Source organism: Scomber scombrus, chromosome 1, assembly GCF_963691925.1.
Source record: "Scomber scombrus chromosome 1, fScoSco1.1, whole genome shotgun sequence".
NCBI lineage: Eukaryota > Metazoa > Chordata > Actinopteri > Scombriformes > Scombridae > Scomber > Scomber scombrus.
The window spans coordinates 8,746,060-8,805,307 of NC_084970.1; the positions used below are offsets into that span (position 1 = coordinate 8,746,060).

Consider the following 59,248-nt stretch of genomic DNA (forward strand, 5'->3'; position numbering starts at 1 on the left):
ACGTGTCAGGTGTTGCAGACGTTTTGCAGTGCAGATCACAGCTGAAGGGTTGGAGGACTTTGAGGGTGGTTCCGTCAGTCCTTTGGCGTACCTTTCAGAACCCTGTATGACACATAACTGTATTTTATAAACGTGAGAATTGTAGATGCCGCCTTAAAGTAGTTGCTGGTGAGATCCGGCCAGTGCTGGTTTCATTACACAACTGGCTGGGAAAATGTCTCTTTTTCTTCAAGCTTAATCCTTTGGAGAGTAATCACTTTTTTTTCTTTTTCTTTTTTCTTTTTTTTGGGAGGGGGGGGGGGGGGGACAATCCAATCAAATGTTAAGACACCAGTTATTGTGTTAACAACAGAGTTTTGCTATTTATTTGTTCTGACTTTTTTTTTCTCCTGGTGGACCTTTTTTTAGTAACTATTAAGCTTGATCATTTAGGCTGTGTTACTAAAACATTTTCTTATTTTCAAGTCCAAGCTTTCTGTTTCATCTGCTTAGTCTAAGCAATGACTGTTTGATAGTGTAGCTTCACTGCCTTTGTACGTACGTGTGTGTGTGTGTGTGTGTGTGTGTGTGTGTGTGTGTGTGTGTGTGTGTGTGTGTGTGTGTGTGTGTGTGTGTGTGTGTGTGTGTGTGTGTGTGTGTGTGTGTGTGTGTGTGTGTGTGTGTGTGTGTGTGTGTGTGTGTGTGTGTGTGTGTGTGTGTGTGTGTGTGTGTGTGTGTGTGTGAAAGCAAGTTCAGTATATATACAGTACATGGGTGCAGTTTAGTGCACCTAAACACAGAAACACAGTAATACCATTAAGCAAACTGCAGATGGCGCCAGATCTATTACATCACAGTAAGAATAAGCCTGTATTGCAGCCCATACACATACATTTGACATCTCAGACTTAATGAGTGTTAATAACTTTTTGTTGTTTGTTTATTTTTAACATTTATCAAAGGGTAAATGTTCCGTCAATGACCTCCTTTACATTCATACAGTTTCAGTGGAGTGAGAAGTGTTGAGGGTTGGTCACTCACTGCTTCTCTCTGATCTCCGGGCTTCAAACTCACAACCTTCTGGTGGTTTCATGAACTTCCAAACTCCTGAGACCTGACTTGCTGTGTGGTTGAGTATAAATGAAGTGTTGTATGTGTGTGCGTGTCTATTAGAGACCCCCCCCTACCTCGTCATACCATAATACCTCAGGGCAGTGGGCCGCAGTCACTGTTGAGTTCGATGTCGAAGCTACATTGAGGGACGAGTACTGACAGAAGCTGTGGTCACTTGGCTGAATGCTACTTAAGACTGACTTTGGTTTTTGGTGTTGCATTTTTGGATTTTCGTCATTAGTAACTGCAGGCAAGGTCTCGTCACTCAGGAAGCTGTGAAGTTGGAAGTCTGCAGAAGCTTTTGTCTCTCAGATGATTTTGGAGTTAATTCAGTTTTAAATTGTTTGTTTAAAAAAAACTAACCTGATCTGTGTAAAAACAGGCGCATATGCAAGTGGTTATCGAATACCTCATTTATCAATTTTATGTTGTTGTTTTTGGCTTGTACAATGCTCCGTATATTAATTGAACTGTGGGGTTTGTGCATATTTTTGTACTGTTATTATTATTATTAGTATGGACATGATAATAATGATATTACTTATATTATAGTTTTCTCTTTGATTAAAGCAAACAAAAAAAAATAGGACAAAACACATGAATGCTTGTAAAAACTGGTTTGTGCTGATTGTATTTAAGAGGAGCACTTTTCCAAAGTGGTTTTCACACATTCAGTTTTGTTCATATTAGTAATATAAAGATATGGTTCTCAGGGCTTTAAACTTGTATGTCATGATAAAGTTTTACTTTATATCTTATTCCATGTGTGTTTGTTTTTTCTTCTCCTTTTTAAATGTCATCTGTTTCAGAGAGCAACATACGACACACCCTTTTATGTTTATCACATCCTCACTGCAGCATGAAGATTATCAGCTTGGTGACAATCCCACAAAAGTATTTTTCACATCCTTTAAAAGTTCTCTTGCAGTAAGGTAACGCAAGTTCACTTTTCACATCCACATTTTCTGTGACATCAGTTAAGCAAGTTCCTAAACAAGAAATACCACTTTGTCACTTTGATTCTTCCACATGTGCATCAACTCAGACATTTTTCTGAGTCACTCTGGTTTTGGGGAGTGCCAGTATGTAAATGTGGTCAATTAACCAAGAAGACTTCAAATGAGAGCTTTCCCTCCAGTCACTTCATAGCAATGTTGCTTGAGTAAATGTCACATGTTTGTCACCGTGCGGCTGTGTGCCAACCCATTTCCCAGATGGGGGACAGATGTGGTTTTTCACACATCATTATTATCATATCAATGTGTGAGGACGCTAAACAGTATAAATTCTATGAAACAGGAAGTGATGCATGTAGTGTGTTACTATTGTTTCTCAGTTGTCAGGTTTGAGAAACTGAACTATGAGAGAAAAGTGACAGTAAACTTTTAATTTAAAAACATTTGTATATATACACACATATACATAGAGAGAGAAAAGAATGCATATACATACAGAAACATGGTTTAAAATTATTTTCTTAACTTACAAAAATATATATAGCAATGCACAGTGTACAAATCAAAAGTGGAGGTTAAACAACATACAACAACCAAAACCAAGTGTCTGCCCTGTGCCAGGTATCATTAGCATTACTGGGTGTGGGTGTGACATCCTGTTTACATAATATACAATAAAATTTGAGCAATTGATTTGGATTTTTGCCACATTTATCTCTTCAACCTTACGTTGACCAGTGAGTCAAAGTGTTAAAGAAACTGCAACATTTTTACAAATGACGTTTCTGGGAAGTGGTACAACACGTTCTTATGAATGAAATCTGATAAGTGTCCTCAGGTGTCACTGAAGGTTGCGTGGGTTACAGCTGATGATTACTGACAAAGGTGTGGCATTACAAAGAAGTGACGTTACCAGACGTCTGTGGAATTTGTTTGCATTGTGGGTAATGTAGGCACCAGGTTTTGACACAGAAGGAGAATGTTTGAAATTTAAAAAAGTATTGCTGCTTCTGTTGCACTGATATGACATTCTAGGAGTTCAAATCTGTACAAGTTACAAACATCACACAATCACATAAAATATTCCCAAAATAAAGTGCTTAAGCTCTGAATGAAAGCAACAAGTGCTAACATGTGACTCATATCACCACATATCAACTTTGCATTTTCAACATTTCAAAATCTGATGTTGAGATCTTGAACATTACTAACAGTCTTGACTAAATGGCTCAGAGTGCAACCAACAAAAATGAGGTAGTACAACAACAAAGGAAGTTGCAGCTAAGTGCACACTAATACAAACACTTTGCTTATGATGCATCACATTAAGGGAAGTAGGTGCAACACTTGCAGGGCTTGTTACAAGAATCACATTGCATCTTTCTGTAAGAATCTAGTTTCAGCATATTAAGCAACTCAACAGTAATGCTACCATCTTTGCCAACACATAGTATCATTACATTCCAGCTAAGTATCTGATAAACTGAAAGATTGTCACTGAAAAAACTTTCAAAACACCAGAGGGTTCTTAGATTAACAACAGGTAACGTGGTTCAGACTTTTATCCTCTTTTCCTGCATTCCTAGGAATAATAATACAGGAGACTAACTATTGCTGACCACTCATATTTCACACTCAACTTTGAAGAACTTTCATTAAAAGAAATAAGTCTGAGAAACTTTTTGCATTGAACACATGGAACAAAGTCGTCAAGAAACATAGTTACAAACATTAAATTATACAAGATGTGGAATTATTATTGCTGAAATATCCATTCCGCTGTTTAAGCGCATCTGAAGGCGTAAGGTGCATATACAGTGCAGCGGAAGGTGAAAGGATTTGCACATGCTCAGAGGGAGAGGATTCAACTTTTAAACACATTTTCTGCTTTATATTCATTTGAATATGTGCTTTGAACCTCCACAGCGGCCTCCATGACTAATCATGTATGATAGATTATTGTAATTTGAATTTTCACCATCAATGAAGCAGAGCGTTAGTCAAATTGAAATTTTCATCAAAAATGTTACTGCACTTGGAATGCTTTAGTTTTGTTAGTTAATCTAAGAAAAAATAAAACAACGTGTAACAAAATATTTTGGTTGATGATGATTCAATATTAACATCTGTCTCTTTTCATTGGAATCATATTTACTCAGGACCAGCAGGACACACTCTTGATCAGTGTCACCACCAGACAAACCAGGACCAGTGGGCTTGATGAGCGGATCCCTGACCCGCTTCCCATCTCTAGTCGGTACTGTGCCAGGACTTTTCTGTAGCCCATCTCCTCTGACTCACATTTGTAAGATCCCACCTGCTCAGGACCCATGCTGTCGATCAAAAGAAGGCACTGTTGATCCCTCACGCTGCAGGATACTGGTTTTTCATTATCATGGTGCCAGTTGTACTGGGCATGGTGGGAAGTCACTGGGCACTGGAGGAAATACTTGGACTTAGAGGGGACCTTAATCCTGTCCATAGTGCTATCTGCACTGCTGCCTGATCCTATCACAGAGAAAAGAACACAAGGTCAAAGTTAAAGGTGAAATTAATTTGTTTGTTTTATTTAACCTTTTTAGCCATGCAGGTTCATATTACAGCTGCATAGCATGTAAAGCTTCTTGGCACTGACTCAAGTGCCCGGATCCTCTTCCTGTATGCAACAGATGGTGTAGGTTTATTGATGCAATAAGGCAAATGTGACATCTGAAGTGGACCAATGTATTATAGATGGAGGAGGACATCCTGTATTGTATGTAGGAGGTGTTTCAGGATGTAGGAGGGCCTTTCTTTTGTCAAGCAAGTAAAATAATTGAAAAGTAATGGTGAGATCTAATTAAAATTGATTTGAAAGAGACTAATTTTAATTTAGGAATACAAATAAGTTGCTGTAGAGTATGGCACACCCAAAAGGTCTCAGTGTGAATTCTTTTACTTTAGCTATTTTCGCGATGTGATGCTTTGTGAATTAGGAATAAATAGCTGCTAAATACTCCATTGTCTTCACCCGCTAGCTACTAAATTAGTCTGTGCATTGTGTGGTGCTGGGCAGGTAGCGTGCCATTGGTTTTTAGAGCTGCCTGCTGCAGCTGATAAGGTCACTGAGAGTCAACCACAGCAGTACAGACTGCATGTTGGTAGTTATGAACAGATAGTGGACACATGATCCATTTTATTAATACCTATCATAATAACTTACCTGCAGGACAATATTGTCTGTGAGCGTAGCGCAAACATCATGAGCAAAGGTCACGATGTCACTGACACATAAGCATAATCGTATTGCATCCTCAGCAAGATACGACACTTCTTGGAAATACTGTGGTTTTAAGTGTTTCATTTCATGTGAAGCATGTGGTTAAAATGATGATCAGAGATCAAGTCAGTAATGCAGACCAAATGACAGGCAGTATGTATTTTAGCAAAATGTAATGACTACTTAAAAAAGGTATGATGACGTGACTGTAATAACAGGGGAGAAGACATAAAAAAACAAAAACATAACTGAACCACAAAGTTCAAATAATATGATGATGATATTATTCTGTGAAGCATACACCTCTCTGTCTCTCACATAGCCCACTCAGCTATCAGGCAGTAAAACCAGTTCAGCTGTGTCTACACTCAGTAATGTTCCCAGCATGTTTTACATGTATATTTGACTTTACAATTTTTTATTTGCACTGTATGTTTGCCTATTATCAATGCTGTCCCAACACACACTGTTCTGATGCACGTGGTTCAAAGCCTGCAAGACCTTGAAAGAACTTGATTAAAGGGAAATAAAATATATTCCAGTGTTTATTTGTCCCAAGTTACAAATATACATCTTTTACATACAGTGACCACTTACCTATTCTTGGAAAGTGGTTTGAGAGTTTTGGACTCCACTGTATATAGCTTTAAGCACTCAATGATTTGCTGAAGATAATTTGCATTATATTAGCTTGCAGTAGTTGTTATATCATATTTAGAATACATCTGCCTTTACAAGCAGTAAATACACTAATGCTAGGAACTACAAAAAATTAAATCAGTCGACCGCTTCCTTTACAATAAATAAAGCGGAACCACACCCAGTTTGACGGTCTGCTGCTAATTCAGAATGTCAGATCAAATCACAGATCCTTTTTTTTCAGTTTAGTCTCTTGCTCAGACAGGATTGTGTTTTACAACAGTTGTAAAGTATGTGGAGAAATTGGGGCTGACATGTACTGGAAATTCTGTCACAAATAGTTATCAATGCATGATAGTAACATTTGTGCACAAACTTGCTTTAAATAATATTTCAATACTGTTAACCTTTAATGACCACAACATGTGTCCACTGGTTGATTTAGGTTTTAGGTGTGCTCTTATTTATGACCAGCTGATACCACAGCAACTTCTTGTTTTCCAGTACACTGTAAACAGCATGTCAAACCTCTCTGTTATATATGTGATTACAGGTACAGTTCATGAGGTCTTTAACAGTACAGATGGGGATGTTCATGGTTGTAAACTCTTAAATATCTTCATACCTTTTAAGCTTTGAAACTTTGATGGAGAAGGGCATTCAGCATGGCTCCCATTGTCCACATCCTGCAGTGTGTTCCTGTGAAAGGAACAATGAATCTGGGTTACAAAGATCTAACAGTTACATGACACACATAGTGAATTTTACATGAGTTTCTATTACAGAAAGTTATACTCACCACCCTTATGCACACACACACACACACACACACACAGCACTGCATTTAAAATGCGACACACATACAGTGTTTCTGTTGCATAACTGATAAGGGAAAGTTTAACACAACGTTCAGGAAATCTATTGTGGGCTGGCTTTCCGCTCGCGACCCCTAAACACAGAAACCCACCAGTGTTCTTCACACTTCACACACAGGCTTCACACTTTTAAAACTGTTTGTAGAAGTAAGCTCAAGTCTCTGTAATCAGAAGACAGTATATCATTTTAAATCGTGTATTTGTGTTCTTTTTGGGAACAACAGGAAATCTGAAGAATTTAAATGAAACTGAATGGTTTCAATATATGGAGTCATAGTTTTTACAGCCTTATGAGGTGAGTTAGTAGCACTATATACATGGATTATGTGGAAATTGACTATAACTTTTAGTCAGAACAACAATACACTCCTATTATGATTCATAGTCATTCTTCACATAGTAGTATCCATTACTAATACTACCATCATTTCCTCCAGACAAAATCAATAAATTATGAATCAGACCCACATTTGGACCAAATATATCCTTCAGAGGAAAGTCAGCAACCACATCAGAAAGAGAGAGGGTATTGTCAGATGTACGCCTCTGTGAAATATGCAGAACTAGGTGTTGTCGTTTCATGTAACGTACACCCCCACACAACCACACACACCCCCACACACTAGGAAATCTAGTTCTCCACCTGCTTTTGTGGTTCTTCCTTTACGGTGAAATCAATCTTTATTTTTAGTCAACTTGTGATCACACTGTGTCTCTGTGACAGCTGCAAGTTCTCCTTTCGATATTATGACAACAACTTTTTATAATCAGAATTGATCAGACTGTCTTTCCAAACAGTTAACGGATGCACAGGATGAGATATATTTTATTAGGTACATTTTACTTGATTTTCTCAAGAGATAAAAACACTTTTTAAATTTTAGAGATAAAAGTTGGCGTACTGCGAACAAAAGAAATCCATCCCATTTTTTCTCATAGTAGTAAAGAACATGTCTTGTCGTAATGAGAATTTGTTGAAATAAAATCTTTTCTGTTAGCTGTACTTTACAACAATAACAACCAAACACTTTAGTCACACTAGTCAAGTGACTGTAGTCATGTGACTTCTGTTTATCTGCGAACAGCCACATCAGATGATCATTAAACAAATCTTTATAGTGGAAACTCAAACAATCCTCTCTGACGCTGCTTCTGTTTATTTCTTTTGAATTTTGGCTTCAATATTAAATCCCCTCGGGAAATCCTAGCTCTGTTGTAATCAGTTGTTTTAGGAAATTCCTGTTTTAAATCAAGAGGCTCTATATATCTTTCACTTTTGGTTGATTGCGCATATGACACTCACATTTGGAAATTATCAGCCACGTAGCCATGAAAATGTCAACAGAAACCTCTCAAACTACTTCTGCAGAATATTCATCTTCTGCTTTCTTCATCTGTATGCTCGGTATTTACCATCATCATATTTTCTGCTTAACGATGGCTAAATAAATCAAGTTAAGTTGGACTGAGTAACATATCATGTCAAATACAGCGTCACTGTATCGTGCACGCACACAAGGACGCACAAGCATTCACGTGAGCACTTGGGTGTTGTGATACATTTTACTGCTGCCACTTTCATGCTGTTCAGCTGATCAACAGTTGGTGGTGGTAAAGTGCCAAGCCACTTAACACCAAAAATACCAGTGAAGAAGAACGCTGCAATCCATCACACATAGATGCTAATGCTTAACCGTTAATTGGTCAAATGCTGAGAATATCTTCATCTGGTTACCCATGTTGGTTTATAGGATGATTTCCATACTAGGGTTGGGTACTTAACATTATTCACATCAGTTCAAATCGGTGCTAAATTTAGTACCTTGAGCGCAGCCCTGAAATTAGATACACATACACATAATACACATTTACCAACTGAATTACCTATCTGTAATAACACAGTTGTTAGTTTGTTAATGGGCCATTATCCATTTGGTTTGCCAAATGACTGAGAAAGATATGCAGCCAGCAGTGTAGTAGAGCTAGTTCAATACCTCAAGTCCGAGTACATTATGCCTAACATCCCTACTTGCACAATTTAAAAGATTTTTAAAAATGCCTTTATGAGACATGTTGTTTTATGAGCATTCAACACATCAGTTAGACCTCACAGATACACACATTATGCTGGTCAGAAACAGTGAATGTTATATTTGTCGGTTTACAAGAAAACTCCACAAGACATTTTTGTTGTGTGTTACAATGATGCAACTGAAGAACGTATATTTGGATATTTAGTTTAAAGATTTCCAGCTAGAGATCGGTGGTCTTACTGTGTTGCAAGGACGCAGCGTACGCCATTCCAGCCGCAGTACGGATCTCTGGCTAAGATACATTCCTGGCAGGTGTCTCCATAATGGGTACAGTCTGCCACGTTCAGTTGGACCAGTTCACGTGCGGAGCTCACATACAGTTTCCTCTGTAAAGAATACACAGTACATCCATTATTGACCCTTTTATTAAAACACTAACGTTCTGGATATAGCATCCAAAGAATTTACACCATTTTAAGAGGTGCCACTATTTTCATTTATCTCACAAAAACCACAACTACCATGATGGTGTCTGGGTGGGGAAAAAACATTACTCACAGAGGGATGGTTGAGGGTGATGCTGAGGATGTGGGCACTATGGTTGAAAGGTTGATTTTCAGCGATGACAAAGGCGTGACTTTTATTCTGCGTCACCTTGTGAACTCCTCCATTCTCTGTTAAAAGCCACAGGAGAGGGAAAGGAGGAGGATGACTTAATACCAAAAGCATGTCTAAATACACCAATTACTGATTCCTGATTCATCTAGCAAAGCAACATTTCTGATAAAAAAGATTCTTAAGAAATCCTTCTACTTCAAAACCTGCTTAATGCCTTTATCCAGTTACTGCTACAAAGTGGAAAGAACCAGATTAATATGTGAACATGTAGACCAACCTGGGCATGGATGCAGTATTTATGATTTGAAGCTGACAAAAACAGCTGAAGTGCTGACTTAGGATTGTTTTAGCTACTTGGACTGTGCCAGTTGTTGGGCATTTTATAACAGTGTTCAGTAGGTTCATTTCCACTCACACTTAGAGGCTGTAGGCTACACTTGCTGTAGGTTGTTGTCATATATACAGTACCAGTCAAAAGTTTGGAAAAAACATTCTCATTCACTGGAATGTACTAGTGAGAGTCTGGGGGTCAAAGGAAGGTGATGATGATGAAAGTTCACTCTGTGTGGGGCTAACATATAATTATAGAGCACCCTAACTTTAGCTTATTTGGTTTAAAGTTACACTTCTGTTTTCCACTTAGTTACACTTTTCAAAACCGTTCCAGCTTTTCAAATCTTAAAGTTGAACTGAAATTAAAGTTGCTATATATATACCAAAAGGAAAATATAGAGGAGCTAATGCTAGATAATGTGTAACAGCAGCCAAAGAAGCAGGTGTTGAATAACATGAAAAAAGTAACTTCTAAGCTTTCAAGCTAGGCTAACAAATATCCACTGTCCAAGTGTAATGCCAACTGATGACTGATACTCATACTAAGAATCTTCACAGATGGGAAGGACTTCATAGGAAGAATGACAACGCTCCAGTCAGTATCCCATAACAGAAGTTGGCAGTGTGTTTTGTTATCAATGCTGACTCTATGTTGACAGTTGACTGCGGTCTTATGAAATACCCACCCAGAAGCTCGAGGGTAAGGCAAATATGTCCAAATATTTCATCCTGTTTTGAAAATTTGAAAAACTTATGCACAGTATCATTACACTTTATGACAGTACAAATTTCCTTACAAAATAACATTAAGATAATTCAAATTTCAGTTTGACTTTACTGGACTGGAAATGTGTTTCTCTTCATTTTTAGTAAGAGCAATCATCTAGGACAAAGTGCCACAAAGAGTGCAGCCACACAGCATGTAAGTCATATGAGATAAAATAACACACTATAAACCCACACGATAAATGCAGATGATGTATTTCTGTTTTTGGGAAGAAAAGCCAAAACCAAAGGCGTAGTTTAAAGGCCATAGGTCAGTCAGTTGCTCAGTCATAAGAAAACATTTTTTCAAAAAAAGACTTCCCTTATGTATATTTTTAAGAGGCTAAGTAAAGCTAAATATCATTGACGGGATTCAAATCTGGGAGTTTTGGTGTTTATTCCAAGCCAACTTGTAACACATAGCACTACACTTCAACTTGGCGTTCAGTTTAAAAGTTAAATCATGTTGTAAGATCCACACCATGAAACTTGGTGCGTCAAACCTCAGGCATCAAACTTGTGTTTGAAGTCTGAGGGAGTCACATCACACACCTACTAAAACAAGCCTTGGAGGTGACTTGATCCATGCCCTGAGGCCATTACTTCCTGTCTACTATTCAGTAATGCTTCTCCCTACGATGATTCACAACCCAGAAACAATAAACAAGTGAGAGCCTGTGGGCCAAATCAGAGGAGAGCAAGTGTTTTGCTCTCCTTGGTATATCCTATGCACTGCCCATGTATAAAGCCAGTCTTATTCAGCCTTGTGCTAATCTGCTTTAACCCAGTATAACAAACTAGTTAAGGGATTTCAACCAGTGTGCGTAATCAATCTCAAATATGCACAAATATACAGTACAGTACATTATTATTAGTATCAACTTCCCTGATTCATGTCACTGTTGTACTCACTTAGAGACAGAAACAGGACCGGGTGGTGATTGTTCCTCTTCTGCTGCGGACTGTCAGCAAGGATGTGAGTGTAGCTGTGTCGATTAATCAGAAGTGGGCCAGAGTTTCCCACAGGCCGGACCCACTGCACCATCTCTGAGGCCTTCTTGATCGAGTTCAGGGCTTCTATAGACATCTTTGTGCTATCTTCAACACACTGAAGAAAGAAGACTTTTGGTTGTAAACTAATGAAAGAGGGACATATTCTTTTTTCATTCATTCTTTTCAGAACCATATTAGCTGAAACAGGCTAGCCTTTTTTATACAGGAAATGATTATTTTTGCATTGAAACCTGTTTATCTTTTAATAATGCAGTGTCCTACTGTCAACATGAGTTGGAACATCTGTGGTGGATGGTTAACTGACTATACTGAATAAACATTGTCACTAACAATAACAGACGTTTTAGTGGTGGAGCTCTACTAGTGATTACTTCCTCATTAAAAGTTGTCACATGAAGAAATTGCTCTTTTGCAAACAGGCAGATGTTGAATTTTTAACCTTATAAGCAGTGACTGTAGAGACCTAGTTATGGACTGAACTGAGTGTGCCAATTTGAAATGGCGACAAACTGAACTCAGAATCAGCACCGAACCTGACAGCGTTAGTAATTGTAACGCATTCATCAATTAATGTACGAACTAAAGTGCATTTGAACGGTGATGCAATCACTGAGCTTACAAAAAGCGAACTACGTATTCAGCTATTCATATTGAGTCAGCAAAGTGTTTTTTTCCACCTCCAGTCCTGTGGTTCATGTCGCTTCATTTATTGTTCCCTATTTCTCTCACCATTCGTTTCTTGTAATCTCTATGTAGGCTAGCTAATAAAACATAAAATGCTCAAAATATGTTACAATATACAGATAGGACATTTTACTACCACTAGAGGGAGCCAAAATCGGGAATTGACAGCAATTATGACTTTGAGGCCAAAACTGAGCCTTTTTCCTGAAGAAATATTCTGGTGCTTCAGTGCCATCTTTAAGGTGTGCTGAAACGTCAATTCATGATTGTAACTATATTGAGATCATGGCCGTAGTATTACTGAAACAGCAGTTCAACTTTTATGTCAGAAATCTTTTGTGACAAGATTAGTTGTAACATTTTTCACTTCAAGGTATCTGAAGGACACATACCGTTCTAGACCTGCTGTTTTGCATGTCAGGGCCTTTGAAAGGGGAGTTGGTGAAGACTTCGTCAATTTCTTGTATCGTGTAGACACAAACAGCACTCATACCCCTGCAGAAAGACACAGAGGTCAGCAAGTCTGTACTGAACCGTCTGCAGTAACAACACAAATAAAGTTCTTGGAGGTCAGCAAAGATTAGCCATGCTGCTACAAAAAAAAAGAAAAAACCTGTGAAAATGGCTGAACAGACATGGCTAAGTTTAGAGAGAGGAACAGAAGTTAAACTGTGAAAAAGGCTGAACAGACATGGCTAAGTTTAGAGACAGGAACCAAAGTCTTTGCCTAAAAAAAACTAAGACAAAGCCAAGAGAAAGCATCATCTGTTCAGACAAATAAAAACAGAAGCAAACATCTCATCATCATAATCTTCAAAGCACATAGAAGATCATCTGCAATGGTTTGCCCATTTTTTCATTCACATGTTCCTCTTGTACTTCTGTGTATGCAACTACTTGTATTTAGTCTTAATTCCCATGATACGTTAGTTTGTGGTCACATATTTAGGTTTAGTTTTACAGCTGGACATAACATGTGACGCTGTTTCACGTGAAGACATAACAGCTAAGTCATTCTGGACCTGATATCACATTATTGTGGTTGACTCACACGAAACTGAAAAGTCTAAAAACTTTTGCCATTGGTTTATATTTTTGGAAAAAGCACAAGCAATTTGACTCAAACTGATTTTACTTGACTAAGACATTACAATATATTATACAATACAATATTTCCACCTTTGCTGGAACACATGGATGACCTACCATTCATTGCTGAAGAGTGCATAAACCCTGGTATCCTGCCACCGGTCTGCATGTATAGTAGCCACATCTATCAGCTCAGAGAAGTACTGTCTGTTTTCAGGGTCTCCACAATAGAACCTGGCATTCATCTGGGACGTCCAGCTGAACTGTAGATTGTTCTTGGGCCCACCATTATCTGCCTAGATACAACATACAGCCAGAGGAGAGTCACTGGAAAAGCCAACTACTCCCTCAAAATGTGCAATACATTTTCATGCAATAATCAAGCAGCTACTAAAAGCAAATTATACAGTTTTTTATTCATATGATCTTGTTAACATGTTGCATGACAGGTATTTAATCTGAAAGTGTGATTTTGCAGGCCATACCATGCAAACCTGGGTCACATAGGGCAGCCACATCTCACTGTCCAAGCTGGTGTCCGTGTTTTTCTCCTTATAGAAGGCATAAATTCTGTTCTGTAACTCATCGTCTTTCCGTTCACTGCGTACCAAACCCACATAGTACTGCTCTAGAGACAGAAAAACAAAGTTATTAGTTGTCTCTACAGCCTTGGGACATAAAGAACATTTAAGGTGACATCATTTAACTAAATAAACTTCTCAGGTCTTAAGAGAAAACCAATCCATCTCCATATTAAATACCTTTATCATGGGTTTCTGGTCCAACTTTATTTTTCCCAAACTTGTGGATGCCAACACTGACTTGAGATCCAGAGTGTGTAATGAAGAGAGCCTCATCTCCTGCAGATTTTGGAAGGACTGAACAAACAATTGCAATTTTAAAAAGGAGTCATAGATGCATCACAGTACTTTTGGTTTGCAGCAAGTATCACTTCACCTTTCATATCACAGACACCAGTTTTCCTGTCAGTGGTAGTTAAAAACGGCTTATGGATAACTAAATCTTGTGGGAGATGCATAATGCAGCTGTAGTGGATTTGATCAATTTAATTCAATTGGACAAACTGGAGTCAAGAGTCAAGCACGCAGCTGACTAATAGTGGTAGGTAAAAGCAGGAAGCACCAATGTACTCTTATTATTTGCAATTATAGCAGAGTGGAGGAAGTCATTTACATTATGAAGTATGACAGAAAGATAAGACATGGCACAGTAGACACTGTAGGATGTGTTGAACTGAGTAAAATGTGAAGCTGGTTAGCAGTGCTCAATAGATCATGTAAAACTGGTGAATCAGAAAGCAAGAAAAATTAATCAGGAAATTTAAAAAATAATCATGTGAGTACAAAAAAAAACCTCACCAAGAACAGATGGTTCACCTTCCTTTATGATGAAATCCTGTATGCTTTCTTTAATATTCTTCATATTATCAGAGGGAATGCACTGGGCTGACTCCTGTGATAGCATCTATAATGAAACACAAAAAGTCAAAAAAAAGTCCTGCACTTCCATGTCCACTTTTATTTGGTGTTTTTAACAAGTGTTTCCTTTTAAACACTGAGAATTCTCAATTCTCAGTAAGATATCAAGAACATCCCCACAGTGTCCTACCATGTTACAGCACAACGTTTGCCTTCCATTGGTTCCACACACAAACACTTCGTTGGTCTTGCCTGTCTCTTCCACCACAGAGATTTTATAGTTGCAATCCTAAAAGACAAGAACAAGAATTAAAGAAGTATTAAACTATCAGTAATGATCTGATCTAATCAACACTCCAACTGCTCTGATCTGTGCTCACTGTTCCTGGTGCTGGACTGCATCCTACCCACGACACCTTCTTTTCCACAGGAGCCTGTGAAGAGAAATAACACAGAGCTGTCACTTTTCTGTCATTTCATTAACTGACACAAGATATTTGTTTGAGATGACCTTTGTAATTAAACCTTTTCAGAAATACTTTTTACCTTGTTAGGGTCTTGAACGTTGAATGACTTCAGGTGTGTTCGTCCAACAGCTGTGACAGTGTCTCCTTCCACGAGAATACTTACAGGTGTATCGTGTCCAAATAATGGTAACCCTTTCATTGTTGATTCTACAGTAAAACAACATTGAAATCATGTTTTGTTAACATTTGTATCTTCCTGTAAATGTGTTCACTGTGTAAGTATACTGAGACTTACTGACAACCACAGTCAAATTTCAGAGTTTACATAAAGCACTAAAAAACAATGATGTCTGTCCCAGAGATAACAGTACAGCAGAAAGGCTGATCTACAACTGCTGCTGTACTCTCATACAGGCAGGTGAGCTTCACCCCTACTAGGTCTATACTGTTGACTTACTTTGGTCTACTTATTTTAATGCGAAGACATCTATGTTTAACATGCTCGTTGAATGTTGACATTCAGATTTTTAAAGTACTTTCTAAATAAAAAACAGAGTTCATATTTATCTGACTTCTTGTATCAATTGACGAAAAATTAGCCTCGCAGTAAGAAAGAAAAATGAGGATGTGATGCATCTAGAATTGTTTTATAATTGATTCGTAACCCTCTGAATCGGATTTTAATCGAATTGTGAGATGCCCGAGAAATTCCCACCCCTAATGGGAATGTTATTAGTTTTAGAGTCATAAAACAAAGCTGGGTGAATTAATGATACTTCAAACTTTCTTTTTTGATAAAGCTTATAGTAAGGGCCAGAAAGGCTTGTCTTGGACCAGCCCCTAGTTATGCTGCTATAAACCCATGATGCACTGAGCTCCTCTCTCTATCTATTTACATTCATTTACTATTAATGCACTAACTGAAACCTCTTCCCTGGAGTTCTTTGTGCTCTCTCGCCTCACAGCTGGATGCAAAAACCCGGGGCCATCAACATCCTGATCCCATGACGTCTGAGTCCTGATAGGCAGGGCCTTGCGGACAGTTGCTGTCACCACATATATTACGCTCCTATTGTTTTCAATGTTGTTTGTTACTGTGCCTCTCTCTCCTCTATCCCTCTTCGCCCTCTCCTCTTTCTCTCTCTCTCTCTCAACCCCAACTGGTCAAGGCAGATAGTCGCCCAACTACAATCCGCTTCTGCTTGAGGTTTCTTCCCATTAAAAAAAGAGGAGGATTTTGCCTTGCCGCTGTCATAGGGGAATGTTGGGTCTCTTTAAATTAGATTAAAGAGTACAGTCTAGACCTGCTCTTTGTGAAAAGTGCCTTGAGATGAGATGACTCTTTACACCTTTATCTTGTTTAAAATGAGCTGTCTTGTGTCATAGCTACAAAAGCTTTTAATCTGACAACTGCATGAAGAATGCGCCTTGTTTGTGTCGTGTCATGCCTGATGATAAGAAGAATACCTTCCAAACTCTTTGGCACCTTGGCAAAGCTGATTGTAGTGAGAGAGGAAAAATGTGGCATTGTTTTTCACATGATAGAATCATCGACTAATGGACTTTTTTTTTTTGTTGCTGATACCCAAAGCCTCAGAGAAATACTGGTTCACATTTTGTATCAACAGACAGGCCCACACACAACATCGAAAATGAAAACATGCTCAGAAGCACATAGGTTTGGACAGTAATACACGTTTAAATACAAGACGTGATTCAAGTTGCATAATCAGCAAAAATAAACACGTAAACATGAAGGTTGACGTGGGACATCATGCATCATGGACGCATGCACATCATGCTAGCAAAAACCACATTGCAAACTTCTTCAAAATGTGTGACTGACATGCTTATAGTTTGGACAAGTGTGATGAATTGGTTAGACCTTATTCACAGCAGAGCCCAGTTCTGCTTTTTATTTAGCATTTACTTAACCAGGTTTGTCCTGGCCAAGACAGTAGCAAACACAGTTACAATACAAAAACTAATAAAAATTGGACAACAAATAATTAGTCAAATAAAGACCACTTATATAAAACACTTGCATACATAGAGCCTGGACTACAGAGCCTTCACAAGATCCTTAAAAACAATCAAGGGTATCAGGTTTTGAAGACGAAGTTCAACTTGAAGATTGTTCCAACCAACTGGTGCCGAAAACCTAAATGCTTTCTTTCCTAATTCTGTTCTTACTTTGGGAAAAAACAGTTTCAAAATGTCCACTGAGCGGAGATTTTGACCTCCATGTTTCCAAATTAAAAGTGAAGATACGTAGGAAGGAATTTGACCCAGAATGTCTTTATAGATTAACATATACCAATGACTGAGGCGACGAGCATGCAACGATTACCAGTTTACTTTAGTGTAGAGAAAACAGTGATGAGTGAGAGAACCACAGTTTGTTATAAATCTCACTGCCCCATGATACACACTATCCAACATGCAAAGACAATTAGCAGATGCATTCATATACAGCAGATCTCCATAGTCAATAACACGTAAAAAGGTTCTGTTTTACATAAAAAGAGAAGCAAGACTTGTTTCTAAAATAAAATCCTAATAAGAGCTTCAGCTTTTTAACAACACACTGAAAGTGCTCCTTAAAAGACAAGTGGTCATCAATTAAAAATCCTAGATATTTAAAAGTAGATACCAACTCTATTTGTTGACCATTTCTTGTTAAAACTTTCTCAGACAGTGCTGATCTGGCTGTTATTGAAGTGGTGAAGAACATAAGTTTGGTTTTCTCTGCATTTAAAACAAGTTGCAGATGACAAAGCTGTTCCTGTATTCTGTCAAAACTATCCTGAAGATATTCAAAAGCCTTTGCAGGAGTAGGTGCAGAGCAGTAGATAACAGTGTCATCAGCATAGATATGAAAAGTTGAGTTTAGAATGTCGTGTCCAAGGTTATTTATATATATATATAGTAAACAATAATGGACCGAGAATTGAACCTTGTGGGACCCCCTTTTGTACTTGTGATAAATCTGTGGCAGAACCCTCTAACTGAACAGCTTGGGTTCTGCCTGTGAGATAATTGTCAAACCACCCAACTGCTTGTTTAGAAAAACCAATAGCCGTAAGATGATCAATTAAAGTCAAGTGATCAACTGTATCAAATGCTTTAGAAAAATCTATAAACATAGAAAGACGGAACTGCTTGTCATCAAGAGCTTCTGTTATATCATTTATGACCTTCAAAGCAGCAGTAGTAGTACTATGATTTTTGCGGAAACCTGACTGAAATGGTGACAGAATAGAGTTGGTCGCTATACATTGTTTTACTTGTTCACTGACAAGAGATTCCAGCACTTTTGCCAAAACAGAGAGTTTAGAGATAGGTCTATAGTTATTTAAAACAGTTGGGTCACCCCCTTTCAGGAGGGGGATAACAAAGGCAGATTTCAAATCCTTGGGACTTTCATTTGTTGACAAAGTTAGATTAAAAATGTGACACAGTGGTCCAGCTATAATTACAGATGCCAATTTTAAAAAGTGAGGCTCCAAGTAATCTGGTCCAGCTGGTTTTCTAGTATTTAGCTCTTTTAGAGCCCTTTTAAACCTCCATTGTGGTAAAGGGATTGAAGTTAAAAACCTGAGTATTATCAATGGTCCTATCAGTAATGGGTGAGATTCTAATCGCGTTTTCACACTTAAACAAGAAACCAGAGGAAATAAAATGATTATTAAAATAATTTAACATTGCTGTCCTGTCAGTTACCCTGAGACCATCAACAAGTACTGGTAGGAAGATTAATTGAGTTACAGCTAGCAGACAATAATTTGATGGTCTTCCAGAATTTCTTTGGGTTTTTGAGGCTTTCCATAGTCATGGATAAGTAAAATTCTGCTTTTGCCTTTAGAAGGAGAAAGGTACATTTATTTCTCAGTTGTCTAAAATTAAGCCAATCAACCTCTACTCTAGACTTGCCCCAAGCAGTATTACGTTCATGTAGTACATCTACACATAGTACATCTGTAGTACAGGTCGGTTGCAAACCAAGGATTATCGCGCCCTTTAATTCTAAATTTGTGGAAAGGGGCATGTTTATTTACAAGACAAATTAAGTTTTTTTATGAAAATAATTCCAAGCCAGTTCAACTTCATCAGAAAGGGCAATTCTATCCCAATTAAAATGATACAAATCATGCAAAAATCATTAAACAACTTCATATTACATTTTTCTGTGTGTCTCGCACTACTGCTATCACACAGTGGTCACTCACATCATTAGGAAAAACACATGGCTTCTTCCCATTAAAGGGGTTTTTCCTTGCCACTGTCACCTGGTGCTCGCTTATGTGGGAATGTTGGGTCTCTCTAAATTAAATTAAGGAGTATGGTCTGGACCTGCTCTATGTGTAAAGTGCCTTTAGATGACTTTTGTTGTGATTTGGCGCTGTATAAATAAAAATTGATTGATTGATTGATTGATTGACATGTCATGTACTGTCGTAGGGTATCGATATATATCGGTCGGCCAGTGTTGGCCTATCCCCAATTTATCGGTATCAGCGTATCTGTTGTTCGATATGTGCCGATATTTTTTTGAAGTTATATAGGCAGCATTTTATATTTATAGATACAATAGTTTTTTTTAATTCCCTGATATTAGCTCCAAAATTCAAGTATGATCAGGTCTTAATCAGGTACCTTAAAATGTAGTAGCTAAATGGTATTCAGGCATAATTCATTTATTATTATTTACACTTGTGGTTTTTCTACTGTCACATTGTGTTAAAAATAAAAATAGAATAAAACAAAAGCCTGTATTGATTTAATTCAGGTTAATTAATTTTTTAAATTTAATAATATTTGTTTTCATACATGTGTTAGTTTTAATATTTCCATAATATTTTATAGTGACTTTGATAAGCTACTGGTTAATGAGTTTATGGTAACAGTAACTATTTAAATGAATGGCTTTACGAGGCTTAACAGGCTCTAGTCTTATATTCTTCTATAACAGTTATGAGAACATGTAATCAGCAAATAGCATCAGTGATGTTAAAACTGTACAATGTTAACAAACATTACAATTAAAAGAGAAACGTTAAGGACTAGCTTACTACAACTACTTGGAGGGCTTGAAGCTGCTGCTTCAACACACAGCTGTTAGTGCCAGAAAAGCACTTCTGATAATTAAACTGCGGCAATTTTCTGATGGTGTATATCAAGATTTTTGTCCCTATAGCTTTAACATGAAACGTAACAAATGTGTAAAACAGTTTATGCTCTTGTCCTCTCTCTTGTGGAAACGACATTTATCGCGATGTTAACAGGTTTTATTTATGTTAGGAATAAAACGAAACTTACCTTTTTCTGTGAATATCATCCTTGGTGAACGCGTTAAGTTCGCCTCTGTCAAACCGTTGAGGCTTGATAATAACAAACATGCTGGTAGAAATAAGAGGATCATCTTCTGTCTGTCTCTGAACTGACTGAGAGACTTCTGTTCTGTAGAAGCGTTTAAAGGCGGGGGGGGGGGGGGGGTGTCTAACTAATGTGAACCAAAAACACGGACATGTCATCCTGCTAAACTTTATTTTAGGTAAATGGGATTTAGGTAAAGGGATTCTCATAAACAGTTTGGATCGGGGGTATCAAACTCATTTCATTCAAGGGCCACAAAAAACCCAATTTGATCTCATTTGGACAGGTGTCGTGCCAAAAAGTGATCGTCTGCCAGAATCTGATTTCTGGCCGCGGGAGCGCGCACAGCAGCCCGTTGAGCGGTAGCGCTAAAACGTCTGATTTTCTTTGGATTAAACGGTAATAATACACACAACTGTACGTCCGCAATTATAGCAAAGGTATGTGTCTTAGAAAGTTTAACGCTTGTTGCGTAATTATCACAACTGTGGCCAAAAGAAGTGTAGTTTGTAGCGAAATAAAGCATGGCAATTACATGATAAACATGTCTGTACAGTATGTGCTTGGTATATCTGATGCCCTTGTTTAGCCCTGTCTTTGGAAATTAGACTATAATGAATGTGATTTATGGGTGTGTTTTCGATAAAGAAATGATCACTTTTGCAATGATCCTCGTGACTCTGCATTGTTTTTTATCTGATCTGGGCCCTACGTAGTATTTGCTTCCCATGTTTGGATGTGTTTTGTATATCTAATATTATTGTTTATGCCTACTATTTGGAGACAAGACTATAAAAGACATGACTTATGGGAGGGTTACTCACGCCTATAAAATAACGAACAGTTTTCACCTGCCAAAAATTGATTGAAGGCCAAATACAGTTACTGTTAGGTTATTTCTGCCTAAATATGACTTGATCTCATTCATAAGCTTCACAATATAAACTCTAGAGCTCACAGGACAGTTTGGAACTCTTTTAAAGGACCATTACAACACAAAATGGGCTTTTTCACCTGCCAAAAATTGATTACGGTCATTAATTTGATACTGAAAAGGGTTTTCTTGCTCAAAATTACTTCCTATTACTCAACAGAGCAATATTTAGCTCATTATAGATTAACCTGTACTCTGTACCCTCTGGAAATGGTGTAAAGGGCCAATGCATGGCATAAATAGCATTTACTTGCCAAAAATTGATTCTAGCTCCCAATCTGATACTGAAATGTTTTTTCTGCCACGATATGTCTTCATGTAACTCTTCAGAGTTATATTTACCTGATTATACCTTAACCAGTACTCTGTACCCTCTGGAAATGTTATAAAGGGCCAATGCATGGCATAAATAGCATTTTTTTACTTGCCAAAAATTGATTCCTGCCCTTAATTTGATACTGAAAGAGTTTTTCTGCCTCAAAATGACGTCATATTACTGTGGTAAGTGAGTAAGTCATTTTGAGGCAGAAAAACCCTTTCAGTATCAAATTAAGTGAAAATCTGCGTTTTATGTGTTGCACTGGCACTTTACTCAGTTTTCAAGAGGTAAAGGGTACTGTTTATGGTATTATCTTCTAAATATAACTCTGTTGAGTGATATGACGTCATTTTGATGCAGAAAAGTATCAAATTAAGGGCGATCATATGTGTACATAACACAAACAAGGTACGTTCTTCGTATATTCAGTTGTCAGATTCAAAGCCTTGGTAGCTATGAAATATGACGGCTAATTTCAAACAAGATAGACAAATATAGACAATTGTCTATATAATTATCTCCAATTGTCATTCAAACTGAGCTTTTCTGTGCTAGAGAAGACATAGCACAGACAGTGAGTCTCAAGAAGGGCAACTTTCTTGAAATTATTAATTCACTTTGCAGTGAGGGTCCATTATATCTGTTGTGGTTTTTTTTTTAAATGTTATGTGGTTGTAAATTGAATATATCTGGTTTTCACTTTTGGTTGGGTAAAACAAGCAATTTGAATATATCATTGTGGACTGGGGGGATTGCGATGGGCATTTTATCTAAGATTAGGACTTTATTGAAATCAGTGTCCCCCTCAAGAGGAAATGTAAAAACTTATTTTCACCTGGCGCCGTCATTAGGTCAAATTTTGTGTCAATCAATCAATCTTTATTTATATAGTGCCAAATCACAACAAAATCATCTTATAGCATTTTTCACATAGAGCAAGTCTAGCCTGTGCTCTATAATTAAATTTAAAGAGACCCAACATTCCCCCATGAGCAGCACTTGGTGACAGCGGCAAGGCAAAACTCCCCTTTAACAGGAAGAAACCTCAAGCAGAACCAGGCTCTAGGTTGGAGGTCATCTGCCTTGACCAGTTGGGTTAGAGATGGATAAGGCAGAGAGAGGAAAGAGAAAGAGGAGAGAGAGGCACAGTAACAAACAACATTGAAAACAATAGGAGCGTGATTTATGTGGTGACAGCAACTGTCCGCAAGGCCCTGCCTATCAGGACTCAGACATCATGGGATCAGGATGTTGATCTGCATACAGCTGTGAGGCATCAGCTCAGTGCATCATGGGAGTCCCCCGGCAGTCTAGGTCTATAGCAGCATAACTAGGGGCTGGTCCAAACAAGCCTGAGCAGTCCTAACTAAACATAGCACAAACAGTAAGGACATTTGTGTTTTGGTAGAGTATTTCTTTGTTGTAACAATGCTTCTTGGCAATAAATCTTATACCATTGGAAAGCCTGTTTATTTCCCTTTTAAATGGTGCCACATTTGTAAGGAACATGCATTTGTGGGATGAGCAGCAGAGCTGAGTATGTGGGTTGCACCCATGAAAAATTTGGCAAATCTTCTCTGCCTTCTTTGGTGGAGGCAGTGTGATGATCACTGATCACTTTGGAGATTGTGGTGTATAAATTATACTCATAATGATAAGTACATTTAATAATGGCTATACTAGAGATTAAGATGAAGGGTTAAGGATGAAATGTGTTTACTCCACACCTGTTGATTTAAAGTGCACTTACTGATTAAGTATGCTGTATTGTAACCCGCAGATGTGAAATGTAAACAAAAAAAGATGTGTGAAACATGTAACCAAATATACTCCTTTTTACATTACTCTTTTAAAAAAATTGCAGTAAGAGAAAAGGCAAAACATAATGGTATATTTTGAGGTTGTCTTAAAGAGTCAACATCTGAAAGATTGAAACATAATGCTGTATTTTGAAGAAGGGACTTTGTCTTTAAAGGAGAAAAACTGAAGCAGTGGTGTTTGCAGAAAGTTTGTTTGTGAGGAGGGTGCAGGCACGCTGGGAGGTCCTGACTGAATGCCAAGAACTTTCCAAGTTTCAAGACCAGTGGCTGAGATAAGAGCCAGATGCAGAACCAATTACAGAACACAGGACTAACAGGAGCCTGTATTGGGGGGGTTAGAGAGAACAAGTGTGTCTTGTATGAAAAAATAAAAACCTAGGATATTTGGGAATATGACCCAAATATGAACCGAATCAAATGAGACCTCAGCTGTTTTTTTGGGTATAAAAAGGGAACACTGACATTCTATGTTAAATCATTTCTCATAGACTTTGTCCGTGTGATGGTCTCGGGTTTTGCTGACTGCAATGAAACTCTACTGTGCTCAACTTTGAAGACTCCTGGTGATTTTTGAGAATCTGGAAAACATTTTGAACAACTGATAAGAGTCCAATTGACCAATTTGACACCACAAGATGTTCTTGATAGCTTATTGAGAATCATATCTTTTTACAGTGGAGCTTCCCTCCTTCATGACTAAAAAAATCACTGTAGTCTTTTCAGCTCCGATACAGTAAGTTACTATCTGATTAAAAACATAGTGAAAGACTCCCAGAACCAGAGACACAGTAATAATACAGTTTTCTTCTGACTTGCAGTGACTGACACAGGACAGTTTGTCCAACTGAATTAAAGTAGAACAATGCATGCAGCATGTTTACTTGCCAAAAGACACAAGCTCATAGATTAAAGCAGTGAGAAGAATGTATATTTGTATATGAAGGTCACAGTAAATATTTGTCCCAAACACACTTGTGCCCTGCTGTCTTATTCAAAGGCAATTGACCTCACAGCACACTGCTGAAACGTCAAGACAGTTGTTTGAAATGTAAGTGTGGGTTTAAACTAATTAACTGGCTTGGAAAAAGGGTGTTCCTCTATCCAAACGTAGCCATGTCTGTTCAGCCTTTTTTACTGTTTTTTTAGCAGCTTGGCTGAAATTTTTGCTGACCTCTGTGTCTCTCTGCAGGGGTATGAGTGCCATGTGTGTCTACACGATACAAGAAATTGACAACGTCTTCAACAACTCCCCTTTCAAAGGCTCTGACAAACAAAACAGCAGGCTTAGAACAGTATGTATTATTGGTATATATTCAACTATTCTTGTCACAAAACAATTTCTTATGATTAATAATCAAAAATTAAATTAAAATACTAGTAATTACACTGCATCTAGATAATCCATGTTAAGAATAAGTCAAAATTTTGCTTTATTTAAGAAATTATTACCAAAACAGTAATACTTGAGCCAAGTAGCTATTTATTAAGAGTACTATGAAGCCAATATTATACTGAGTACATGTTTTGTTACCGGTTTTGCTGGTATCTTCACCATTGTGACAGTTGTTGTGTTGTAACTGATTCGGCCCACAGGCCCTCACTTGTCAGTTGTCTCTGGGTTGTGAAAGACCGGAAGTAATGTCCCCCTAAGATGTGGAGCCAGTCACGTCCTAGGCTTTTTTTAGTAGGTGTGTGATGTGACTCCCTCAGGCGTCAAACGTTTTATGGTGTGGATCTCACGTCATAACTTTTAAACTGAATGAAAAATTGAAATGCAGAGGTATGTGGTACAAGTTGGCTCAACACCAGAATTCCTTCTTTTCCTGGAAAAAAAATTCCTTTGATGATATTTAGCTTTACTTTACTTTTAAAAAATGTTTTCTTATGACTCAACAACAACTGACTGACCTACAGATGGCCTAGAACTACGCCTTCAGATTTGGTTTGACGCTAGTTGTTTTTTTTTCCAAAAACAGAAACACATTCAGTTATCATGTGGATTTATAGTTTATTTCATCTCGTACTCTCTGTGACACTTTGTCCTAGATGATTGCTCTTACTAAAAGATGGAGGGAAAAACACATTTGCAGTCCATTAAAGTCAAATTGAAATTTGTATTATCTTCATGTTCTTTTGTAAGGAAATGTAAACTATAATGATACTGTGCATAGTTTTTCAAAAGAGAATGAAACCATATTTGGACATATTTGCCTTCATTGATAGGTCTACATGTTCACACATTGACCTGGTTCTTTCCACTTTGTAGCAGTAACTGGATAAAGGTGATTTTGAAGTAGAAGGATTTCTTAAGGATCTTTTTTTCTATCAAAAGGTTTGCTTTGCTAGATGAATCAGGAATCAGGTTTTTGTGTGTTTAAATGTTTTTGGTATTTAGTTATTATCCTTTCCCTCTCCTGTGGCTTTTAACAGAGAATGAGGGAGTTCACAAGGTATCACAGAATAAAAGTCATGCCTTTGTCATTGCGGAATTTCAACCTTTCAACCACAGAGCCCACATCCTCAGCATCACCCTCAACCAACCCTGTGTGAGTAATGTTTTTTCCCCACCCAGACACCATCATGGTGGGAGTATGGAAACTTTATTCATATTGCAATTGTGGTTATTGTGATTTAAATGAAAATAGTGATACTTCTTAAAATGTACATTTTTTGATTGCAATTTAAACTTTTCCCAGAACATTTGTGTTTTAATAAAAGGGTCAATAATGGATGTACTGTGTATTCCTTACAGAGGAAACTGAATGTGAGCTTCACAAATGAACTGGTCCAACTGGACATGGCAAACTGTACCCATTATGGACACACTTAATAAAACAGTAGTTTTTAAAATAATTTGTATTGTGGAAGTAAGGGTTTCAGTTTATTTTGCTTTCAGCAGACCGACACTCATAAACTGTAAACTAACCGGTTAAATTTTACAAAAAGTTGTGATGAAGCTTTTATTTGTGAGAGCTGTGCAGTCACTGGTCTGACCTAGCTTGTCTGCCCTTGTTAGCTTGACTGTTAGCTCATCCTTCTTCTCCTCAAAGTGTTTTCAATGTGTTTAGTCACAGTAGCTCTCAATGGCATAACTTGAGGTTTTGAACTAGCTAGTGACTACAACTGACTCACTGCAGGCTGCACCTGTTGTGATGACGAAAATTCACGTCATCAAAATATTTCAATACTTAAGCAATACCATCAGCTAGCTAGTCTTTAACCCTGCTACAGAGTAGTTAGCTAGCTTGGCACATTTTTTAATTTTGTAAACACTACTTTGTCCGCAGTGATGTTTTGACAACAGAGCAAAACCCATATTTTCACATAGTTAGCTGTTTGATATGTCAATCAAGCTTACTCACAAGAAGATTTTATTGATCTAGTCACAGTCTGTATAAACCTTTGTCATTATAATAAAAAAAAAATACATCACAAGATGACTTATCAAATTATGCTGGTTTCTATACAATATGTTAATTTTCTGTAATAAAAACTCATGTAATCTCCAACATTCACTATGTGTGTCATGTAACTGTTAGATCTTTGTAACCCAGATTCATTGTTCCTTTCACAGGAACACACTGCAGGATGTGGACAATGGGAGCCATGCTGAATGCCCTTCTCCATTAAAGTTTCAAAGCTTCAAAGGTATGAAGATATTCAGGAGTTTACTAACATGAAAATCCCCATCTGTTTACTGTTTGACATGCTGTTTACAGTGTACTGGAAAACAAGAAGTTGCTGTGGTATCAGCTGGTCATAAATAAGAGCACACCTAAAACCTAAATCAACCAGTGGACACATGTAGTGGTCATTAAAGGTTAACAGTATTGAAATATTATTTAAAGCAAAGTTTGTGCACAAATGTTACTATCATGCATTGATAACTATTTGTGACAGAATTTCCAGTACATGTCAGCCCCAATTTCTCCACATACTTTACAACTATTGTAAAACACACTGTCTGAGCAAGAGACTAAACTGAAAAAAAAGGATCTGTGATTGTATCTTGTTTCACACTCTGATGAAGATGGTGACAGATCTGCTGCTAATTAAAACTGAGTGGGGTTGGTTTATTCTACACACTAACAAACACTCCATAGCAGCACTACCAAACTGTTTTCAATCACATTTTTAAAACACATTTTTTGTAGTTCCTAGCATTAGTCTATTACTGCTTGTAAAGATAGAGAGGCCTCACTGAGGTGGCTGTGGTTCAGGAAGTAGATCAGAAGATTGGCGGTTCGATTCATGGCTCCTCCGGTCTACATGTTGAAGTTTCCTTGGGCAAGATACTGAACCCTAAATTGCTCCCAAAGGCTGTGCCAATGGTGTATGAATGTGTGTGTGAATGATTAGATCCTCCTGATGAGCAGGTTGACACCCTGCATGGTAGTCCCTGCCATCAGCGTATGAATGCGTGTGTGAATGGGTGAATTTATCATTTTTAGTGTAAAAGCCCTTTGAGTGTTCAGAAGACTAGAAAGGTGGTATACAATTGCAGTTCATTTACATAGGCTCTGATGTTCTCTTCATACAACAAAAACAAGCTGTCAAACAATGTAATTAGCCAATAATAATATAATCTAATGCTAATAACATAAAATCGCAGATAAAGTCAACCTTAATATCTTTTTTTTTTTAAATCCACACCATAAATGACTAAATACAACTTCAAAGCCAGCCTTGTAATTCACATATAGCTCACCTGCCTACTTGCAGGTGTTTTCATACTGGACTTGTGATGGTGCATCAGTTAATTTTGGCTGCTGAACAGACTCGTCCATGAACAATCATTAGGTTGTTTTATTATTTGCTGAGTGGACTGATGTTTAGTGAAGTGAATGGATGATGACAGGAAAACGCTGCTCTGTGTGGCCTTGCAAGATAACTTGGATATAAAGGGATGTCGGTCCCTGACAGGCAGATGTATTCTAAATATGATATAACAACTACTGCAAGCTAATATAATGCAAATGTAATGCAAATGATATTGAGTAAAGTATGGAGTCCTTAAAGCCATATACAGTACCAGTCAAAGGTTTGGACACTCTTTCTCATTCAAGTCAAAGTGTGTAAAAAGTTTGTTCTAGCCAAGCTTATATTTAGTCAGTATGTGTTGCATGTGTCAAAACCTGGTGTCTACACAGGGCAGACATGGTTTCTTTTGGTTGTTGTATATTGTTTAAACCAACTCTGTTGAGTTGTACACTTTGCATTTTTTTGTAAGTTAAGAAAACAGTTCCTTAAACCTCTGTGTGTATATGAATTCGTATTTTTTCTTATCAATGTATACATATACAGTGCCTATAAAAAAACTATTCACCCCCTTGGATTTTTCCCCTTTTATTGCTTTTATAAATTTAATCATAGTCAATATAAATTAACTCTTTAATGTCAAAGTGAAAATAGATTTCTATAAAGTAATGTCAATTAATTAAAAAGATATAATGTAAAATAAGTGATTGCATAAATATTCACCCCCTTCAGGTCAGTATCTAGTAGATGCGCCTTTGGCCTCAATCACAGCACTGAGACTGTGTGGATAAGTCTTAATCACACTTACACATCTGGACACGGCAGTTTTACTCCATTCTTTGCAAAACTGCTCAAGCTGTCACACTGCAAGAGGATCAGACACTGCCATCTGCTGTCACACCAGCAGATGGCAGTGTAGGTTATTTTTTTTCTGTAATGAAGATCAAAAAGTAAAATTAATTTGACCTCATCAGAAATAGCTAACTGTTATTAGGACCCTTTTTGAATACATTAACACATAAGATGAACAGTCATCAAGTAAAAACAACTGGGATTAGAGTTTGGGATTTTGGGTTGGATGTCTCACATCACATAAACTCACCACATACTGTGTGACTATAACTCAAATTAGGTGAGTTATACTGATTGTTTATTGATCATTTGGATGTTTGTTAGTTGTAACCAAAGCCCCATAGATCTCACAATATATTTTCTTACAGAGAACAAGAATAGACAGCCTCAGTTAATAAATGATTCAATCAGCTGGTCAAATTATGTGAAAACTTCTCATAAGAATGATTGTAAAATACTGTTACTATCACTGCTCTGAACTTTAATCACACCAAATGTGTGTGTGTGTGTGTGTGTGTGTGTGGGGCTGGGTGGCTGGATGGCTGGCTGGCTGGCTGGCTAACAGCTGGAACCAGACTGCAGATCTGACTGGAAGTTCGCCAGCTATACTGTAAATGCTGCAGCAGCACACATGCTGAAGCTCACTGCAGCACAGGTTGCTGAGTTAAGTCTATTCACACTGGTGACGCTCAGTGAAGGATGACACCATGGAAATGGACAAAAGGAGAGTATTTTCTAGGTAATTATTGTCATTCAAAATGCAAGGATTTCACCAGCCCGCGGATGCTGGCTCTGATGAGTGAAGATGCCCAACACATGTGAGTCAACTGTTCTGATGTTTGAAGTTTAACTGTACTTTTTTCTAAGATTTAATAGCATTAAAGCAGATCAGCTCCTTTGGAAAGGAGACATTGTCTTTTTCATGTGCACTGTTGTGGTGTGCAATATTTTACAGATCAATCAGTTAAGAAAAAAGTTTGTCATTTTAGGACTAAACAGGTTTTGGATTGTGAAGAAGGATGGAGAAAAACGGCCTGCAGGAGGTGCTAGTCACATCTCTTACAGGGCCAGAGTTTATGGACAAAAGACCAAATTTGACTCAACATGAAATTGGAGAGCAACAATCATCCTAATGAGTTTTAACTGCAGTGCTGAACTTTAGATTTATACAGTATATTTTTAACAAAATAAGTGCTTTTTTATATTCTCACCACTTTTTTTTTAAATCTTTGATTCCTGCTGCTCATTGCAAGCTCAGTCAAACTTTTTTTCCTTTTACAGATGTTTACTTACAATACGCCGGTCTCATTTCTGTGTGGCATGATTGGCATGATGCCTTATTATCCAGCTGAGGAGGAAGTTCCGAACCAGTCTGAATGGCAGCTTGTCGTGTCTTTCTGCTGTAAGGGAATGATCGAAGGCGTCATACTGATGCTCCTCCTCTGGCTCCTCATTCAGGTTCTCTTCGTCAGTAATCTAGAGGGTAAGCTACTGGATACGCCTCTCTCTTCTTTAAACTCACACACTGTTGAATGTTTGCCAAAAAGTATGTGTGTGGATGGGCCTTGGGCCAGATTACCTTATTCCCTTTGAACATGTCAGCAGTACCATCTCTGTCAGTTGAAGGAGACCAACTAGAGAAATGCAAGCAACCCTTGAACCAGTTAATAAAAATGAATTGTTGTCCCTTGTCCCAGAAAATCATTGAAGTCAAGACATTCAGTAGAAGAGCAATACTGTCATCTTTCAGTGAGTCTACACACACATATACAACCCACATAGCTACATAAAGGTTAAGAGAAGTCTACTGCAAACCTCCAGGAATATTTTATTATGAAATGTACTGTGTACAGTTTGTTATTTCTTACGTTATTTGACGAGCTGATAAATTAAGTTAACTAATTAATTAAGTAAGCTGTGCGCATTCAAATGGTAATGCCTTCGCCTGTACTCAAATGATTATGATAATGATATTTGACCCACCCACACAAAAGCAAAGAGAAGTGACTCAGAGTGGTATAATGCTTTAATCTGGAGCGACATAGGGCTTCTGTTTAGAGCCCTTTGGCCTGAGGGCAGCGTTATTTATAGCATAAGAAAGCACTGTTTGCCAGCAGTCTTGTAATTTCTCTATATGATTATGACCTTTAAGGACATACTGTATGTTTCTGTCTTGAAGGGTAAAAAGACCCTGACAGGGTGTTGAGATGGGTGACTGAGTCATTCCTCTAATAGGCATCTTCTGGACAAAGCTTGATTATATTATTTAAAGCTGCATTCATGTATCAGTTTTGTTATACTTGAGGACAAACAAAGAAAAACAATTTAAACAAAATTGATACAAGCAGCTGACACAATACAACATTAAAGATTTACACTGCTGTGTTTCTGGCCACCTGATAAATGTGAAACAATGATCCAAAATAGACCAAAAGGTGATAATGAGTGATAATCCCTCACTATAAGCATGTAGTATTATTTCACAAACATAACGCAGATGACTTGCAGATTAAGATAAAGGTCTGATTTATACACAAAAATCTCAAACTCACAAATACAAGTTGACTCACTGGAAACTGATAAGCAAGGTTTTAGAAACCTTCTGATGTACTGCAACTCGGGTTAAAACTTTTTCTTGGGGTTACAGTTGCAGTGGGACTTTAATGAAGATTTATTACTTGTATATTTTTGATCTAATCTGACTTGCATTAAGTGCTGATGTTTTGGCTTGCATTGTCATTTTTCTACCTTGAAACCACGAATATCATTGATGCCAGTCTGCATCATTTATCATCCATTCTGGATGTGAGTCTCACTCACTTTGTCCCTGATACTGTACATTTGAAACACAAAGTATATAAATAACAACAGTAAAATGTACAGTTATGTATTCATAATTCATTAGGTTAATCACCGATAGCGAGATAAAATTGCTTCTATTTGTTTCATTTAACTTTATGGACAAATCAAATCATTCAATCCATCAACCACCCAAATCAAATTAGTTTATATTGCAGTTATATTTAAAGTTAAGCATTCCACATGGATGTACATTTTCTATGGAATCACAAATGTTAAAAGCTGGGTCTTAATATTTATTGGTGCACACAGCACTGCCATAAAGCTGAAGTTAATCACAAATAGCCCATAATTGGATGGAGTCAGAGACGTACACGACAAAGCAGCAGAAACAAGAAGACATTCATGAACGCACCCGATCAAAGGTCTTCAAGGGATCTGCACCTGGAGAGAAGAATGTATTGGATTTTATATTTGAAGTGAATAGCATTGATGCATGGTGTAGCATACATGCATGCTGCAACTAAATGTGCACCCATACATCAGCATCAAAAAATGTACAAGAACCTTCAATTTGCCACATTCATGTAAACAATGTTCATCTCCACCATGAACATAACCAGGCAAGTAAGACACCTGAACCTGCTCATGGTCTGCTCAACACCTCCACAGAAGAATCAGTGCAGGGAACAACGTTAATGTGCCGGTGAGTAATAGAGGTTTGAAAGGAATAGATGCAGATTGAGCTGATGAAGGAAATACTCATTTGGAGGTTTTTCTGTGTCAAAGTTCAGCTGGTGTAGATGTGGATCTTTGTGTGGGTAGTTTTCCAAAGCTGAGAGAGATTCAGGTTATCTTAGTCATGGATATTCAAAAGTGTGTAGTAAGGCCATGGATGTATAGACATCAAGAGGTGCACACAGAAAACTTTGTGAATGGATTTATTAGTCAGTCTGCAACAAAATCTGCATTGTTCCTCAATTATCTGATATGTGGTGATTTGAGATATGACTATCTGTCCAATTCACCTTTTAAAACCAGAAGTGAACCTAAAGAGAATGTAGTTTTTCAGAGTTGTGTATTTTAGCCTTAAACTAGACTACAGATGATCATATAAAGTACCACACACACACACACACACACAACAGTATGATATGATGCAAACTTTGTCCAGAGCATACAATAGTGGCAGTATGACAACATGACAGGAAGTAGAGTGACATCATCTTGCTGCAAGGTCTCAGAAATCACATGTTGTTGTTGGAAACACTCACACAGAACTAAATCATGCAGAATATATGAATATAAATGAATAAACAAGAAAAGCACTGAGTTGTTGACTGGCTCTTCACAGAGGATGACGCTCTTGCAGCCTCCTGTGACGAATCGTTAGCGCAAATTGGTTCTAGAACAAAAAGCAGAATGTTTCATGCTCCACATTTTGTAAATGAAAAAGAAGCAAATCATGCACACGTACTGTATATGGTGAGCAGTGACTAACCCTCTCTTTGTTCATATGACCTGACAGTGATATGTGTTTGTCCTGCACTCTAATGATATATTCACAAAATAATGACTCATTTTTTTGCATAAGAAACAAACATCATTAAATCATTAAATTGAATAAAATGTGATAATATTAGGATTGAATGTAAAAATGTAATTAAATAATGTTAGGTAAAACAATACTGCTAATAAAATGTAATGATTAAGTGTAATATATATATACTTTATTTATATGTATATATATAATTATATAAAATAAAATATAAATTATTAAATAATTAGTTCTGTTTTCTGCATTCAGTTTCTGTCACTGTCTTCCAAAGTGATGTTCCGTATTATAGACGATGCCTGTAATGTTTCCAGTGTATCATTTTTCAGCCATTAGTGTGCTCGATCTTAATTATATCCTTATATGAAAAGCTGTAATCATTTCTGTCAACATCTTATTAAGTATCCATTTGATCCATCCATTATCATTTCAGATGCTGCTATTCTTCTCCTGTCCACCAGTTGTCCTCATTGCATTCCCGTCCGTGCCAAACACCTGATAGTCCAGCTGCTGCATGTCTCTCATAAGTCTACATATTATACCTGCCCAGTAGCCCACACTCACCAAACTGTCCACTGTGTTTGAGCTGTGTCGCAGTGAAGTGTACTACTTCATTGCATTTTAACAATATTACTGGGTTACAAACTGTGTCTTAAACTGTTTTTACAGTCTACATCTTAATGCAGTCCAGGTTAGACTTTGTGTAATGTGGTTTACTGTGGTCTGGTTGCAGATAAATGCAGTTTTCTGTTTTCACAAACTGAATAACGCCTTCACAAATCTAAAACTATATTTAAACAGTCTCTAGTGTCTATGTGTTAATCTAGTCCAGATTTGATAAGTCTAGGTATGATGGTTTTTGACTTTTTTGGTTTTTAGAAAAAACAAACAAACAGTGAAACTTAAATATAATTAATATGACTAAATATAAACTAAATATGAAAGTCAGATTTAAACAGCAATAAGATTTTGACCAAAATGTCATTTTTACAGATACAAGTGCATCAAAAATAGAGAATTGACAACAAAAATCATCATTTAATTTCCTTTAAGATCCCCACCATCCCTGTTTTGAGACCTACAAAATACACTGTTAGGAATAATAAATAGCAAAAAATGTTACCTTATTAAATTTTAACAAATGACATTGTCTCCTTTTACCTCTTTGAATATGTAAATATTGTTCATTTTATCATTTAACTGCTGGATACAAGATATCTCTTCCTTCACTGTAAATCCATTCTCATTATTTGTGCACTGGAGGCTTCAAGTTTCCAGATGGCACTTGTGTAACTTGCATACTGGATCATGATTGACTCCAAACTACTTGTGATGTCACAAATCATGCTCTTAGGCCGGCCCCAAACTCAGAATTGAGCTGAACAGAAACGTTTTGATGAATATGAAAACTCCTTCTAGTGTCAAACTCTTCACATACATTAACCTGCACAGTGAAGCTCAAACACCTGCAGGAACAAAGAAGAAAAACACATTTTGGAGTCGAGGGGGACTTTAATTTTTCCTGACCTTTGATCTTCAGTTTGGTGGAACCACTGCTTTAAACTTTGACACTAACACTATAAACTAACAATGCAATGAGTTTTATAAACTTACCATAATCGTTTTAATATCACATTTTTGTGTAAAATCTTAATTTGAAAGTGAATACTAATTAGTTAAGTAGAGTAAATATTACAGTTTGTCCTCTCTGAATTGTACTGTATAGTACTGTAAAGTATAAAACGGCAAAGTATACTCACAGTAAATGTACTTTATATTAGCCCATATGTATTTCATGCTATATTATTTATAAGATTATTATATATTTGGCTATATTAGTGTATGTTTTTGTACACTGTGCGTGTCACAGTTGGCCTGCCTATTGTTAAATCTGTTTTGCGGCATCTTTAATTTCTTCTTAAGGCATAGTAGCACTTTCAGATAACTGATAAGATGTCAGTGAACTACAGCGCTGGTAGACTGAGATTGCATGTGTGGACCTTTTCTGCCTCCAACGCACAGTCAGTCAGTGCGAGTGAAATAAAAGCTCAGTCACCCGATCATACAGCTGTTGTGCTGTGAGGCTTCAGGTCCCTGCGCACTCACTGGCGATGGAGCTCTGTGACAAACAGCGCTCACACTGACTCTGCACACACATCAGAGTGTATGGAAACATGTCGCAGTACACTCTGGGAGGTAAGAAGCATTCACTGTTATTGTACTTGTGATATTGCTTTTGTTTACTCTGTAACATCGCGGTTTTGTGTTGATTTGCAGCTGTAGGCTATATTTTTCCCGAGAGAATTTAAAAAAAGAGGAAATACCAAAACATAATATAGATTTAATTATTTCAACAACAAAAAAATCATAATGCTGCTGTGTTTTTGTCCCTGATAAACCGCGCTGCAGGGGAGCAGGATGACTTTCTGTCAAGTTATTTCCTACCATCACTGTATTGTTTGGTTTAGTGAAGTCAGATGCAGAGTAAACTAATGCAGACACCTCCTGTTCAACATGACTAAATAATACTTCATTAAAAGCTGACTTTGCACCACTACTTTATTTGGTCTATATCCATCATGTCCACGGGCTTGCCAGTCTGAGTCGTGTTTTAGAGCGATCCCATCAGTCGTTATTGTCTCACATCACTGCAGCATTCAGCCCCTCTGTACTTTCATCTCTTAATGGAGGCAGTTGGAGAAGCTGCCTGCTCCTGGACAGGCTCTCTGCCAGGCTGAAATGGATCTGCACTGACAGTTAACACTTTGATAGTGATCTCATCTTAAAAGGATACACCTCTCTTAGCCGTTTTGCTATTTACTCAGTGATGGGTCTCTTGTGATGATGTGAGGATTCAAGTGTGGATCCCATTCAGATAATCAGATTATTTTTTTATCATTATGTCTAGCCAATAATGAAACTAATCTTTTCTTATCATGGATTTGATGCTTGATGATCTAAACTCAACATATGCTACTATTGTATGATAATTTATGAGTTTAAAAAACAAAATCACATCATCCCTCCCTATTAACTGATGCATCTAATATGAGAATATGGTAATGTAAAAAACAATACAAATGAAGCTTTTCTCATTGAGTGATTTTTGTTCTTATTGGTGGTTGTTTACGTTGATATGTCTACCAACTGCAGCTCAAAGCTTGCCAACCTTGATTCACACGACTGTCCACCACTGGCTCTGATGCATGAGTCATCCCAATACACCCTCATTATCTGACGTTAAACTGGCACCAGGAGGGCTCAGCGTTAACCTCTTCAATCTCAGTTACTCTGGCAGCTCCAAGTGTTCAAACCTATTTAACTATTACACGGGTATTCAAGATCTGCTGTTTCTCTTTAGAGGTATTACATTACATACAGTGTGCTAAGCTTAATTAAAGGGAATAAAATGATGCAAAGGGAATAGATGATTTTTCACTTACAGCATATTTGATCCAACTTGTAATTGATAATTAAAGAGGAATACTGACAACATCTGAGTTTAAATGTTTAAAAATCATTATGCTGATGTTGAATGGGTGATCAGTAAAATGCTCAAATGATGAATACACACACACACACACACACACACACACACACACACACACACACACACACACACACACACACACACACACACACACACACACACACACACAAACACACACACATTTGCAATTTGATTGCCAGGGAATTTGACACTGACACATTTTCCTATTTCCCTGTGCACTGCTTCTGGTTTGGATCCAAGCTGTGACAATGCCATTTATGATTATAACCCTGAAACATTTCCTCTTTAATCTCATAAAGGATGCAGAGTGCAGACACAACAAGATAAATGCTTAGCATTAAATGTCCGATAATCTTTTATTATTAATTTGGCTTTCTGAGAGTATTTCCTTTGGGTCACTAAAAGGAAAGAACTGATTTATTTGTCTGTTTGGACCAATCTTACTTAACTCTTGTGTTGCTCTATGTTTTTCTGTCTCATTTTCCTTGCTCACTCACAGATGCACACCAGCTCACTTCCTCATGCTGCTCATTAATCCCACTAACACAATATTAGTCTGTGACAGTTGCTTTGTTTTCTCTTGTCTAGTTCACCTGCAGATCCTGCTGGCTGTGGGTCTGGCTGTGTTCTGCTACTGTCTGGTTCTTGGTTGCATCCTTTGCTGTCGCAGGAGGAAGAGTGTTTCATCAGGGGACAAGGAAGCAGGTTTCTTGTCTCCTCATTCTGCTGAGCGAGTGACTGTGACACTGACTCCGTCTCCATGTACCCAGCTTGTGAAGCAGCAGTACGAGGAGTTGGATGGGGACGTATTGGAGTTCCCTTCCTCTAAAAGCAGTACTCCCTCTGAGGATAACCTCACTGCTCTGCCCTTTGACCCCAGCCCTACGAGATCAGCTGAATTGGTGCAGTCCTGTGCGTCCTCTTTCCCCATGCGGCGCCTCAGCACCCCAGCTGTTCCGTGCTCACCCAGTAAACGTCCGAGTCATGGCAGATCATCTTTGCCCTCCCTCACTAAACTGAGCCTGGTGTCTAAATCTCGTCGGGTGATGGGCCGACGCAGCACCGTGAGTGGTGAAAGTTTCTTGTACGGAGAGAGCAGTCGACTGACTGCCGGTGCTGCTAAAGCTGCCATTCAGCAGGGGGAGCCCTCTCTATCACAGTATGGCTCTAACTCTCTCTCCATCCCCTCCAAGCCAGCTCCTCTCTTGCACTTCTCCCTGCTGTTCTCCTCTGCATGTGGCACCCTGGTGGTCAACATTCTGGGGCTCTCGGGAGCCAGTCGAAGGCGTAGCGGGGTGTTTGTCAAGGCCAGCCTTCCTCCACTCTGCCCCTCTCCTCAGCAGATAGCCTCTCGACGCCGCAGCCTGAGCCAAGAGCTCCACAGTCAGAGCTTTGTTCTGCAGGTGGGCTCTGTGGAAGAGCTGCGTACCTGCACTTTGAGATTGGCTGTCTATAGCAGGGACTTCTCAGGCCTCAGAGAGGCTGCACTGGGGGTGGTGGAGCTGACCTGTGAGCAGATGGATTGGGAGCCTGACACCACCACTACCTACATCAGGCAGCTCAGCCCAACTAAAAGCAAGCTGAAAAAGGTATATGGTGATTTGATTTGTTTCATTCATTTGATTTGTGCATTGCGATTAAGCTTTCAAAAGCAACCAGTGCACCGAGTAAGAAACACAGAAATATGCAGTGGAAAACATTAGTCAAAACACAACAGACTGCTGATTAGAGGTCTTCCAACACAAAGTAGTACCTGGCTGTCAGCAGCTGGACCTGAGCCCACATGGCCCTAACATTGCAGTAAGTGCATACAGAGTCTAGTAAAAGTGATGATGAGCTGCCAGCAAATTGTTTAAAGTCCACACAGAACAATCGTTGCCTTATCCAGCTTCACACCGACCCAATTTCCAAAACCTAATGGAGTAAATACAAGTTCCTTTTGCACACAAAGAGAACGAGGAGCTGAGAAACTCATGGAAAAGGCGACTATTATACTTATTTCCACCCCAGTTAAAATACAATACTGTTTCAAGGAAAACTTCTATATTTTGGGAAAATAAGTTTATCCACTTTGCTGACAGGTAGATAACAAGATCAATACCACCTTCATGGTGCAGTAACTTCCTGAAGACTCTACTGACTACCTGACAACTTCACAGTGATAATAGAACTGTCATTTCGCCCAGCCAAGAAATAGTCTAGCACACAAAACCCCATAAAACCACACTTTGGTTACTATCTGGATTTAACACATGTGATATAATGTGAACATCTGACAGTCTCTAACAAAATAAGATGCATTCAAGTCAGTAGAGTAATTTGTTGTTTTTTTATTGGCTGGCTAAAGATGCATGTGTTTTTCATGTTATCAGACTCTTTTGTCTCCTTTTGGGTGTTGTCAAATCCAATCAAAATGTTGCACAGACATTCACCCCATGGCAATTTAAGTTTGACCCAAACAGGAAACAATAGAAGGTTTGAAGCCTGGTACAGGTTAAGTGTCCAGGAAGCATTGTCCGCCCAAGGAACTCAAATGCAGATTAGGGTGGACTGTATGTTTTACTGTATGTGTGTTTGTGTGTGTGTGTGTGTGTGTGTGCCTGAGCGTAGCGTATTATTTCATTTTTCGTTTTTTCCAAAACTTTTTAACAAATCCAGCATTTTCAGTTGATTTGACAGATATGGAAACTACGCATGCAGCCCTATAGATAGTCCATATCATGTTTTATCCATGAAGGAATGCAGTGTCTAATCAGCTCTCCCATTAGCCAGTTTTCCACTGTTGTTAGTCATGGTGACATTGTTGTTAGAGACTGCAGAGCAAACAAGCAAAGTGCAGAAAATTGGCAGCGCGCCCACGCTGTGCCCTCTGCGGCTCTGTTGAACACTGCCAGAGGGCATTAATGACAAGGTTTTGAAGGAAGGGGGTCCTGGTGTTTCAGTGGACATTACTCAGTCAGTCACGAATTTTGGGAAAGAGACATGCTGCGTGCTTGGCAGGGAAGCCAGTATCATCGTTCCCTAATACATTTGTATAGAAATAAGCAGATTTTCAGGTGCGCCTCCCTTCACATCCCCGTGCTGTTCGTCCTCCCCGACACATACACAATCAACGTCTCCTTCCTTGATATCAGCAGCTGCTGGGTGTGAATGTGTGGAAGCTGTAAATGAGCAGTGGTGATCAGCAGTCCAAATCATTATTTAAAGAGTGGGCGAGTAAGGAGTTCTGTGCAGTTGTGACTCAAGCTTTTAATGTAGGCACGTCCCAGATTTACAGTAAAACACCAGAGTTGTAATCAGTGTAATGGGATCAGCTGGTGTATTTACGGTTATTCATCTACATTACATTACTTACTCTGACATTGCATGGGAATTGGGAGCATGACGTGGCAACAATTTGTAGATTGTGAACTTTAAAAAAAGAAGGGCCTGATCACGACAGGGCTGCTACTGATTTTCAGGTTTCATCATTCATCATGACTCACTCTTTTTACTTCGGCTCCCCTCAATTTCATGCAGAGCTGTAGTGATCGGTTTGCTTGTTTGAGCTAGTGGGCTGAGAGCAGATGTCCCTGGTTTATACAAATCAGCATTGTTTTAATTTGTTGGTCTGGCACCATGAAACAAGCTGAAAGTTGCACAAAGCTGCAGAGGTTTGGCATTACTGGCAACCCTGTCACATTACAGCTAATTAACCACCAGCGGACAGAAGATCCCCAAAACAAACAACTCTGACATACCATTGGCTTATGAGGCTGTTGTGGTTAACCTATAAAAAGTTGCCTACTTACTCATTCAACAGGCTGAAAGCAACATTTCGTCTCCAGCAACCCCTGAGAAAAATAACTGGGGCTTGCTGGAAGTTTGAATTTCTTGACTAATCACTAGTTTACTTCGCAAGTCACTCATTTGGTGGGAAAACAGTAAACAATAGCAACAGTTATTAAAACAATATGCTTGTTTATGTTTTAGCTCAATCATCTTTGTCATCCATACTCTTTATTTCTGTAGATTAGCAGCAGGTGACAGTGACCTGAACGTTACTACATTTTTTATTAATATTACTAAATTTGTTGTTGAAAAATGTTTTCAACTAGAGAAAATCTGAGGGTGAGTTGAGTGAGTGACATTGTACCACGCTAAGCTACTAACTGGGTGATAGACACAGATCATATTTGTGCACTGAGCAGCTTGTGCGAATGTTCATCATTCCTGAATAAATAAAGGTTAAATGAAGTAAAACTGCAGGGAGATAATCATTCAGTGTTACACTATGTTTTCCGCCTCTCTTGTGAGGCTTCCTTGCTTTGGATCAGAGAGCCATCCACCGGATGACTCACATAACCAGTTTGTTAGTGTCTCTTATGTAACCCAAGATATCTGGAGTAAACAGAGATACCAAATAATAACAGACCTCTACAGTCTCATTGCAAAAGTAAGATTGAGGAAGTTACATTAATTATAGGGGCTTGAAATATTGAGGCATATTTGAAGGTATAGCTTTCATGGGATTAATGAGCTTAATGTGCATCCTGTCCTCCACAAATGAGACAAAAACTATAAACAATCCATGTAACCAAGTTGCCCATCACCCAAGTATAATGCTAATATGTTGTGATAATCAACATCTTGTCAATGTTGTTTGCCTCACCATCATGAACCCTTTAATTTTGGAATCAAATGTATGACATAAACCAAGTTGATGCCTCCACAAAAACAACAAAAACAAAAACAACAACAATAGCAACAAAAGACAACCTCTGGCTATACCTTTGAGGTTTGTTTGATCATCTGTTTTCAGGCTAACATTACTAACAGCTCCTTTTAAAATGCAGTTTAAGTGTGAGTGACAGTCTCTGAGGCAAAGTGCTATTGACAGACAGAGCCAGTGAACCGAAACTCACTTGTTGGATGAAATTGCCTTCACATTCTGCTGCCTGGCTTCAGCAAGTAGCTGGCGGGCTTACACTCAGCCAGTTGTCAGCAGTCTCACCGAGACCCAAACAATGCAAGCTAATGAAATCTGACATTAAATCACTTGGAAACTATCATCTTACTTACACATTAGCTATTATTTGTGTCCAAAGTGCCACAGTGCAGTTTGTTAATTTGGGAAGGGTGGTCAAATTGCCAAGGACTACTTAACCCTGGCTACTTATTAAGCAGAACAATAATAGAAAGTAACTTTGAGTGAATGAGAATGCGATACAGATCTAACCCAGTTGAGCTTGTCGGGCAGGTCAATCCAAGATTCCTCATGATTCCTCTAATGTCCCTCAAATGAAGTAATGAACCAATTAAGATTAACTTGTTTCTATAGTCATGACAAAACCCTTTGAGGGGTAATTTGACAGTTGGTGCAGGCAGTATGAGTACTTTGGTCAACTCATTCACTGACAGAAATATAGAATAAGATTTGTGAGCATGGGTTTAAAGTGCTTTACAACTTTGAATCTGATGTATTCTCTTTCTTGGTTTCTTTCATTGCTACTTGGCATTTCATTTTTAGCCCTTGAAAGCATGACAGGAATATCTGCTAAGTAAAAGAAGACATTTTTTCTTAATCTTTCTCTCAGTGTTTCTTTAATCCCTCAGTTTGCTCCTCTTTCTCCCCTCAGAGTCTGAGTTCTCAGGAAACGCTGGGTCGCAGGAAGAGTTCTGTTAGTGTGCCGCGGGCTTTGGGACAACTGTTCATCTTGCTGCAGTATCAGACACTCGCCCAACGCATCAAGGTGATGGTCCGAAAGGCTGAGAATCTGGCCAAGCTCACACGGATGCCAGGAGCTCCAGGTAATGTGCCATTTATGTAGCGAGCTGAGAAGGTGGATGAACAAATAGCAAGTTTGTGTACTGTCACAGAATTTTTGCCTATTTACTATTGATTATCACAATCTTGTCCTAACTCTAGTCATATGGTAGTTACCATGCACATATATTGCAGTAAGCAACATTTTTAAAGATGTTGGTTTAGTATTCATCCTCTGGGGAACACTGACTGTCTGCACAAAATTTCATGGCAATCTACCAAATGTTTTTGAGGTTCAATCTGAGCCAAAGTGGAGCAGATGACTTTGCACTATGCAAATATTATTAATATTTTCACGCTGTAAGTAGCAATGCACAGGAACACACTGGCTCATCCTGGCTCACATACAGCCTGTATCTACACTCCCCTGTACACCCAGTCATAGTCAGACAGACTGGATCCCTGAATGGCTTGTAGTATAATCAGATTAGGAACTGATCAGCCCCGTGTCATTTCCCCTCCAGTCTGTATCATATGTCACTGCATCTGATTTAAAGCTGCTTTGATTAAGCTGGTTAGGAGAGGAGGAAGCAGGAGATGCTGTAAGAAGAAAACAAATACGATGTTTTTGTTTCCCACACCTAAAATGACTGTTTTAGGTTGTGTGGTCAGGTATGAGTTCCCTGTGAGTTTTTATGATTCACAAATTGCAAAGGGGACCTATTATACTTATTGCCAGCTCTAAGTTTTTTATTGTGAGACTCCACTAGAGTAATTTAGCATGATTCAAAGTAAAAAAAAAACTCCTTATTTATCTTATACTGGCAGCACCTCAGTTCCGCCTCTGTCTCTAACAGGCAGTGTCAGCTCCTGTCTTTTTAAGAACCCCCTCCCAATGAGCCGACTCTGTTCTGATGGCCAGCATACTGATGGGCAGCTGAATCAGAGTTGTGTTAAGTTACTGCTGATGCAAACCCAACATTTCATGATTTACTGCTTCATAATAAAAGCTTTTAAATGACTAAACAACTAAAGATTAATAATAGTGACTATTTTACAATGAACCATATTAAAGAAATCCGTCACAAGCTGATGTAAGCTCGGGCTGAAATTTTGAGCTTTCATAGTAATCTGAAGCCGGTGCTTTTTGCTTTACTTCTGCTACTTCTATTACTTCTACTTGTCTATATGACACTTTTGCCATATTTAATATGTACATCCATTATACATATGACTGAAAATATGAAAAAGCATAATATGTACCCTAATTTGCCGCTGTGACTGTGACTGATATGAGCCAGGTAAAGGAAAGAAAAAAAAAACTTCAAAAAAAAAATGTCAGCCTTTTTGTAAAATATTGGAAAGTGTCACCTCTTTAACCCTTGATCAATGATTTATTGGGTGGAAGTGCTAACTCAAATATCTTACAAGGGGCCACAACTACACACAGTGTTTACAATCCAAAACCTTTGGGAACTACAGGTGTCTTTAATTCTATACAATATATATATACAATATTTACTGCTGAGTTGTAGTGGAGTAGAAGTACAAAGTAGCATAGTGGACACACTGAAGTAAGGTAGAAGAGCCAAAATTGTATTTACAGTACTTGAGTTAATGTACTTATTTAAACTCCACCAATGTTGGCAATGCTGACAGTATTCAGAGTATTCAGAGACAATGTAGATCAACATGTGTAGTCCATTTTATGTGAAGTTAAACAACACAGGTTATAAGACTCACCAAACAAAAATGTCACTGTCAGTAATTTCTTTATGTAAACGCTGATGTCATTTTTTCCTTACAGACCACTATGTCATCATCAACTTGCGTCAGGATGGGAAAGTGATTGATACCAAGGAGACCAAAGGAGCTGGTGGTGCAAACCCCATCTGGAATGCTCCATTTCTATTTGACCTGCCCTCTGGTGACATCACTCAGCTGCCATTGGTCCTTGAATTTATTATCATGCAGGTAGGAACTTCTACTGTATTTGGCAAAATCCCAACCTTATAAAACAATATATTCTGTTTTATTTTGATATGCTGAGATAATGATAACTTTAGGCTGATAGTCCACTCACCAGGCGTGATAGACAGTCTTGCGAACTTCCTCAAATCTATGGTTTAAGTTGTGCTAAACAATAGAGCTCAGTGTTTGTAAGTGGAGAATGAGTTGGTGTAGATGCAAACTAAGTACTGACATGATGATACAAACCCTTCCAACCGAAGTGACTTTTAATGCAGTTATCTCCATGTTTCTACAGGGCCGTCTCTACACTAAGAGCAGCGTCCTGGGACGCGTGCTAATTGGCAGTGATGTTTCGGAGGCGGGACAGGGACACTGGAAGGAAATGTGCAGTCGGGGGCAAATAGAGACAGCTCGCTGGCATATCATCCAGTCCGACGTGTTGTAGGACTGATTGACAGACTGTGAGAGTAGGTTGCTATCCCTCTGCTGGTCAGCAAGTGAAACGCATGGAGGTGTAGTAATGAGGGAATAATGTGCACATTCCTCCCTGCTTCCAAAGTATTATTATTAGTTCTGTTGTAGATTTTTGCAAGCTATGTCAATTTTAATAGTTTTCTATGTACTCTGTACAAATTATGTTTATTAATGAATTACCCAGCTAACAGCTATAGGGAGAGCCTTGCAGCATTAGTAGCTGTGCCTCATACAGAATATTGTAGATACCATACAGTCTATGGTAGATACGTGTATTTACAGGGCTGTGGATGGAGAAGCACTCATAACTGTAAGGCTATGATGTGTGCTGTGCTTATCAACAGTATTCTACATTCCTGCATTGTGATTATTTCCAATGTGATTCTTCAAAACTGTAGTCTGTAAAACTGTATCATTCTGGTTGTGAGCAACTCGTGTTGATGTTGTGGAACTGTTTGTATTGTGCCCAGAGGCTACAAATGTTAATGTTGACTAGAAATGGTTGTATTTTCAAAAGATGGCAAGGTTACGGAACATATATGTTGCCACCCTGCTTGTGGTTTTCTGTGGTGCACTGTGCAAGTATTTGTGCAGATACTGTAAACGCCTCTTTGCTAATGTCTTATATTCAATATGAGGGCATTATAGGAGCATTGCTTTGTGTGGTGTTTCTGCTGATTTATTACTATTTTTCAGTCCCTAGGAGGGAAAAACATTTAAGTTTTGTTCTCTTTTCAGCTAATGGAAGTTAAAATGAACATGTGGGGCCTAATGGTTCACAGACACTAAAACTTAACTAACTAAGTAACTATAGGGGCTTTAGTTGGCTTATTATTGTGTGGTACATACAGTACAGTATCAGTTAAAGTTATGAACAGGAACATGTGCCCAAACCTTTACCTGGTACTGGCCGGCTGTTTATCACATACATAGGTTTCTCATTATTGTTTGCACTGTATCTTCCGTTTTGAAGTGGATCTGAGAAATAATTTAAAAAGTGAATCACAGGAAATACAAATCTTACTATCTGTCTTCTTTTCAGTCATCAAACTCATAGTAATATTACAATTTCATGGTGAAAAAAACAATACCCAGACTAAAGATGTAAGAAATATCTTGTCATTTGTTCTATATAATACTTTAATTTAAAAATGCAATATCCATTATTGACACCAAAATGTGACACCATGCTCTAACTAAATGAAGTGGCTTAATTTAAACATTCTTAGCATTTATCAGTGTTGGGTGTAACGGTGAACGGATGGCCATCATTAGACAGGAAAACTGTTGTGAGCTATCTGTACTGGTGTTGTCAGGATGGAAACACCATCTAGTGAGCCCTAGGTGTATCTCTTCAGCCTGGCCAGTCTTTTGCTGACCCAGAGGAGAAACAGGTTGTTTATATATTATTTTGAGGCAGTTATTATTTGTACAACATGGTGTTATGATGGTCAAGACCTACCTACCTAACTAGTAGTGTAATTACTTTCCACAGGGAGTAATTAAGTAACGTAATGCATTACTTAAAAAAAAAAAAAACACAAACATTTTTTTAGTAACTTCCCCAAAACCGGCATTTATTCAGCAGCCTTCACATATATAATAATGACATCTGAAAATGTAACATGTTTTAATACTAAAAAGTAACTTTTTTGTTGTGTTGTACTACAGTATATTGATCATGTTGATGCCTGCTAATGGCATATATTGTCTCAATTGTATATGAATGTCTGTTTTTTTCTTTTAAAAGGGAACAATTTCACAAAGGTGCAAATTAAAAATACATGGATATATGAAATCATTTTTACCCAACAGATGTGGATTTTATTTAGGTTGGGTACTCCAGAGATTCTGGCTATGTTCAAGTCAGCTAACTCATCAGAGCATATAGTAGATAAAGTGTGACCTATAGACCTTGATGATGTATTCAAGGACAATAAGACAACCTTGATTTCAGGCTGTTGGAATGCATTGTATTCATTAGCTAGATTATATTGCTGAAAAATAAAGAAAAAATAAACAAGTTGTGTTGTTAGACAATGTCAATTACATCAATTTGTAAAGGTGAATAAAATGTTCAATCAAAGCAACATTTAATTTTTCTACATTGTGATTTTCACAGTGCACTGGAATAGAAACTGGGTGACAACACTCAGTATGCTTTGGAAATTAGTAATCATGTAGGCCTACATTTAGGAGTTATCTAGCTAGAACATGGAGCACCACCAGCAGTGACGTGGTAGGGTCAACTGACAGATTTGACCCAACTGAAGTCACAGGGAAAAAATAGAAAATGAAGAAGAGTCAGCATATGACTCACATTCTTATTCTACTGACTACGTACAGTAATAGGAAACATTGTGTGTAGTGAATTGAGCAAGGTTATGTTTTATTACTTATGAAGCGAATGTTTCTTTTGAAAGAAGATAATGTTTCTTTTTACAAAATTTACATAAAATTGTAACTTTTGCTTGGAATGTTGGGTCTCTTTAAATTAAATTAAAGAGTAGCCTATGGTTTAGACCTGCACTATGTGTAAAGTGCCTTGAGATGACTTTTGTTGTGATTTGGCGCTATATAAATAAAGATTGATTGATTGATTGATTGATTAAACAGTGGCCACAGGTGAAAATTCTGGGACAATCCTTGATACTAAAATATACTGAGAAGAAAAAGTGAGTAAACAGACTTAGTAAGATATATTTACCTTTGGATTGCTAGCATTAGCTAACATTAGCAACAGTGTGTCTCACTATGTACTTACTTGCATAGTGTGTGAATTTTGACAAAGTAGTGTTGCCCTGCCAGAAATGACAATCAGCTAGTTAGCAAGGTAGTGTAAGCATTTGCGTTAGTGTTTACAGTACCAAATCATTACAGACTGCTAAATTAACCCAAAAAACCTATTGATGGCTTATATCCAAAAGCAATGGTGCTAAGCGCAAAAAAAGATGGGGACCATGGAGGGTGCCAGGTGTCCATAGTTCCACACTCAACTTTTTTACTGTTTTGAGTGCACCATCCAGGTACTCATAGTGTACTGCATTTTCCTTGTGAACGCACTTATGCACTCAAAATATTAAGTGTAAGTACAGAAGTACACCATTTGAGACACTGACCAAAGTAAAGTTGTGGCAAAGCCTTTGAGTGTGTAGAAGTAGGCAGGAGTTTTATTGCCCTTGAATTCAACTTTTTATAAAGAAAGATTGCGTTATTTCTTCTTTCAAAAGTCACATAACCTTGCTTTAAGCTGACATCTCCACAGCTTGAAACCCTGCATTCAATAAAAGAAAAATAAAATAAAATCAATCAGATGACATTTTTCAAACTATATTCCCACAGAGACAGTAACAGTGGACAAACGCCAAAGCATATCAATCAAGTCAAGTCTGCTGCTCTAATTTTAGCTTTGAGAGACAATATGTTTTATAGATATAGACATCACTGGAACAGCATGATAACAATTCAGTTTTAAAACAGAATTTCCCTTTGAGTCCTTTTCATACTCCTGACTCATATGCAAACCATTCACCAGGCCCCATAATCTCTTCCTGGTGGATTTTTTCACTCTACATCTATTGAAATCATCTGGTCCTGATAGATGCTATGGCAAATATATGCTTCATGACTAAATCTTTTAGTCATTGTTTCCTGTTCACAGTGGGTGACATCCCTCCTGATAGTTATAAATGTCTATATGATGTGCAGTCCAAAGGTGATGCAAGCAAAGTCCTATGGTGATCTTATGTCATATCAAATCACCCAAGAAATGTGATTCCTGCCACACTCACACACATAGAAGCAATAAAGCATGCACTCTAACTAAAAGTCAAATTTTTAGTCCTTCTGAGTCTGAACCAATGAACAATGTGTATCTCATGGGCGCAGCTGGATGGAAAACACATTCTCACACTTAATTACCTACAACATATCAAATCATGCTTTCCATTCAGAGTTTTGAACCCGTTTTTGTTTGCAAATTCATGGTTCCTTTCCTGACTGTAATTTGCTCCGTCTATAGGCTTGAACTATAACTTCTGTCCCTGAACTGAGGTCCAGAAACCTCCAGATGACCATGAAGTTACTGAGAGGCTCCTAAATTCAATCAAATTAAAGCTACACATGGAAGTTTCTTGTAAACAAATAAAAATGTGTACATTCAGTGTTTCTCATCAAAACACACTGTGTGCATCCTTGAGGTCTAACAAGCATGTTTAAGAAATTTCTCATAAAATATTTGCAGAGCCGATTTTTGAAATATTTCGAATGGTGATTCATTCACATAGGTGTTTACGGTTGTGGCTAGACTATAATCCTAGATTTGCAAAACACTTTCAAGCTGTTTCAAAATATTCTTGTCTCTGTTTTATGATGTGACAACACTGTGGTTCAGGTATGGTTAGTTTTAGGCACTAAAAACACTTGGTTGGGGTTGGGGAAAGATCATGATTTGGGTTAAAACAATCACTTGAAACGTGGTGTGGGTTAAAGTTACTACTTCCTTACAAATCTCAGTTTTTGCAAATCTAGACACTCTCTAGACACTACCCATATTGACCTTCTTGTTAATAACATAGACTGTAAAAAAAAATGAGGACATAGTCACCATGACATCACCTATTGGTTTGTGGATGACATTTTGAAGCCTTGAGTTTAGTGATTTGACTGTTGACATCTTGGATTTTTGGAGCCAGAGGTGACCATATTGGGATGGGAGGGTGGAGATGACTCTGGTACTAACGGCTATCTTGGTTATCACAGTACATTTATAGTGTATGGTTAACTGTGATAATGCTATGCTTATGCTTGCAAAAAACAGGGCTAAAACTATTAAACTTTCATGACCCGAAAACACACTATAAAATACTGGCAGCTTTACTCTGTAAATCTCAGGTTAAGCCATTATGTTATGTATCAATCAATTTCAATCAATCAATCTTTATTTGTATAGCGCCAAATCACAACAAAGTCATCTCAAGGCACTTTACACATAGAGAAGGTTCTAAACATACTTAAAAAAAACCCAACATTCCCACATGAGCAAGCACTTAGCGACAGTGGCAAGAAAAAACTCCCTTTTAACAGGAAGAAACCTCAGGCAGTACCAGGCTCAAAGTGGGAGAACATCTGCCTCGACCGGTTGGGGTAGAGAGGAGAGAGAGGAAGGATAGGAGAGAGAAGCACATTGAAAATCAACATTGAAGCTAGTAGGTCCAGGACTGGAATCTGTCATCCGGACGTCTACAGGCCCAGATTACCTGTGAGACGAGAAAGCACAGACAACTCCGGGGAAGAAGTTTAGGTAATTGAATGCATTAATAGTACATAGTTAATGGATATAGATGGATAGATGTAATCAATGTTATCACCGTGGTAGCAACTTTTCAATCACAAGGCAGCCACACCCTAAAGCATATGCTGCTTTATTGTTTATTTTACTCTAAATGGGACCATAATTTACTAAATGAACATCATGCAGTGTCGAAAAAGACTTGAAACTAGTGATTGAGACCATAAACTCATCAAGAAACTGTTTACTGAAGGAATAAATCAAGTGAGACGTAGAGTAATTTTTTCATTAACTTTCATATAATTGGACTAATTTTTGCAACCAGTGGGTTTCCCCCCTGTTGGTCATTAGAAAGAACATAGTTTTAGGCACTTTTCAGACCATTAGTTACCCGCCTTTCTGTGAGCAGTTTTCTCCTTTATGGGAGCATTTCTACATTTCTTGGCACTTTACTGCTGCATGCTGATCAGATGAACAATATGAAACAGACATAAAAAATGAGGCGCATCAACACTGGCGCATATGCATCCTCATACAGGATACCTATAATAAATTCAGTCAGTAAAATAAAGTTCATCTTGGCTAAAAAACGAGTGTTCTGAACGTGAGATTGGACACTATTGTCTATCTCTTCAGCAAACTTTTGGAATGAAAATGTCTCTAAACTCCTTTCTTGGAATAGTTGGTATCTTTGAAAACAGATTAAATAGCTATTATTCCCTATACCCATCTTCTGAAAAGGGATCATCCATGACTTCACAATGCTGACTGTATTGAACTGAATGCGAGCATATATTATAGCAATATTTTTCCCAAGATAATGCTTACACAAGATACTGTGGAGCTTGGAGGAAATCCTTTAAACATGAAAGCAAATACTGCACATCCTGTTCAGTGTCAAGGATATGAAATAAAAAACTCTGGCATAAAGCTGTAAAGCATTGGATACAGATATGCCTCTCTTTCTTCATTCCTCTGATCTGCCCACTCTCCTGGGGGAGGCTAGCTAAATGAGATTTTGTTGATCTATCCGCAGTGCCTCCTCTCTGTGTGGGTTTGCAGCGCCTCTGTTGCTGTTACAAACAGGCATCTAAACAGCTAAGTGGAGAATTTGGGGTACCCTGGATCAGCAACTTTGGCACAGAACATTTAAACACAGGTACTGATAACTTCAACAAAGAAGGGAGCAAGAGACTTATAAAGTTGATTAATCACTTACTGACACTTTGTAAATCAAGCATAAACCATAATGAGATTAATTTGAGTCAGGTTTTCTCTTCCAGTATAGACTTGTTTTGTGCTTTAACTCTTTAGTTCATCAGGAAAACCTCTCAAATGGGCCGCTGACTTTCTGGAAATAGTACTGAACAGCTTCTAGACAGCAGTATTAGCATTTACAACTATAGGCTTGTTGAATGGGGGAAAAACATTATCAATGCCTAACTGATGACAGATTACTTACAAGCTTTTTATAAATTGAGAAACTCATCAGCATTCATTTATGACTTCATTACCATATGCTGATTGTTAGGGATTTTTTCATATTTGGGGTCAATCATGGACCTTTAAAGGCAATTGTCTGTGTTGTTTTGGGGAATGCAGGAGTCACTTTGATAACACTGGCGCAGCGTTGCTGTGGCACCCAAGCTCAGAGGATATGACTGTCTGACTCCCTAAACCCAGGGATGGGTAACTGTGTTTCCTTGTTTGTAGAATAACAAACCAATAGGCAAATCCCATCACTGTAGATGGATTTAATATGACCATTTACGGGCATAGACTATTCTTGATACTATATGTGAAGACTATCCACGGAGGACAGTTTCCTCAGAATCATGGTGGCATCATGCATCAGACAGGTGTATTGATAATAATTTGATTCTCCTCAGCTGAGCTTCAATAAAAACCTTCAGCATAAAACATCCTGGCCTCCTGTACACTTCTCTCTACTACTGAGGTTAACCATTGACAAACACATTTTCCATAACACTGATAAGCTGCTCATTATTGTCTCACATATTATACTGAAAGGGGAACCATGTGTAAAAGCTAAAGATTTGTGTTTATTCAACACATCCTGTCCGTGAACCCCCATACATAGTTTATTTCAAGTTCTCTCATGTGAGGAATCAATTATGCAAAACAACAACAACAACAACAAAGACAAACTTTTTGGAGATTGACGTCATGTTCTCTCCCAAACACAGAAAAATAAAGCGAGAGCTGACTGTGTCCCCCCACCACCCCCATTAAACAATGACTATCACTGACTCATAGTCCCTGAACAACCGCAACTCTGGTGGAACTCTATTGATCCACACATGCGAGCTTGTCCACCTGTCTGTTCTCTGGCTGCCCTCTGGGTCGTAGAACTTATTAGTAGTGTCATCGCCCCTCTAAAGAGTGTACTGTAATGACAATTTTATTTGAGTGAGGGTTCATGCATCACTGATGGCTGTGTGGGCAAATATGTACGGTTTATGTAGTGTGGAACCTCAGCATAGAAACTATCTGTGTGTGGGCAAAAACATTCTAATGATTGAGGAACTAATGATCTCTACCTTAACAGACTCCTAACATCTTCCACACAGCTCTGCAGGCTGCAACCGTGACTCACTCTTTAGTCCAACGGTGCTTCAGTTGCCTTCACTAGACCCACGGTCTGACATTTACTGCTTGTCACTAGTCACCTGCTTTCATCTGAAGAGACAGCGGGGCCTTTCTGTTCTAGGGTAGAGGGGACATGTCCTCCTCCTCTGTGAAACTATAGCAAATTAGATGCTGAGGCATGCCACCCACATACTCAAACCAACTGTTTTCCAGCACTGCTATGACAAAGAAATTCAAAACTTTCAGTGTCTTCTTTAAAAAACTAAGAGAACAGAGGATCCAGGCTAAACAAACAACTCTCCACAAACTATCTCATCACTTATATTTATTCAGCCTGTCATGTAGGTCTAATGATAAATGATCACTAACAAAAGAGAGAGGAAAGAGGGAAGTATTGTAAATCTTTCAATACTTCCTAATTATGAAATCAAGCAGCATGGCTTTAATGACAGTTGGTTGGTTCACAGCTTTGGTCCAGATGTAAATATCTAACTATTTTATAGATTACCATGAAATTTGTTACAGACATTTGTGGTCCCCACAAGAGGAATCCTAGTGACTTTTCTTCTTGTGCTGTCATAGATTGACATCTTTAGTTCATAGTGACATATCTCAACAACTATTTGATGGAGGACATTTGGTTGAAGTTCAAGTTCAAAGTACTTTATTGCCATTGCTACAAGAACGAGACAGCACAGCATATCTAGAAAATAGGCAATACAAGTTAAGAAATGTGCAATTCTACATTAACTAAATAAATAAATAGATAGATAGATGGCACCATACAGAACTAAAAGTGCATGAGCTCAGATGTTCATGCCCCCCATCAGGATGAATTGTAATAAGTAAGTGTGATATCCTTACTTTTAATCTAGCGCCGTCATGTCATCAATTTAATTTGTTCAATAGTTTGATTAATGACCAAATAATATAAGTGAGAGTAAAGAAGTTACTGACACAATCAGTCATCAAAACTACAGTAAGTAAAAAATACAGTAAGCCCCTCCTTTTTTTTTTTTTCTTTTTTTTTTTTTGTATGTATCTTTTTTGTTCGTTTTATTCTCTCTAACTCTCATCCTTTAATTGTTTATCTATTTCCCTTTTCCCTGGATTGATTTTTGCATACAGGCCCATAAGTAGATTAATGGAGGGGTATGAGTTTTTTTTCTGAATTTAAATACACATATAGATATGTGACTTCAAGGGTACACATGCTGCTTTCTTTGTTGTTGTTTTTTTCTTTTTTCCTTATCATTATTTTCTTATATTCTTCTTTTTCATTTCCCGCATATTGTTAAAAAACCTGAATGTGAAGAAAAGCTGTTCATGCTGTATATTACGCACAACAGTACAAAACCCTTGCTCCAAATAAATAAATAAATAAATTGCAGAGTTATCCCATTACTGTTGAGTAGCTTCAGGCTGATTCACCTCCCTGTGTCTCACCTCATGTATATTGATTGTACTCTGCTCCAACAGGGTGGGGTCCCCCAGGAGTGAACAGGCTGTCAGGAACCTCTCCTGTCATCCTGTTGTAGTTCACGTAAATGCCTTGTGGCTCCAGTTAAAATTGGAAAAGCACTGTACTGCTCAATAACAGACAGACTAACAATATTGATAAAGAATGAGAGTTTTTCTGTACTATTTTTAGATAATGTTTGAGAAAACAATAGAGGAAACAATAGAAGTTTTATGAGGAAAGATGTTTTTTTAAGTGTATTTTGGGATGGATGGGGACCATATGTCTTTTTAATTTGTGTGCAAATGAAACCCAAACCATCATGTTGGATGGGTGATTAGAGGAAATGTGCAGGATTTACAACAAATGTGATTCAATGTTGTGGTCTATGTTTTGGCTAAAACAAGAATTTAATGTGGTCTATCTGTGTGAGCATTCATGCAGCACAGAATCGAATGGGAAATGGCAATCCAAAAAGAACAATATGCCAAGATGACTCTATTGATGGAAAAAGATTTGGGCCACAATCCATAAGGTTTATGTGACACAGTTTAGTGGGACACGATACTCTAATTGTTCAAACAGCACCAGAAATGATTTATTTTATTTGGGACTTTTTAATCACATTAGGGTCGATTTACATATCAGATAGTTCCAGCTTGCTGGAGGTGGGCCCAAACATGTTTAGCTTGTGAAGAAGAAACACATTCATAAATCCTAATAGTCTGTCTAGGATATGATGTTGAGTTCTGGGTAGAGATCTGAGATACTAAATATACTGATGATACTAAAATGTAAGTATTTTATGGACAATTTCTGCCTTCATTAGAGAGATTAGAGGGATACTGTTTAATCTTTTCAGAATTCTGATCAGTATAAAAGGCTTGGCATCACTTTCTTGGAAATCCTCCAGTTCAAGCTCCCAAAGCCTTTTTGGCCAGCTGCCTGCTGATTTTCCTTTTTTCTTCTGACTTGTAATGGTCAACACTGCAGTTTGTGGTGGCTGTTTTTAAAAGAAAAAGTGTGTCTCTCCACCTTCACCCAAAAGTTGGACATATCCTCAGCATTCACCTCATGTAGGATCTATTTTTTCTGCTCAAGCCACACAAGTTCCACCATCAGCGCAAGAAAAAGAAGACAGAAGAGATCAGACATCTTCATGTATAAGATACATGTACGATATTGTAAGAATTTATACAGTATTTTCTATTGGAGAAAATGAGAAAATGGTGGTCTTGAAAGATAGTTCTTACCTGACATTTACAATTGATTTGGTACCAATAGAGCAGCAGAACTCATTCATACAGTAGGTGTGGTGCAGAACAACTTTTAGGGAAATTGTATTACTCATTACTTTATTCAATCTTTTAATCACATTTGACAATGTCTAGTTTGAGTGTGTTAAAAAAAACCTGTCACATACACTGATGGGTCGAAGATGCCTCTGCTTCCTTCAACATACTCACAGTTCTGCCATATACTATGTCTGCAGTGTGATTGTAATTGTTGAGTCACTGTAACTCAGCTGTTTACGAAAAACACTGTTTGCAAGTGAGGTGCTCTATGCAGCAGTGTCAAGTCCTAACCTATCCTTAAAATGTTACATCATGTACATAAAGTAATTGAACCAATTATAACTGGCTTTAAGCAGGTTGGTGGCTAGTTATCAGAAACATAGCAGGAAAATCAGAGCGTATAGCTGGAATTTATCCAGTAAATATAGAGACAAGCTAACGAGGAGCAATTAGGAGCAGCTGGGGAGTAATCAGGACAACTCAAGGCAGCTGCAGAGGGTCTAGCCTCCCACTGGGTCATAAAACATACAATTTCTACTTATATTACTATGTGAACAACACACAGCTGTATGTCTATAGACACAGCTCCATCATAAAACATTACACACTGGGTGGCTCAAAATACTTTCTGATCTAATGAGCAATGCTTATATGTTTAATATTCTACTTTGTTTATTATTGTTCCATTAAAATCACACAAGCCTGATGAACAGCATGTTATGAATTACTAAGTGGGCCTCTTTCACAGCAAAGATTTTGACATGTCACAGTAGGAAAAGCACGGTAATTAACACAAATATGATGACAGAACTCAATTTAGCTGCTTCAGTTCCAGGGTCTTGATATTGTGCATGCTGTGTCACTCTCAAACTGTCGTGGCTTACTGGATACTTGAATAGAACAGAGCCATTGTTGATGTTATTAGTAACAGCTGTGTGTCTCCTACAAACTATGACAAGTCAAAACTTTTTAGCCAACTCACAATTATAACTGTTGAGGTTGGTCTTCTTGCTTTATCGCTCCTTATGAATGCATTGAAGATCATGTTTCAAAGCAAGCTTACATGGTAACGCTGTCCACCAAAGTAAATCACTGTGTTTTTTGAAAAATAAAGAAAAGAAGAAAAGGAAACAAACTGCAATAAACTCAAACTAAAAATAAATCTTGAACAGAAAAAAACCTGCATTTTCTTTTTACTTTCATCTTTAAAGAATGAAAAACACAGTATAAGCAAGATCATCTTAAATGAAAACACAAATCTTAACAAAAAAATTTACATTAATTTATGTGCTTTATAATGTCTTGGTCTGATATATGTTTTCCTGGTTTCCATGCTGTGGTGAGAACTAGTATTTGACCATGATTCATATTAAACTGCTTGAACGTTGCCCTCTTGTGGATCTCTGAGGTGAAGCATCTGCTGCCTGAAAGTTTGAACCGACCCAGTAAAACATGATTTTGCTGTTGTGATGCTTTTATCTGCAGCAGCCAGAACCAGGTCACATCACAGCACGAGTCAATCGTAACTGTGGAACTGTTTGTGTGCGTGTCTGTTTCCTTGTATGCACGTAATGAACTCAGCTCTGATTCATCAGACACAGGAAAGCTGGTCTCTGGTTTCTCTAGCTACACACACACATATACACACATATACACACACGTACACACACACGCGACCGGATCACTGTGAAGTAAATAGCATCAAAGGACTAGATGTCGCTCTGCGTCACCAGGTAAAAGCTGCTGTCTCCATTGCTGTAATACAATAATTCCAAATTTGAGCTACATTATGTCTCTCTACCTCTCTGGTCTTTGAAGGCCAAATCCTTGTGTGAGTGAATGCATGTGGATATTACATGCTAGACAATGCGTGTGCATGGACCTGTGTGTGTGTGTGTGTGTGTGTGTGTGTGTGTGTGTGTGTGTGTGTGTGTGTGTGTGTGTGTGTGTGTGTGTGTGTGTGTGTGTGTGTGTGTGTGTGTGAGAGAGAGAGTGACTCCACTGTCAGCCCTCACATCTGGAGCCCACTACTGGTTCTCTGGGTGGAGGATCAGAGAACCAGAGCTGAGATCAGATCTGCTTCTTTTCCTTTATCAGAGCTCTGTGTGACCATGATTAATGAACGCTCCGTCATGGTTAGACCAACTTTCACGCCCTCTTGTGCCCATTCACAAAGCTGACCCCTCAGGCTCAGGTTGCTCAGGGACCTGTGGTCAGAGGTCTCCAGTCAGCCGGTGCTGGATCAAATGCCTGCTGGATCGAAGCAGACGGCGACTTCGTTCAAGTTGCTAGATATGTGTGTGAGTGGGAGACAGAGAGGGGAAACATGTAAACACTCTCACAAACATGGGTTTCTGAAGGCCTGATCAACTAGCTTCTCCTTGAAATACTTCACTTACATCTTTTGCATCACTTTGATTTCACTTTCATCTTTGAGAATGAATCAAGCTTGTAAAGGATCACCTGCCACTACATCCCAACACTGTTAACTGAACTGAAGCTGACAAAATAAAATATATGAGCAAAGAGTGAGAATGTGCTAAACATGCATGTCTTCCTACACTTAACATATCTACACTACAACAACATGTTCCTGCTGTGCATTCAGTGGGACAGCATGGTGCAGAGTGCGATTGCAGCTGCAGGGCTGGCGAGAGCTGCAATGAAGATGTGTTAAAAGACCGCACAGCCTAAATATTCCAGAGCAGCTGGACTCAGTGTGCCTCTCTCTTCTCTGTGTAAACAAAGAGCCAGGCAACGTTAAGCAAAAACACATGAGGCTCATTTCTATTCAAACTATCCCCATTGTCGTGTTTTTACTGACAGGCCCTTCTGCACGAAAAGGCAGTTTTCAACTCCACAAAATGTTGGAAGTTTTGAGGATGCTGTGAAAGAGTGCTATTAGTGGTGTTTCACCCAAAGGGATCCATTCAGGGGCCAATTTTCAAGGGAGTGGAAGCTTGTTTTTATAGATATTTCCTTTTAAAAGGAGCAAAGAAAGAAGAGAAAAATGATGACCGTGACAACATCCAAACCAGATCAGAATTATTATCTGAACATTACGGAGTCTTATGGAATTATGGAGTTTGATGTCAAAATTAACAAATTGAGGGAATGTTTTTGGAGCTTTTTCCAGTCTTTATGCTGGCTGTAGCTTTATTGTATTGCCATTGTCAGGGCAATACAGACAGGACTTTCAGTATTGACAGGCCTTCC

The 59,248-nt window shown here is 38.1% G+C and overlaps 2 protein-coding genes and 1 long non-coding RNA gene across 3 annotated transcripts; 2 read left to right on the forward strand and 1 right to left on the reverse strand.

The window, feature by feature from the left end:
- Window positions 1–311: 311 nt before the first annotated feature.
- On the forward strand, window positions 312–1,850 carry LOC133978581 (uncharacterized). Its single transcript, XR_009925020.1, has 2 exons — window positions 312–605; window positions 736–1,850. It is a non-coding gene; the product is annotated as an uncharacterized LOC133978581 (long non-coding RNA).
- A 620-nt stretch (window positions 1,851–2,470) lies between these two features.
- Window positions 2,471–20,681, reverse strand: LOC133981772 (semaphorin-7A-like). Its single transcript, XM_062420627.1, has 14 exons — window positions 20,583–20,681; window positions 15,343–15,470; window positions 15,177–15,230; window positions 14,987–15,085; window positions 14,737–14,842; window positions 14,119–14,235; window positions 13,843–13,985; window positions 13,475–13,653; window positions 12,661–12,763; window positions 11,483–11,678; window positions 9,413–9,528; window positions 9,095–9,240; window positions 6,572–6,645; window positions 2,471–4,556 (listed from the first exon to the last, which is right to left on the reverse strand). The coding sequence occupies exons 1-14, from the start codon at window positions 20,599–20,601 to the stop codon at window positions 4,204–4,206; spliced, it is 1,833 nt and encodes a 610-aa protein (XP_062276611.1). The 5' UTR covers window positions 20,602–20,681; the 3' UTR covers window positions 2,471–4,203.
- A 15,169-nt stretch (window positions 20,682–35,850) lies between these two features.
- Window positions 35,851–45,349, forward strand: LOC133979512 (synaptotagmin-5). Its single transcript, XM_062418046.1, has 5 exons — window positions 35,851–35,872; window positions 37,776–38,776; window positions 42,806–42,977; window positions 44,741–44,907; window positions 45,200–45,349. The coding sequence occupies exons 1-5, from the start codon at window positions 35,851–35,853 to the stop codon at window positions 45,347–45,349; spliced, it is 1,512 nt and encodes a 503-aa protein (XP_062274030.1).
- The last annotated feature ends 13,899 nt before the right edge of the window (window positions 45,350–59,248 follow it).

Bases quoted from the DNA above. Each gene is read 5' to 3' on its own strand.
- LOC133981772 (XM_062420627.1), bottom strand. The intron at 15,231-15,342 runs GTAAAAAGTATT...TTCTCTTCACAG, and splicing joins ACGTTCAAGACCCTAACAAG to GCTCCTGTGGAAAAGAAGGT. The intron at 6,646-9,094 runs GTAAGACCACCG...TTCCTTTCACAG, and splicing joins CGCTGCGTCCTTGCAACACA to GAACACACTGCAGGATGTGG.
- LOC133979512 (XM_062418046.1), top strand. From the start codon at position 35,851: ATGTCGCAGTACACTCTGGGAG. The intron at 38,777-42,805 runs GTATATGGTGAT...TTCTCCCCTCAG, and splicing joins CTAAAAGCAAGCTGAAAAAG to AGTCTGAGTTCTCAGGAAAC. The intron at 44,908-45,199 runs GTAGGAACTTCT...ATGTTTCTACAG, and splicing joins TTGAATTTATTATCATGCAG to GGCCGTCTCTACACTAAGAG.